Below are 72,089 nucleotides of genomic sequence, written 5' to 3'. Positions count from 1 at the left end.
TGCAACTAGCATACGCAACACTTATGAACTATGAATGGCATACTCAATGCACATGACGCTATATGGCATACACAACGCACATATGACGATGGACATACACAAAGACATAATCAAGGCATACACAATGCAACGATCAAGCATGCGACAATATGGACATGGCATACACAATGCAAGATAGACTTAAACTAAAATGAATGGGCCTCAGCCACACTCAAATCAGTGGCCAAACATGATGAAATTAAAGGCAGGAACACTCATGCAAAAATGCCCAATGGAAGGGACTGAACTTAAGGCATCAAATGCCACTCTACCAAAGCATGGAAAGGGATGAAATATGGCATACAACCATACATTTTTCAGCTCTGAAATGACATGCAAGATGGTCCCGAATCATGCAAACACCTCACACAATGCATGCTAGATGGCCCGAATACCGAAACTAGTAAAGCGCATTACACTAGAGGTACACAAAGCAATGCACAAATGGCCAAACCAGCCCAAACAGACCCTAGGCAAGTCCAAGACAGTAGGAAAATGGACTAAAATGGTGGCTCGAAAGGCATGGAAATGAAACTCATGCAATGGTCCAAAAACGAGGCATACAAGCACGACTCTCAAACGCATTTAAAGAGTGGAAAACATGGGAATATGGCATACATGTAAGCTCTGAAATATGATGCACAATGGTCCCAAAACATGGAAACACCTTAACATAAGCATGCAATAGTATCCAAAACTCAAAGCTAGGCAAGGGTGTTGACCTACAACCATGCATAGCAAGCATCATTCGACCATGAGGCATAAAAACAAAGCAAAGGCAGTCCAAAACATGCACAAAATTAGTTTAAAGCATAGCCAAAAAGTGCTAGAATCAAAGGCCAAAATAGCATGCAATATAAGCTAGTAAAGAGGATTTGCACTACAAGCATGTGAGGCAATCAAGAGGTCACCAAACCAGCAAAAGCCAGGGGTATGACATGCCAAATAAAGCCCAAAAAACCACTGAAACATGGTCTATGCATGCAAGAATGATAGGCTCCTTTGATAGGCTATAAAGAGAGTTGTTCTACATATGCAAGATGGACACCCAAAATGGAAAAATGGGCTCTAGAAAGAGCCTATTCAGGTCCTAAAACCCACCAAAAATGGCCTGAAACATGGCTTGGAAGCATGAAAATAAGGGCTTCTTTGTTAGGCCAAATATGCTAATAAACAAGACAAGGGGTAAGAGGGTCACCCCTCTCTAATTTTGGTGCTCAAAACAGCATGCTAGCCATTGAAAATCAACTAGATTTCAATGGCTAAGAGACCAAACAAAGGTTAATGCAAAGGCCCTAAGGCATGGCTCAAAATAGGATGAAATGAAGCATGCAAAGGGGGTAGACGACCCCTAACAGAAAAATGGTCTTAAACAAACATGTTAAGGACCTCAAAATAAGATTTTTTTCAGTTTATGACAAAGCCCAAATATGCTTGCAAGTATAGCTAAAACAAGGATCAAAACAATGCTAAAAAGAGGGAACTAGTGTGTTACCCTTGTAGCTTAGCAAGGCCACAACCTCTGGACCAAAAACTTAGCCTTTAACCTCTGCAAATGACCTCCAAGAAGCTTAGGTTGGTGTTGGAGGTGTTAGGCTAAGGGTTGATATGCAATGGTGCAAGAACAAGGCCCTTTTTGATCTTGAATGTAGAGAGATATAGAGAGAGAGGTATTTATGCCTTAGACCAAAAATTCTAAACCTTTGCTAATGAGGGAGAGGGTCTCTCTTATAGTCAAAGAGGTCCAAAGCTTCTTCAAGAATCCAAAAACCAACTTTGAAGATCCTCCATACACGTGTATGGAGGATCAATTCTGTGCCTTCCAGCTGGCACAGCTGGCAACAACTCACAGGGACAAGACAGGAGGAGGCAGGCCGACCAGTTCAGGGGGTCGGCCGACCACTTCCCTAGTCGGCCGACCAGTTCAAAAGGTTCAAGTGAGTGAATAGTAGTCGGCCATCTCCTAGGGTGGTCTCCTCACTCAATGCAAGCTAGTGGTGTGGTGGGAGACCAACAATTGTGGCTCAAAAGTCAGGGAGACCAACTACTTGACAAGAAAAATCGGCCAGCGGGGAAAAGTGGTCTCCAAGAAGAAAAGGTGGGCTCCCACCCTTGTACCACTTTCCAAATAATGAAAATAGGGTCCATGCCAAAAATGAACCAAGACGGATGCATAACGAGGGTTCGGGGGCCAAAACGCGCAGCCGGGTGCCCCGAAAATTGACTGTTAAGCATCGAAAGTGGTGTGCGACCACGAAGGTGGTCTCTCGGGCCACAGTGTCCCTCTAGAGAGAGGAAACAAGGCGTGGGCCAAAAATCGGAGCAAACAGAGAAAGTTAAGCGGTCCCGAACCGAGGCGCACGGCCGACGGCTCCAAAAATCAGAAACTGGTCTCCAAATGGGAACAGTGGTCTACGACCACGAAAAGTAGCCTACTGCCACTGAGAGATGGTCTACGAGACCTCTCTCTCCCTTCGGGAAGAGAAAACAGAACCTGGTTCGCAAGCCGAGGCAAAGCACAAAAAGGGTCTCGAGGTCTAGGGGCAAGGCTCTCAGCCGAGACTCTGTAACCTCAGAACGAGCACAACATGCGCAATCACCGAGCACTCAATCGATGATGTCTGAGTCTTAAAGTCGGTCAAAAATAGGGTGTCTACAGGTTGCAGATTGATTTTTTTCCAATCCGTCTAGTTTTGAACAAATAGTGGATTTGAGATTCTTTTGGTCACAACCGAACTTCCAAACCACGAGCACCTCTAGTAATTTGTAAAATTTTGTATTTTTAATTTGTTTAGATATTCTGTTTGTGTTTTCAATTAAAAAAGAGTTAAATATTCTGTTGAATATATTCTATTGAAAAAGAGTTTTCAACTTGAATATATTTTCTAAATTGAAAAAAAATAAATGTGTTATTTATCTATATTTTTTAGTTTTTAAATCTAACTCTAAAAATAATAAATAAAAAAAAGACAATATATGTTGGTTGGTTTTTATTTTCAAAAATAGATATAGATGTAACAATATACAATCTCTACTACTACTTTATTCATGGTTTTGGTGGTTTGAATTATTTTTATATTTTAAGAACCACAGATTGTAATACTTCAAGTAATACTTTATGTAGATAAGGTATGTTGTGATTGTAATATGTGGATGAGGCATGCAGTGATTGTAAAATTATAAAGTTTCAAACATTCTTTCTTGAGATGAGGCATGCAGTAATTGTAATACTTTTTTTAAGTCATTGATTGTAATACCTTTTTTTTTTTTAGGATGTGCACAAGTTGAATTATGTTGAAAATTTATAAAATTTTAAACCGCCAAACCGATTCGCATCCATCCGTTAATTCGCTCAATCCACATCCGCCAGATTGGCGGACGGATGCAGATTGATTTTCTCCAATCCGTCAATCTAACGGACGGATGGCAGATTAGAGGTTCCGTGGCCACAACTGATCCGCGCCCACCCCCTATTTGCATTTGCTTAAAAACATAGACGCGTGATATCTTAAACCAATTAATAATTTTTCTTCACCATCGAATGATTGTTTGGTGGTTACATCATCTATTACTTGACATTTATCAAGGGATAATATTAGGAATATCAAATTTTCTACTAAACAAATGATCAAATGTCTCAGATAAATGTAAGGTCCATAATTTTGTAAACTCCCCACATATATGAGATATTTAATCATTTATTTAGTTAAAAATCTAGTACTCTTAACATTTTCCTTTATCAAGTTTATTTGGTGCTCATTAGTCCACATTAGCCATTATTTGGTGGTAATATATCAAGTTAGTTTTGTTTGTGGTATTAACATTTATCAAGTTTTTCCTTAACAGCTTAGCACTCATTTGACATATCAAAATTTGGGGTTAAAAAGTTATTTTAGTTATAAAAAGATAAGATAGTTTAAAAAATTAATAAGATAAAATATTATATTTAAATTATTATTGTCACGCTCTCAAAATAATACATAAAACCCATCATTTTAGACATGCCATGATGTACGAGAAATAAATATTTTTCTATTAATCAGAGTAGCTCTTACAGGAATATTACAAGTTACTAACAAACAAATGCCCTATGGGCTTACAGCTTTCCAAGTTAACACTTGGTTACAAAAAGAGAAGAGTACTAACCCAGTATATTTTTAAGCCCTTGGCTTGAAATTTACATATAATACATCAAAGAAAGCAAAACAACAAAGCAGTTTGTCTGCCTCTAGCCTCCCAAAACTACGCCCTTGGAAGTGGCATGCTTCCTGTACCTGAAAATGGTGTCCCATATAGGGTGAGCCACAGCCCAGTAGAAATACACTAAACCAACTATAAACAATGACTAAGATAATAGCGTTCAATGGATGGTCCGCACTTATATTCCAATTTATACTGTGTTACAGTTTAACGACAATCATGTCCATGTTACATTCACTTTCCGTTTCTTAACCAATTCTCAATTCATAACTATGACTCAGAGCCTGGTCAAACAACCTATATGAGACAAACACTCATATTAAGCATTTACATTTCGCAATAGATAAGCATACTAGCTATATCAATACATCAACAGATAACCATACAAGTTGTATCAATACATCAACAAATAAGCATATTAGCTGTATCTGCACTTCAATAGATAAGCATATGAGCTGTATCTGCACTTCAATAGATAAGCATATGAGCTGTATCTGCACTTCAATTTCCGGTTTAGAGGTCCAGCCCCTTTCTTCCAATAAACCTTCCGGTTTAGAGGTCCAGCCCCTTTCTTCCAATAAACCGTGGAGTACAGCCCCTTTCTCCTCCCACACAAACAATGTATATAAACAGTTATCATATACAACCAATCAATACATAAAGTTAATGTATTATTCCAATCGCTATATTCAATAGTACACTTAATCGATTAGTTGTAGTTTGCCTAATCATCATGCATTGTCTACAACAATCAAAACTATCCTCCACCAATAGCCCCAAGCAGTTATTTCTAAACAGAGAATAAATGCGCCAAATGGGTAAAATATTGACATTTCAATTTGGTGAGTGATGAGTAACCCAACTGTACCCTTTAATCCCATACATTTCCAATTCCAACATTTTCAATTCCATTTCTTATTTCTCACATTTATTTCACAAATTGATTTAACAATGCAATTAGGGCATTTCCCATAATTAACAAACAACCCTAAGGTTTCATTTCTATCAACAATCCAACATTCATCTCATTTCTCTATGCCCAACATGCATATAGGTAATAATAAATAAAACCCCAACTTTGCAAAATTACACAAAGACCCAAACTTCCTCAAAATTACCCAATGACTCCAAACATATCAAAATGTCAAAATTCAAAGACAAAGCTCATAAGATGGAGTAGGATATCCCTACCTCGAAGTTAGAGCTCAAGCGGAGGAGAGGACCAAACTCAAAGTGCTCCAAACTCCAAACTTTTCAGAACAAAACGTTGTGAGAACCCAAATATAAAAATTAAGTAAATAATTAAATAATAACAATAATAATATTACAATCTCAAATATTTTGATGGTGAATCTTAAAGTGCAAATTAAATTTTTGGAGGGTCTTTTAATTAATTTTAAAACCTAAAATAAATTTATGGTGGAAGTCTTCAATTTAAAGACAAGATTTATTATTTTAAAAAATAAATAAATAAATTTAAGTGCCAAATTAGTAAGTATATTTTGATCTAGTAATAGTTATATTTTATTTAAATTAATGGGTTAGAAAATAAAATAATATTAAGAGATAATAATTTAGGGCCTTTTGTTTAGATATATAAAGTAACCCTAGGTTGCCTAATACAATATATAACAACACTAGGGTTCCTAATCAACACTATAACAGCAGCCACAGTAGCCATGGGGAGAGAGAGAGTTTGAGAGAAAAGAAGAAGAAAAGAAAAAGAAAAGAAAAGGGGATTGCAAACAAGGAGCAATTTTTGGGTATGTGGTAGGTCTTTATCTTTCTTCTTCCTTTTGGTTTTGTTTTTATCCTTATTCCATTATTATTTTATTCATTCATGGAGGTTGTAGGTTTATATATTTTGTATATATATACTGTTAAGAAATTTGAGGAGTTAAATTCATGTATAAAGAATGTGTATTAATCTTAGTCCAAAAATTCTGAACATAATCGCAAACTTTAAAAATTAAGAAACCATATCAAACGGATGAATTTTAATCTGAAATTTTTACAGTAGATCAATTACATATTGAATTGCATATCTGATTTTTTTTCATAATTTTTGGGAGTCGAAATCCATATAAATTGAGGTATTCAAATCTGTCAAGGAAACCAGTCCGAAACAGTAAATTCGGGAGTGTTGTTCTCTTTGGGTGTAAATCCGAAAATTATCAAATTAGTGTCATTAGAACTGGTTATGAGTCTAGTTTCGTACGTTTTTGGCCTTACATTGATTGCTCGTGTATATTAAGAGAACCGTTAATTTCTTTAAAGTGCTGCAGAAAACAACCTATTTGGATATAATAAATTGTAGAAAATTATTTTGATAAGAAAATCAAGTGAAACCAATTGGGTTTGAAACTTAGGATATATTAGATCATATCTGGAGGTTATTGGAATTTTTTGAATAGCGTGGAGTGGGTTTTGTAATTTTCAAAGTTAGCAAATAGGTTGGGAAGGCTTGTTTGAAATTTTGTTTTATCTTAAAGTCACAATTAATTAAGTTTCAATCAGAACCTATGTCTTGGGTGATTTTAGACCTTGAAGAACATGAACTTAGGTAATATTTAAGAGTAACGGTGAGTTGGGTTGAGCCGTGTTAGTGCGTTTTAGTTGAGGTTACTTAGTGCCTATTTTTTTGTATTTTGAAATTAGTTGTGACGCATAGTTTTTATACTTGGTTCAGGGCACTAGTTGGATTTTCATACTCTATTCGAGGATTATATTATTTTGTTTCCAGGTGAGTAGTTTCATGCTATGTATTTTTATAAATGTTCCCCTACCCTGAACTGTTTTTGGTCTCATGTTTATAATGATGAACCACCATGTTTTGCGAAAACTGATGTGTATTGATTATTGGGACCATGTGTGTATTTAGTCCAGGGAAATTATTCCACTGAGTGTGGTGACTCTGGCCACTAGGGAACAGATCCAGGTAGGGCCGTGATGACTCTAGTGCTCAACAATTGTAAGGAAAAGACCTTTAAAACAACTAGGTGACCTTCAATCGGATCGTCTTTGAGAAAAGGCCCAGGTGCCACCCTGAGGATGACTCTTAGTTCGGTATTGGATCCAACGGGGCTTATAGCTTTGAGAACTGTGTGGCAGATTATTTGTTTTTCTTGGTACCCAGAAAATTATTGGTATTCATGTTATAATCTATTTTAAGTGGAAAATGTTGTTTATCATGTTCTTGCGAGACATGAGTATTTTAAGTGTTGAATTGTGGAACCTTCTTTTTGAAACAGATTGTATTTACCAAACTGTATGCCAATCTAGTTTCTGTGATATATATCTTATTTTGGAATTGAACCCTGTTTTCAAAACTATATTTACTATCCATGTTGCTACTCACTGAGCTATCAGCTGACTTAGTTGTTTACCATTTCCAGGTGTTAGAAGGACTTAGAGTCGACTCATGGCATAGCGGGGACTCAATTGCATGGACCTCTAGGGCATTCCTTTAGTTTAGAGTGTTATGTCAAGTTTGTGCATATTTATATTTATTTTTATCGAAGTTCATTTAGGATTATTTTTGATATGTGGGTTGTTTATATCCCATAAGTTTGGATGGTTTTTGATTACGGTTGATTTTGCCGTTTATAATTGTGACATGTCTGGATTGAGTTTTGGTTATTTATTATTGGACTATTGTTCAGTTGTTCAATGTGATTGAATTCGTGTTTAGGCTTACGTGTGCCTTGGGCTAAGTCCTTGTGGGCCACGGCCGGTCGTGCCCGGATTTGGGGTGTGACAATTGTGGTATCAGAGCAATAGGTTTATTGAGTTACATACCTTGCATTTCATCATTTAGACGAGGTCCGAGTCCTTATAGTACTTAGTAGTGTTTGGTTAAGCTAGTTTTGTTTAAGCATGTGTTGAATCGTTCTTGATTTCATTTTGAAGGTTAGGAGTTGGCACCTAGATATCTACACTGATTGTCTATTCCTGGTGAGCCTTGGATGTTTGTATTACCTTGTCTACTCCATTAGGTGGAACAGTAGTATTGGGAGAAACAGTGGTGTTAGGGGATGATTGTAGATCTTGTGAGATAGAGATGGATGGTAAAAATTTTCTAGTAGATTTGATTTCTTTAGAGATGAAGGTTTTTTATGTGATTTCGAGGATGCATTGGTTGACCAAGCATCATACCTCTGCTGATTGTTTTAGAAAGATGGTAGTTTTTGCTATGTTGGGACAACTTGAGTTTTTCTTTTAGGGAAATAGGAAAGGGTCTTCTATCTGTTTTACTTCTTCCTTTTAGGCTAATCGAATGTTAAGTAAAGGGTGTCATGATTATTTAGCTTGTGTGGTGAGTATTGAACTGCCAGAATAGAAGTTAGAGGAGTTGCCTGTTGTGAGTGTTTGTGTTGATGTTTTTCCAAAGGATCTACCTGGACTTCCTCTAGATCGCGAGGTAGAATTTTCCATTAACTTGGTCCCCAACACAACACTTATTTCTAAAGTGCCCTATATAATGGCACCATTGGAGTTGAGGGAGTTTCAAACTTAGTTATAGAAGTTGTTAGAGAAATATTTTATTAAGCCTAGTGTTTCACCTTGGGGAGCACCTGTGTTGTTTGTGAAGAAGAATGATGTGTCTATGAGGTTGTGTATTGATTGTTGAGAACCGAACAAAGTCATAGTGAAGAATATGTATCCTTTGCCACGTATTGTTGACCTATTTGACCAATTGCAGGGAGCTTAGATATTCTCTAAGATGGACTTGAGGTCAAGCTATCACCAGTTGAAAGTAAGGGATGAGGATGTTCCTAAGACCGCTTTTAGAACCCGTTATAAGCATTATGAGTTCTTGGTGATACCTTTTGGTCTCACAAATGCACCAGCCACATTCATGGATTTAATGAACAGAGTATTTAAACCCCAACTGGATAAAATTTGTGGTAGTGTTTATTGATGATATCCTAATTTATTCGAGGAGTAAAGAGGAGCATGAGCAGTATTTGAGGGTAGTATTTTAGATCCTTAGGGAGAAGAGACTGTATGCAAAATTTAAGAAGTGTGAATTCTGGTTGAGCAGTGTATCCTTTTTGGGTCATGTAGTGAGTAAAGATGGGGTATCTGTGGATAGCACGAAGGTGACAACAATTGTTGATTGGCCACGACCTACTTCTGTGACGGAGGTACGTAGCTTTCTAGGGCTTGCTGGGTACTACAAACGGTTTGTGGAAGGATTCTCCCGTATTGCTTTGCCACTTACCAATCTCACCAAGAAAGGGGTAAAGTTTGAGTGGAATGATGATTGTGAGTGTAGTTTCCAAGAGTTTAAACAGAGATTGACATCAGCTCCAATCCTTGCCTTACCTACAGATGGAGGTGGTTTTGTGATTTATAGTGATGTTTCACGACAGGGTTTAGGATGCATGCTCATGCAGCATGGGAAGGTGATTGCTTATGCGTCACGACAGTTGAAAGTACATGAGAGAAACTATCCTACGCACGACTTAGAGTTAACAGCAGTGATTTTTGCTCTTAAGATCTGGCGACATTATTTGTATGGAGAGTCATGTGAGATTTACACTGATCATAAGAGTTTGAAGTATATTTTCACACAGAAGGAACTAAATTTGAGGCAAAGAAGATGGCTTGAGTTACTAAAAGATTATGATGTGAATATTTTATATCATCCGGGGAAGGCAAATGTGGTTGCAGATGCCTTGAGTAGGAAGGTCGCAGTTGGAGATATAGCTGCTTTGTCTATTGAGAGTTGTTTGGTTGAAGACATGCGACGTTTGAGGCTTGAGGTTGTTACACCTGGTAATAGGGCTTATTGTAATCAATTGACAGTTCAGCCGACCTTGAGAGAACGGATTCGTTTAGCACAGGAGATTGACCCCCAGTGTGAGCGTATTAAAGGAGAGATGGCAGAGGGTAAACACGTAGAATTTGTGGTTAGTGATGATGGGTTGCTTAGATTCCGTAGCCGAATTTGTGTTCCTACTTGTGGTGATTTGAGGAAGGAGATTATGACGGAGGCACATAGTTCTAGTTACAGCATTCATCCTGGAAGCACTAAGATGTATCGAGATCTTCATGAACATTTTTGGTGGAATGGCATGAAGGGAGATATTGTAGAATTTGTGGCTCAGTGTTTGGTGTGTCAACAGGTTAAAGTAGAACATCAGAAACCTGAGGGGAAGCTACAACCCTTGCCTATACCGGAGTGGAAGTGGGATCATGTTACCATGGACTTCGTGTGCAGATTACCTCGTACTAGTAGTAATCACGATGCAGTTTGGGTAGTTGTTGATAGATTAACCAAGTCAGCACATTTTATTGCAGTACGGATGACCTATTCTCTAGCTCAATTTGCACAGTTGTATGTGAAGGAGATTGTTAGATTGCATGGGGCACCAGTGTCAATAGTGTCAGATCGGGACCCTCGATTTGTGTCTAAGTTTTGGGGTGCGTTACAATCAACTATGGGTACTCGGTTAAATTTTAGTTCAGCTTATCACCCTCAGATAGATGGGCAATCGGAGAGGACTATTCAAACCCTTGAGGATATGTTGAGGGCTTGTGCTTTGGAGTGGAGAGGTAATTGGGATGATTATTTGCCGCTTATGGAGTTTGCCTATAATAATAGTTATCATTCTAGTTTGGGAGTAGCTCCTTATGAGGCTTTGTATGGAAGGAAGTGTAGGTCTCCTTTGTGTTGGTATTAAGTTGGTGAAAGACAAATGTTGGGACCTGATTTGGTGGAGGATGCTACACGGAAAATTATCACCATCAGAGAGAGATTATTGACTGCTCAGAGTAGACAAAAAAGTTATGCTGATCATCGTAGGAGAGACTTAGAGTTTCATGTGGGGGATATGGTATTCTTGAAAGTATCACCATGGAAAGGAGTGATCAGGTTTGGAAAGGAAGGAAAGTTGAGTCCTAGATACATTGGTCCATTTGAGGTATTGGAGAAGGTTGGTGAGGTTGCGTACCGTATTGCTCTACCCCCTAGGTTGGCAGGAGTGCATAATGTGTTTCACGTGTCTATGCTGAGGAAATATGTGCACAGTCCGTCGCATGTGATAGATTATGAGCCACTTCAGATTAGAGAGGATTTTTCGTACGAGGAGATGCCTGTTCAGATTTTGGATTCAAAAGAGAAAAGGTTGCGTACAAAGGTCATTAAATTGGTTAAGGTACTCTGGCGTAATCATCTAGTTGAAGAGGCGACTTGGGAATGCGAGGACAAGATGCGCGAGAAGTACCCACATCTATTCTCATGATTTATTCAGGTTAGTTTCGAGGACGAAACGTTTTTTTAGTGGGGGAGAATGTGAGAACCCAAATATAAAAATTAAGTAAATAATTAAATAATAACAATAATAATATTACAATCTCAAATATTTTGATGGTGAATCTTAAAGTGCAAATTAAATTTTTGGAGGGTCTTTTAATTAATTTTAAAACCTAAAATAAATTTATGGTGAAAGTCTTCAATTTAAAGGCAAGATTTATTATTTTAAAAAATAAATAAATAAATTTAAGTGCCAAATTAGTAAGTATATTTTGATCTAGTAATAGTTATATTTTATTTAAATTAATGGGTTAGAAAATAAAATAATATTAAGAGATAATAATTTAGGGCCTTTTGTTTAGATATATAAAGTAACCCTAGGTTGCCTAATACAATATATAACAACACTAGGGTTCCTAATCAACACTATAACAGCAGCCACAGTAGCCACGGGGAGAGAGAGAGTTTGAGAGAAAAGAAGAAGAAAAGAAAAAGAAAAGAAAAGGGGATTGCAAACAAGGAGTAATTTTTGGGTATGTGGTAGGTCTCTATCTTTCTTCTTCCTTTTGGTTTTGTTTTTATCCTTATTCCATTATTATTTTATTCATTCATGGAGGTTATAGGTTTATATATTTTGTATATATATATATACGGTTAAGAAATTTGAGGAGTTAAATTCATGTATAAAGAATGTGTATTAATCTTAGTCCAAAAATTCTGAACATAATCGCAAACTTTAAAAATTAAGAAACCATATCAAACGGATGAATTTTAATCTGAAATTTTTACAGTAGATCAATTACATATTGAATTGCATATCTGATTTTTTTTCATAATTTTTGGGAGTCGAAATCCATATAAATTGAGGTATTCAAATCTGTCCAGGAAACCAGTCCGAAACAGTAAATTCGGGAGTGTTGTTCTCTTTGGGTGTAAATCCGAAAATTATCAAATTAGTGTCATTAGAACTGGTTATGAGTCTAGTTTCGTACGTTTTTGGCCTTGCATTGATTGCTCGTGTATATTAAGAGAACCGTTAATTTCTTTAAAGTGCTGCAGAAAACAACCTATTTGGATATAATAAATTGTAGAAAATTATTTTGATAAGAAAATCAAGTGAAACCAATTGGGTTTGAAACTTAGGATATATTAGATCATATCTGGAGGTTATTGGAATTTTTTGAATAGCGTGGAGTGGGTTTTGTAATTTTCAAAGTTAGCAAATAGGTTGGGAAGGCTTGTTTGAAATTTTGTTTTATCTTAAAGTCACAATTAATTAAGTTTCAATCAGAACCTATGTCTTGGGTGATTTTAGACCTTGAAGAACATGAACTTAGGTAATATTTAAGAGTAACGGTGAGTTGGGTTGAGCCGTGTTAGTGCGTTTTAGTTGAGGTTACTTAGTGCCTATTTTTTTGTATTTTGAAATTAGTTGTGACGTATAGTTTTTATACTTGGTTCAGGGCACTAGTTGGACTTTCATACTCTATTCGAGGATTATATTATTTTGTTTCCAGGTGAGTAGTTTCATGCTACGTATTTTTATAAATGTTTCCCTACCCTGAACTGTTGGAAAATTAAATTGTTGTTTCAAGACTAAACTGTTTTGATAAATTATTATATTATCAATTGAATCAAATTATTTTTGAAACATGTGTGAACTTGGCATACTGTAAACTATTTGTTTTGGTCTCATGTTTATAATGATGAACCACCATGTTTTGCGAAAATTGATGTGTATTGATTATTGGGACCATGTGTGTATTTAGTCTAGGGAAATTATTCCACTGTGTGTGGTGACTCTGGCCACTAGGGAACAGATCCAGGTTGGGCCGTGATGACTCTAGTGCTCAACGATTGTAAGGAAATTTTTTTTAAAAACAACTAGGTGACCTTCAATCGGATCGTCTTTGAGAAAAGGCCCAGGTGGAGGATGACTCTTAGTTCGGTATTGGATCCAACGAGGCTTATAGCCTTGAGAACTGTGTGGTAGATTATTTGTTTTTCTTGGTACCCAGAAAATTATTGGTGTTCATGTTATAATCAGTTTTAAGTGGAAAATGTTGTTTATCATGTTCTTGCGAGACATGAGTATTTTAAGTGTTAAACTGTGGAACCTTCTTTTTGAAACAGATTGTATTTACCAAACTGTATGCCAATCTAGTTTCTGTAATATATATCTTATTTTGGAATTGAACCCTGTTTTCAAAACTGTATTTACTATCCATGTTGCTACTCACTGAGCTATCAGCTGACTTAGTTGTTTACCATTTCCAGGTGTTAGAAGGACTTAGAGTCGACTCATGGCGTAGCGGGGACTCAATGGCATGGACCTCTAGGGCATTCCTTTAGTTTAGAGTGTTATGTCAAGTTTGTGCATATTTATATTTATTCTTATCGAAGTTCATTTAGGATTATTTTTGATATGTGGGTTGTTTATATCCCATAAGTTTGGATGGTTTTTGATTACGGTTGATTTTGCCGTTTATAATTGTGACATGTCTGGATTGAGTTTTGGTTATTTATTATTGGACTATTGTTCAGTTGTTCAATGTGATTGGATTCGTGTTTAGGCTTACGTGTGCCTTAGACTAAGTCCCTGTGGGCCACGGCCGGTCACGCCCGCATTTGGGGTGTGACAAACGTAGCCCTCGACGATCAACACACTTTTTGTAAAGGCCAAAGGGTAGAAGAACACTCTAACTAGATCAATACTTAGAGAGAAGTTGAGTTTTAGTGAGAGAAGCTCTCAAATGGCTTTTTCAAAAAAGTAAGAGAGAGAAAGGATGTTGAAATGTGATTAAAAAATGCACAGCTGCCAACTGATATACGCATGATTCGCTCGAGCGGAGAATAGAACGCTCGAGCATCAAGCACAAAACTGGACCCGCTCAAGCGCAAGAAGGCCCGCTCGAGCTCCAGGAAACAAGAACAAAATACATCCGCTCGAGCGCGAAAACCAGTTCGCTCGAGCGTAGATTACCCCCTCTCAGAACCTTCACAAACAATGAACACCCCGCTCGAGCGCCAACAGACCCGCTCGAGCGTGACCCGCTCGAGCGTGAAAAACACATCTGCAGAAGTTTTGCAGAGGCACAGATATTGGAAGTGTGAAAACTCTGCTCGAGCGTGATATGGTCCGCTCGAGCGTACAACTAAAAATAAAACTCCGCTCGAGCGCAAGGGTACCCGCTCGAGCGTACCACCAGAACTCTGGGCAACAAGGAAAGGGACTAAGGCTCAACCAGCCTGTTCGAAACACGCCCAACACATCCTAAAACTCAGACATACGGAACCTAAGGGATGGCAACAAGACATACAACCACCAATTCCATGGAAACCTATGACCGGAGCACTGTTCATATAGAGGACAAACCCGGGATCGCTATAATTATTATTTATTTTTTCTCTCATAAAAGTAAAAAAAAGAAGCTAAAAAGTATATCTCAAACGAGATTTTTTAGTCCTAAATTAAAATAGCCAAAAAATTAAAAAACTAAAAAGCCAACCCACATCCTAGATGAACCTTTAACCAAAAAAAATAAATTTTTTGGGTCTCAATATTTTAATTAATAAATATTAAATATAAATTTATTCCGAGAACAAAAAATAATTTTTACACTGCTTGACAGGTGAAATTTTTTTCCATGCAATGGTGATACCATATCGTTGATATCACCATCTAATTATTTCTTGTCTTTTATCTTTTGTGGTCTCGTTTGGGAACTTCGCTATTTTTGGTTTCTCTTGACAACATCTAGAAGAAACCAAGTTATTAATTTATTTGAGTAACATTCATGTTTGTTTTCAATTTTTTGAAAACACTTTTCTGACAATTTTACTTTCTTATTTTTTGTATTTTTTTTTTGTTTTTACTAAATTTTTTAAATATTTTAAGTAATTGTTTTAATTTTTGGATACACCTAACATAAATACACTTAAAAGTATAATTTTCATGAAAAAATCTTTAAAAAATTCACTAAATACCAAAAATGCAAAAAAATATAAAAATTCAGTATATTTTTTGTATTTTTGTGTATTTATTAATTTTTAAAAATATTTTTTAACAAATATTTTACTTTTTAGATACATCTAAGTCATGTGTATCTAAAAAAGAACAAAATACTTAAAATTTTAAAAATATTCACTAAAAAAAAAACATGAAAAACAAAAACTCAGTTTTCTGAAGAAAACTAAAATCAAACACACTGATTACTTCTTTATTTTTTTTCATATTTTTTTTTTTGTAATAAGTAAAAAAAATCAACTTATAAGTCGTATCCAAAATAACTCTTAGTTGAGATGATTTGTGATTTTTTTATTTTTTATTTTTTATAGTTGAATAGATGGTTGTCAGAAAAAAAAAGTGATTGCTTGATGAGTAGAATGTGACATTTTGTCTTATTAACTATTATAATTTTTTATTTTTATTGATTATTTTAGCCAAAAAAAACTCTTATCAAACACCCCCATGTATATATGGAGAAGGTATTTAGTGGTGTTTTGGGAAGTTGGTAAAAAATTGACTTTTTGATTTTTTTTTTTTTTTGTAACTTTTTGCCTTTTTTGTGTAAAAAAGTTAAAAAGCCAAAAAGCCAAAAAGCTAACTTTTTTGGAAGTTCCCAAAACACTCCTTAGTGATCCAGGAACATTGCTCCATACCACACAAATCATGACACTTGTTATGTTGTCTCTTTATAAGAGACAAAAAGTGATGGAACCTATTACTTTAACCAATCAAATGCATATTAGAGCACCATTTGAATTTACCCCTAGGGCAAACTATAATTTCTCGTATTTATGATAATGCAATTGTACTTGAAAAATAGAATTAATTACATAATTTTATGGGTAAATTACAAACACATTTCTTGAGATTTATTTAAATTACAAATTACCCTATATGGTTCTAGATATTAAATTATGCCCATAAGGTTTTTAATTTCATAACAAATATGTCATTTTATTAATAAATCATTAAGTTAATTTACAATTTTTAATTATGTTAAAATTATATTTCAATTAATAATTTAGATAATTTTATTATTGTATAGGTGAACAGTTAGAAATTTTATTTTTTCAATTAATTCTTTTAAATAAAAAATTCTATTAGGGAGGTATTTGTAATTTTCCAAACCACAAGGGACAATTCGTATTTTAAGCAAATCTCAAAAAATGTATTTGTAAGTTACCCTAATTTTATTATGTATTAGTGATGTATCCCCATTATACTAAATTTTTACTCCATCCAACTGAGGCAATAATGTCAGTCCCACATCCAATTGAAAAAACCTTTTTTTTTTTTATTCAAATGAAAGGATAACAAAGTTAAGAGTTTAGTACAAGCAAATAAACAAAAGGGTACTTAGACTCTCCTAGAACTAGCAGCTACCATGTCTGTAACTAGGACAGATATGATAGAATTGGATGGTTTATCTAAGAAGACAATATGCTCAATTTGGTTAACTCCAATGTTGGCGAGCGCATCGGCACATTGGTTAGCTTCTCTTGGAATATATGAAATACTGCAGTTGCATCTTCTCAGGATGAAGTTTGCATCTTCAATCAATGCTCTATATAGGCAAGAGTTGTCAGCTCCATCTTTGATAAGTTGCATTGCTAGCTGGGACTCTGTCTCAAGTTCAATGTTTGCCATTCCTTTCTGCATGATGATGGTGAGACCTCGGTAGAGTCCTCAAAGTTCAGCCTCTAAGCTCGTGTAGTTCCCTAGATAGCCATGGTAACTCCACAGCCAAGTGCCTACTTCATCTCTCAATAGACCACCATGCCCAGATTGGACTGGATCTCTTTTAGGGCTTCCATCAGTATTCAATTTCAATTTCTCTGCGAGAGGAGCAAACTAGTTAGTTAGATGTGGTGCTGAATAATTTAGGCGAAGTGGATTTAGAAAAGCTTCTTAAATTGCTTGGGCTTGCTGAAGTATTTTGGCTGTGCTGATGGAGACAAGTTGAGTTTGGTTTTCAAACACTTCTCTGTTCCTATCTTTCCATATATTCCAAATAATAGATAGGAAAATAGTTGCCCATTAGAATTCAGCCATCTTGCTCTTACTTTTCATGTTGGAGCTTAATCATTCAGTTAGAGGTAACCTGTCTCCTTCTTGCCACCATTTGAGATTTGTCAAATTAACCCAGATGATTTTAGATTTGGGACAACCTCTTAGTAAATGACTCATGTTCTCTCTAGCAGTTTGACATCTGGGGCAAGTGTCTGAATCTGTAAGGTTCCTTGTGAGTCTCATATGGTTGGATTTTCTAGACCCATTGCCAATCTAAACCATTCTTATCCTGTTTGGTAATGGAATTGTAAGCAGCTGAGGTAGTAAAGTTTCCATTGTTGGTGCCTTGCCGGGTAGGAGTATCCATGAAAGTCACAAACCGAGGTCTATAGATGTGTAGAATGTTATCTTTGTCTTGTTGGGAGATTAGGTGTTAAATTGCGATCAAGTCCCATTAGCCTTCATCATCTAGAATGGAGCTAACAGTTGTTATGCAATCAATGTGAGAGCCCTAATTATTACTGCGCAGTGGTGTTGTGACAACCCTCCACTCTGATTAGCGTTAATTTGTGTTTAAGCATGATAAGTAATTGATTAAGATGAAATTCCAATTTGATTACATGAGTGTATTGTCTTAATTGTATTTCTATCTGTTTGTTACCGAATGATCTGTTCATATTTTAATTTCGAACTGCGAATTGAAAGCCTTATCGGCGACCGGTTCAGAAATTGATTGGTGTTACATGCTAATTAGGATTTATAGAATTTTATGGTAGGTTTAATAAAAATTCAATTTGGAATGATTAAATTAGAATGATTAATGTTATATTAATTGAATATAGGTTATTTACAGAATTGCCACTAAGTGGGTTGATTCATGACCAATTCTTTTCACATATTTGAATACATCATCTTTTCCATCCTCAAGACCAAAACGTGAGAGAGAGAGGGAGTTGGAAGAAAAATTGATTCAACAAGAGATTGGCTTGAAACTTAGAGGAAATTGAAGAAGATTTGAGAGATTAGGCTTCTACACTTGGAATTCAAGACTTAAGGTAGGAAATTCATTCTCTTAATTGTGAATTTAAGTTGTTACATGCATGGTTCATGGAAAAATTGGTGATTAGAGTCAAGAAATAGTCTAAAGAGTTAAATTGAGAAATAATGTTTGCATGCATGTCCATGTCATTGAATCTTGAGATCATTTTCATATGATTTCCACATGCATGTCCATATTATGGTTATACTCTAGAAATTCACCATGTTTTTTAGTTCAATCTTGCATTTGATCATGCTTTGGAGCATTAGAGTTCTTAAGAACTCATGCATGTTATGTTCTTGCATTGTTCTTCAAGTTTACATTGAAATTTGTGTTCAATTGTCACACCTTTGGGCTTGATTTTATGAAATGATCTTTAAAACATGTTGTATTATGATTTTCTAAGTATTTTCTAGAAAATTGGCCCAGAAAAATCAAGTTTGAAGCTTTAAGGGTTGAGTTTTGTGCTTGAGGATCAATATGAAAATTCCAGATTTTTGATCCACGCTCGAGCGGAGGACTTCACGCTCGAGCGTTGTAGACACCCCATTTTTGACCGTCCTCAAGACTTGGGCGTCATCGTTTGAACACTTGATGATCATCCATGCTCGTATTCGTTTTGAGTTCCCGAAGGTCTCGGCTGCGCACCTTGCCTTAGGATCTCTCAACTTGTTTGTTTTGTGCTTGGTTGTGGACCAAGGACTTGTGGTTTTTGCTTCTGATGGAAGAGGGTGGCTTGTTGGCCATCCCTACAACCCATTGACTAAGGCCTTGTGCCATCGGCCTTGTTTTCTTGCCATCGGCCATAAGTGGTGGCCGATCGGCACTCTTTTTGGTCGATCGGCCATATTTCTTGGCTGAGACCTTTCCACCTACTTTTGCAGATATTTTTGTGCTAACTGTGACAGCTGATAAGCATAGATCTCATCCTTTATACATGTGCATGGAGGGATTGAATCAAGACTCAAGCTTGTTCAACAAGCTTGAGAATTGGATTTCTATAAGAAGGGAGACCCCTCTCCCTTTCCAGAGGTTCTGAAAAGTTGATATACAAAACATATATCACTCCCTCTATATTTTACCTCTTTCTCCATATTTTCCCTAGTTTGTGCTCAAAAGTGTATTTTCTTCATACTTTTGCACTAAGCACATACTAGAACACCATCCTTTTGTTGCTGAGGTGCTTATGAGCTGGTGTTAGTATTTTTGGACTGGTTTTGGTCAGAAAAGAGTGCTGGAGTTGTGTTCTTGAAGGTGTTCTTCAAGGGTGAGTCAACTAGCCTTTAAACCCTTGTTTTGGTTTAAGCTTTTGAACCTATTTGTATGTTGATTTAAGCTTAACTTTTTACTGTAAAAAGTTCTAATTTTTCATGCTTGTAATGTTTGTTTAAGGTCACTTTTGTGTTGGGGGTTGTCTACCTCCTCTTAGGCCTTGTTTGGTCTTGTTCTTGTGCCTTCCTTTTAAGCTATTGGGACCACCTTGTTTTGTCCTTCTCACCATTGAAATCTAGAGGATTTTTAGTGGTGGAAATGATGTTTTGATGTCCCAAATAGGAGAGGGTCATCCCCTCTCATTATGTCTCATATGCTTGTATTGATGGCTCATAAAAGTAACATGTTTGCTAAGCTTCTTTTAGCTCCATCTTAACATGTATTAGACCTTATTTCAGCATGATATACCTCTGTCTAAGGTTGGTTTGATAGTCTTTTCCATGCACCATGCACTTGTAGTGCAATCCTCTCTATTGCCTTAACATGCATCTTGTGTTTGGATCATCATTCTTGCATGTTTTGGCTCAACTCAAAGAAGTTTTCCCTCATGTTTTACCATGCTTGAGCTCTATTTGATGCTATTTTAGTCATGCATGCATTGCTTTGTATAGACATAGTGCATTCTAGCTTGTTAGCTTTGAGTGTCCAAGTCACTCGCATGCATTGCTTAGACCATTTTCATGATTCGGCATCATTTCATATGAGATTTTAGTCCATATAGTGCGGTCATGCACTCACATTTGTCACATTTTCCATGCATTGGGAGGTTTGTGTTTTAAGCCTTGAACATGAGCCATTATGCATGTCTTATTGCTTAAGCTTTTGGGATGCCATCTCAGTAGGTTTTTGGGCTTATTTTGACATGCCATAACTCTATTTTTTATTGGTTAAGCCATGCCATGCTTGGTCTTGGTAGGTGTAGTGTAACCCTCTTTATTGGCCTTGCATGCATCATGCCTTATGCCCTTCATGTTGGCTTGTTTTAGCTTTGGCCCATGCATGTTTTAGACTCATTTTGGCATGATTTAGGACTATTTTGGTTGTCCTTGGCCCTTTGGGGTTTGATTCATGTGGCTTTGGTACAAGTTTCTATGCTAGTTTCGAGCTTTGAGCTTTCTCGCATGCCATACTTGTCTTGCTTGGTTGATTTGGCATCATTCCATACTTAATTTCAGAGCTTATAGTGTTGTTACACTTCCACTTTTGTCACCCTTTGAGTGCCTCTAAGGGTTGTGTTCTTGTTGCCTAGCTTGTGGACCAATATGTGTGCATGCATGTTTTGCCTTTTGGTGCCTTAGTTTTGTTGTTTTGGCCACTGATTTGGGCATGATTGAGATCTGTCCATTTTAGTTTAAGTCCATTTTGCATGTTGTTGCATGCTTGTCGCATTGCATGTTGTTGCATGCTTGGTACATTGCATGTTGTTGCATGCTAGTTACATTACATAACATTGTTGCATACTTGTTGCATGCCATGTTGTTCACATGTTTAGGTTACGTTGCATTGTTTGCATGCCATTAGCTTTGTTAAGTTGTGCATGCATTGCATTGTGTTTGGTTTGGGTGTTAAGCCAAGCACAAGGAACGAGGGACGTTTCATACTTGAAGTGATGAAACGTGCCTCAATTCTCGGTCGCCGACACTCTTGATCAAACATGATAGAGTTTAAGGCATTTATGTGTTTTTGTGCATTTCATCCATATTGATTTGTGCAACTCGGCCTCTTTGGCCATCATGCATCGAAATACGTGATTGATGGCTCGAGCGTCGAGCACTACACTCCTTTGAGCTAAGGAGTGTGGTTGTACAAACATTTTCTTGCAAATGTATTTCCATGCCTCTGTTTGTACTCTGCTCCAGCAAAAGGAGCAGTCTGGAGGAAGAGATAGTCAATCGGCTATCTAGTGTGCTGATCGGCTAACAATATTTGGCCGATAATCTCAAAATTGGTCGATGACCATTATTTACTGGCCGATGGCCACCCCTCTTGGCTGATGACCTCTCAGAATGTCCATGAGGTAGGTCAGAAGCATCATAGAAGTTGGCATAATTTTCAGAGGTGCAGAACAGTGCACACAGAGGCAACATGAGGCATGGCAATGGATTTCCGAGCAAAGTCGATCAAGCATGCATATGCCCCTCTTCTCGAGGCCGTTTTAACTGCTTTGTCACTACAAGAAATCTAGGCTATTGTGACAAAATTTGGTGACGAAATTTTTTTTTGTCTTAAAATTTAACCCAAAGATGACGAAATATTAATTTTGTCGTTTGTTTTAATTTTTCTCAAAAGTATAGGAGACGAAAACAAAATTTCATCTGCAAAAATGAGGCGCCAATTTCAGTTGCATTGATGCGAATTATTTTAGCTCATTGGAGATGAACATTTTTGTCACAAAATATAATTTTTTTTGTGACGAACGTAATTCGTCGCCAATAAATTCCATACCTATTAAACGATGTCGTTGCATATTTCCATTTATTAGGCGACAAATATATTTTTTTTTGGGAAGGATAAGTTATGGAAGACGAAAATATTTTGTCACCAATAAATACTCCAACAAGCAGACAATGTCATTTCATCTTTCTATTAAATAGGCGACAAATATATTTTTGTCTCGGAAGAATAAGTTGTGGGAGACGAAAATATTTCGTCACTAATAAATTCTAATTGATTGCGTGACGAATATATTTTTCGTCTCATAAGGTTAAGTTGTGGAAGACAAAAATATTTCATCACCAATAATAAATTCTTTGTTCTGGTATTTAAGGATACAAAAATATTTTATCACTAATTATTTCTCTTTATTAAAATGTCGTGGTTTTGTGTTTCGAAGCATTGAAACTGTGACCCCAAGGGATACACTCTGACCCTTATCACTGATTTTCATGTACACGGATCTTGAAGTCGTGACCCAAGAAGGCACTTTCTACAAACCCTCATTTCTCTCTCGCACTTCAGTCTACTTCTCTCTTACAAGTATTGAAGTCGTGACTCAAGAAAATAATCTGTAAACCATTTCTTCTATTTCACACTAAAGCCTCTCTCTTCTGTCTCACACTTAAGCCCTTCGTGCATGCCAACATTGAAGCTATTATCCAAGAAGGCACCCTATGCAAACCCACTATTCTTTCTCACAGTGAAGGCCCCTCTTGCACGCAAGCAGTTTTTTTCATTGTTTTGAACCAACTCTACCCTTTCCATCTAGAACACCCATTTCAGAAAAATCGAAGGTCAAAACCTCTCTCCACAAAATAATAATAATAATAATAATAATAATAATAATAAATTAATTAATTAATAATTAATGTAGCTATTTTTTTTTTTGTGAGAAAAAATACAAAGAAACAAATAATAAAAAATTTGTAATTTTCAAAATTAATAGAAAACATTACCTTGTTTAGTATGGATTTTTCAATAATTAATTTTTAAAATTTGGTGATAAAATTTATTTTCATTTTAGAACGTAACCCAAACATGACCAAATATTACTTTTGTAGTTTCTTTTAATTCTTCTCAAAACTATAGAAGACAAAAAAATAAATTCGTCAGAAAAAAAAGGCGCCAATTATTTTTCTTGTTGGCGCCAATTATTTTAGCTCATTAGAGACGAACATTTTTGTCACAAAATTTAAAGTTTTTTGCGACAAAAGGAATTCGTCACCAATAAATTCTAAACTTATTAGACGATATCGTTTCATTTTCTTATTTATTTGGTGACAAATATATTTTTTATCTAGGAAGGATAAGTTATGGAAGACGAAAATATTTCTTTACCAATAAACTCTTCATGCTCATTTTATCTTTCTGTTAATTAGGTGACAAATATATTTTTGTCTCGGAATGATATGTTTTGGGAGACGAAAATATTTCGTCACTAATAAATTCTCCATGTGTCATATTACATTTTGATTGATTGCGCGACAAACATATTTTCGTCTCGTAAGGTTAAGTTAAAGGAGACGAAAATATTTCATCACCAATAAATTCTCCATACCCACACAACGTTGTTTTTTTATTTTTATTGATTAGGCAACGAACATATGAGTTTGAGATAAAAATATTTTATCACTAATTATTTCTCTTTATTAAAATATCGTCAGAAGCTAAGAGACACTCTCACCTTAATCACTTACTTTTGCACACACACAAATACTAAAGTCGTGACCTGAAAAGACACCCTCTACAAACCCTCATTTCTCTCTCGCACTTGAGTTTCCTCTCTCACAAGTGTTGAAGCTGTGACTCGAGAAAACAATCTCTATAAACCATCTCTTCCATTTCACACTAAAGCTCCTCTATTCTCTCTCACATTTAAGCCGTTTGTGCATGCAAACATTATTATTCAAGAAGAAATTTTGTGCAAAGCTATTATTCTTTCTCACATTAAACCCCTCTCCACAAAAAGAAAAATAATAATAATAATAATAATTAAACAAGGAAACAAAATACAAGAAATTTAGATTATTGTGACAAAATTTGGTGACAATTTTTTTTTTTTTTTTTGGTCTTAAAATTTAACCCAAAGATGACAAAATATTAATTTTGTCGTTTTTAATTTTTCTCAAGTGTATATGAGACAGAAAAAAAATTCGTCTACAAAATTCAGGAGCCAATTTCATTTGCATTGGCGCGAATTATTTTAGCTCATTGGAGACGGACATTTTCGTCACCAATAAACACTCCATCATGTAAATGATGCCATTTCATCTTTCTATTAAATGGGGGACGAATATATTTTTGTCTTGGAAGAATAAGTTGTGGGAGATGAAAATATTTCGTCACTAATAAATTCTGATTGATTGCGCGACGAATATATTTTTCGTCTCATAACATTATGTAGTGGAAGACAAAAATATTTCGTCACCAATAATAAATTCTCTGTTCTTGTATTTAAGGAGACAAAAATATTTTATCACTAATTATTTCTGTTAATTAATATGCTATGGTTTTGTGTTTCGGAGCACTGAAACCGTGACCCCAAGAGACACACTCAGACCCTTATCACTCATTTTCATGTGCACAGACACTCAAGTCGTGACCCAAGAAGACACTTCCTACAAACCCTCATTTCTCTCTCGCACTTGAGCCTACTCCTCTCTCACAAGTATTGAAGTTGTGAAGTAAGAAGGCACTTTGTAAACCATTTCTTCTATTTTCGCACTAAAGCCCCTCTTATATGTCTCACACTTAAGCCCTTCATGCATGCCAGTATTGATGCTATTATCCAAGAAGGCACCCTATGTAAAACCGACTATTCTTTCTCATAGCAAAAGTGCCACTTGCATAAGCACTTTTTCTTATTGTTTGAACCAACTCTACCATTTTCGTCTAGAACACCCATTTTAGAAAATCGCATGTCAAAACCCCTCTCCACAAAAAAAAAAAAAAAATAAATTAATGTAGCTATTTTTTTGTGAGAAAAAAAAAACAAAGGAAAAATTAATAATAATTTTTTAATTTTCAAAATTAATAATAATTTTTTAATTTTCAAAATTAATAGAAAATATTACCTTGTTTAGTATGGAGTTTTCAATAATTAATTTGTAATTTTTAATCAATATTTTTTTAGTGAACATTTTTTAATATTATAATTTTTTTCTTTGTTTTTTTACTTTTTAAATCCCTTTAATTTAAATGAGGGAAAATTGCAACAATTGTCCCGGTACTTTGGTCCTTGTGTCTTATAAATAGTATGTGCCATATCTATATCTATCTATCTATATCTATAGTTATCTATCTATCTATATCTATCTATACTATCTATATACTATATATTAAGCAAAAGCGGTTTTTAACCCCAAGCCTTGTGGGAGCTCTAATCTCCCAATCTAAATTTCTTGATTTTTTGATTTAAAAAAAAAAAACCTTAGCATTTATTAACTTCTCCCAATCCCCAAGTCTTACTCTTATAATAACACTTTAATGCATTAAGAACAAGCATAAAAAAAATTCTTTGAAATCCAACACATGAATTCCTTGAAAAGTCCCAACACATGATTATTATCCCTCATAATAACATTTTAATGCATTAAGAACAAGCATAAAAAAATTTTCTTGAAAAGTCCAACACATATGATTATTATCAAAATATTAAACTTTAATATAATATAATAAAAAAAAGACATTTAATTCCTTGAAAAGTCTAACACATATTATTATTATCAAAATATTAAACTTTAATATAGGGCAAATTACATATACCTCCCTCGAGGTTTAGCTAAATTACAGATACCCCTGAGGTTTCGAAAATTACAGATACCCCCATGAGGTTTATATTTTCATAACAAATTGCCCCATGAGGTTTATATTTTCATAACAATTTGCCCCCTAATTTGTTATGCAAATAGTACCTTCAGGGAGGTATCTGTAATTTCTCAAACCTCAGGAGGGTATCTATAATTTTGCTAAACCTTGAGGGGGTATATGTAATTTGCCCAATCTTTTATATAAAAAAGGAAAAAAAGAAGACATTTTAAAAAAAAGGAAGATATTTGATTTTAAAAAAAAAAAACCTTAGCATTTATTAACTTCTTCCAATCCCCAAGTCTTACCCTCATAATAACACTTTAATGCATTAAGAATAAGAATAAAAAAAATTCTTTGAAATCCAACACATAAATTCCTTTAAAAGTCCCAACACATATGATTATTATCCCTCATAATAACATTTTAATACTTTAAGAACAAGTATAAAAAAAATTTCTTGAAAAGTCCAACACATATGATTATTATCAAAATATTAAACTTTAATATAATATAATAAAAAAAAAGACATTTAATTCCTTGAAAAGTCTAATACATATGATTATTATCAAAATATTAAACTTTAATATAATATAAAAAATGAAAAAAAGAAGACATTTAAAAAAAAAAGGAAGATATTTAAAAATCGCAATTCACATATGTAGATAACTGTAAACACAATCCGTGCATAGCACGGGTGATATGCTAGTATATTATATAAGGAAAATGGGAATTTTTAACTTACAAGCCTTGTAGGAGCTCCAATGTCCCAATCTTAATATCTCAAACTAAAATTTCTAATTTTTTTTTAATTTTAAATAATTAAATTTCAATTTATCGATCTACTACAAGAAAATGCACTTTTAACAACCACTTTGTCTCTCTCTCTCTCTCTCTGTCTCTCTCTTACACACACACACACACCCATCACTCTGTCTCTATCTCTCTCTCTATTTCTTTTCTCTATTTGTCTCACACTTACCCCTCTCTCTCACCACTCATCTCCTCTACCACATTCACTACTACTGCAAATGCCATTCCATTACCACCACTACTACCACTGTTGCCACTTCACCTCTACAACTAACATTATTACCACCATCGCCACCACTCCACTACCACCACCATTATTACTGCCACTACTACTACCATTACCTCTCCTCCACCACCGCCACTCCATCTCCTCTACCACTACCACAATTTCACCACTAATCTCCTTTGTCATCGCTGCCGCCACCACCACCACCACCACCTTTACTCACTACTGCCGTTTCCTCTCCTTTACCACAAAAAATTAGTTCCTGATTTTTAGTAACCAAAAAAAATGAGCTGCAGAAAAATATTTTTCATTGACCACAAAAAATTAAGTTTATTTTAACAGAAAATATTTTTCATTAAAATATTACCCCTACTTCTACCAATCTACCAAATAAAAAAAAAATTTTTTTTTTCATTAAAATAAAAATAAAACAAATAAATTTTCAACCTTCGTAACTAAAAAAATGAAAAATCAAAAGAAAAAAATTGCATTAACTACAAAAAAATAAAATAAAATTATTTTAACAAATAAATAAATAAAATCCCATAGTGTGATCAATATACATTCTCAGGAATAGGCAAAATCCCCAATTTTTTCAAATTTTCTCAAACCCTTTGGTGCCTATGATTTCTTTTCCTCTCTTCTCTCATTTTCACGTTCAAATCCCTCCCCCCTCTCTCTCTCTCTCTCTCTCTCTCTCTCTCTCTCCCCATCCACATCCATATCCACATCCACATCTCCATCTCCATCTCCATCTCCTTAAAACTATCTCCATCTCCTTAAAACTACATAGTTTTATTTATAAACCCTCTCTGGCAACAAACCATTTGGTTGCCAAAATGTGATATTTTCCTTGGTTTCCTCTCTACTCAACACACGACTGATTATCTCTCTCCCTCTCTCCCATATTGAGTCGCTCACTCTCTCACATCGCACACGATGCTCTTACTTCTTCACTGTTTGCCTTCATCTATGCCATTTCCATTGTTTTGCTCCGTCCATCTGCAACAACAAACCCAGGTTAGTTTCTCTCTCTCTCTCTCAATTGTTGAGCCCTAAGTTGTTGGGGGTGATCAATTACCCGCACAAAAATCACCCATAATAGCCACAAATGGTGCAAGTTTGAACACCTGTAGACACCCCATTTTTGACCGTCCTCAAGACTTGGACGTCACCTTTTGAACACTCGGTGATCATCCATGATTTGTGTTCGTTTGGAGTTCTCGGAGGTCTCGGCTCGCGCGCCTTGCCTCAGGATCCCCGAACTCGACTGTTTAGTGTCTGGTTTTGCACCGAACACTTTTGTTTTGCCTTAGAGGGGCAGGGAATGCCTTGTGAGACATCCCCATACACCACCGGCAGTGGCTGGAGGCCACCGGGTGGTCTTTTTCTTCCATCGGAAATTTTGTTTGCCGGTCGGCACACTTTATTGCCGGTCGGCACTGTTTTTTGCCGGAATAGCTTTTTTGGGCAGCCGACCACTGTTCCTCCACTTTATGGAGATATTTTGTGCCAACTGTGATAGCTGGCACCAACTCCTTTCCCCTCCATACACGTGTATGGAGGGATTTCCCTCTAGCCAAGCTTGTTGAATAAGCTTTGCAAGAGGGATCCTTATAAGAGAGAGGCTTTCCTCTTGGTTCTAGGTTAGAAAAACAGAAGCAAAATCAGTCTTGAGAGATATAGATACATATTATCTCTATACCTCTCTCCCTCTCCCTTCTTGTGTGTGTTTCTTGGCCCAAAAGGTGTGTTTTACCTTACTTTTGCACCATTACACACACCATTACACCTTAGTCCGAGATTGAGGGACTTGGGGGAGTTGTTTCTTGAGTTTTGGACTGGTTTTGATCCAAAGAAGGAGGTTAGGCCATTTGTTCTTCAAGGGTTCTTCAAGGGTGAGCATCTTCCCTTTTATTCCCCAAACTTGCATTGGTTTTCTACCTATTTTGTTTATTGTTTTGGCTCTTGTGTATAACATAAAAAAGGCTCATATTTTCCTGCTCTAACACTTTCATTAAGGTCACTTTGTGGTTAGATTGAAAACTCACCCTCTTAGGCCTTGTTTAGCCTATTTTGGTGCCATTTTGATAAGGTTTTGTTCACTTCAGCATTTTGATCTTTTGATCACCAAAAATCAGTGTATTTTAGTGTCAAAAAAGTTGGTTTGAAGTCTTGCATAGGGGAGGGACACCCCTCTCCCTTTATGGTTTTGTTTCCTTGCTTTTTGGGCTCAAAAGGATAGCATGTGTGCTTGTTGTTTCTTGGCTTCATTTCAGTACTTTTTTAGGCATCTTAGGTCTTACATAACCTCTGTTTTTGGTCGGATTTGGGCCCTCTTGTATGCTTGTGATACTTGCTTTGTATTGCTCCATCTTGCTTAGAAATACATCCCATGATTAGGCCATGATTTTTGTGTGTGTTGGCTTGGTTCCATGAAGCATTTAGCATTGTTTTTCCATGCTTAAAATCTGTTGGTTATCAACTTGGTCATGTTTGGCATATTTGTTATGGTTGCTATGTATTTTGGCTTGTGAGCCCTCAAGTATATGAGTCATAAGTGCTTTGGTTGGTCTACTTTGATGAGTGGAGGTTGTTTGCCATGCCATTTTAGTCCAAAAATCATGTTTGTACGTGTGCATGCATGGCCCCTTTCATACCTTGAGGGTGTGTCCTCTTATGCCTAGGAATGAGCCTTAGTGCACATGCTTCATGGGAGATATTTTAGCTGCCATATTAGGAGTTTTTGGGGTCCTATGTTGCATGCCAAAACTCTGTTTTTACTTGTTTTGATCATGCCATGAATGGCCATGTTGGTGGGGGTAAGTTGTCTCCTTTAGTGCCTTAGCTTTGGGACCATAAGTTTGCTTGTTAACATGAGTTGATTGTCTATCATTTTAAGCGCTTTTGGCCACTGTTTTGAGAAGGGTGAGGGCCTGCCCCTTTGCCACTTCAAGCCCTCTTGCATGCTTGCTCCATGTTTGCCGCATATTTGTTCCATTAAGCTTCGTAGCATATCAATTCCATGGTCAATTTGCTCCATGTTTGCATCATGTTTGTATCTTGTGTGCTTGGTATCATACATTTTTGTCATGATAGTTGCATATTGCTTGTTGTGTTTTCCATCTTGGTGGCATGACACATTTGAGGCTTGTGAGCATTACATGCATTGCATTTACTTGGTTTGGGGTGTCAAACCAAGTGCGGGAGTCAAGGACCATTCATACTTCAAGTGATGTAATGTGCCTTGATCCCCGGTCATCGGGACCTTCGACTCCTACTTGATAAGGCCCCGGTTTTCATGTTGTTTGTTGCATGCATTTTCATATCAAATGGCAAATTCGATCCTTTGACCCACCATGTACCATTGATGGTTCAAGGATCGAAAGTCATGCTTCTTTGAGTTCAAAATATGATAAGAAGTAGGACCATGCTTACATGTGTCCAAAAACTTCATACTATGCACCGCCTGTCCTCTGTTTGCTGTCAAATTGTCTATTGCAGGAAGTTTCTGCCGACCGGCAGAATTTAGTGCCGACCGGCACTATCTGGAGTGCCGATGAATCTGATAAAGTGCCGACGGGAATTTTGGAGTGCCGGTGGCAATTCTGTCTGGCCGGTGGTGCTCTGCAGGATGCAGAGAGCTTGTTCCAGCACTTTGGAAATTTTCAGAAAGACAAGGCAGTACAAACAGAGGCGACAAGAGTATAGTACGGGTTTTCCGGGCAGGACGGATTCGAGCATGCATCATCTGCGCGCCCCGAGGCAGAGGCTGTGGCCACCCTCTTCATTCTTTTGCTTCCTTTTTTTTATTAATTAGGAAATTTTGTAATAATTTTATTTGTTCATTATTTTAATTCGAACCCTCTGAGTGAGGGTAAACATGTAATAAGTGTGGGTGAGTGTGTGTATGTCTTCCAATCCCCATTTCTTTCTTCCCTTTTATTTACCAGCTTATGATGGTAGATTAGGGCATTTTTTAAATTAGCATACCTTATGATATGCATGCGTGCATTCATGCATCTGTTAACATGTACCGGGCTCGGTACATCATGCTAACCGCATTCGTATTTTCAAATTCCAAAATTGAATACATGAATTAGTTGGTTGCATATCGTATGCCATATCTAGGTTAACCGAGCCTAACTAGAATTGCACCTTGTATGTGTTGCATTAGGCAAAATAACATGAACTAGGACACGCACATTTGCTAACTAAGTTTATTGTTTTGGCACGGAGTACAATGTAAGTGGTTATGCTTTAGCATCCAACATGCGTGTGAATGTTGCCATAAGAGTATGCTTGCCATGCGGCTAAGTGTTTACATGAGATAAATTGCTTGAATGCCTGTGGGTGGAGGTCAAACTGCTTAAATTGGGATAATGCGTTAAAACTATATTTGTTTTAAGCCCACTAGATAGTGGCAAAACCGTCTTTTCTAAAAAGCCCACTTGAGGGTGGCAAAATCTGTATTTTAGCCTACTTACGAGTAGCAAACCATTTTCAAAACAAACATGAAATGTTTTGTTCCAATTTGGGCGATTTGGTCTATACTTGTTTGCTGCGCGCACAACATAGTAATTCTAGGCTAATAACCGGTTTAAGAACACGTAACGTTTTCAAAATTGGATATCACGGTTAGTAGAGGCCGGTCTTCGGACCGGGCGAAAGGGGGTGCTCATAGCTGACCTTCCCCGATCGTACCCAAGCTCCCGAGCCGAGACAACTCCGGTGATGACGGACATGTGGCCTTCGGCACCGAGTCAGGGTTTCCTAAATTCTCCCATAAAAAAAATATTTAGGTGGCGACTCTGTATCTGGCAAAGCAGTCCATGTTTGGCACTACTTTTTCAAAAATCTGTTTCTCAAAACGATTTGCCAGATTTGGACTCTTTGGTTCAGATTAAGAACCGTGACACAAATCGAGTCCGAACTGTAGCATGAGCCCCGCGGGCGCTGTTACAGTTTCTGGCGACTCTGCTGGGGATTTTAGAGAGCTTGACTTGAACTCGTGATATCCTGTTTTGATCTCATTTATATGTTTCTTTGCATTGCATGTGCATCGGTGCGCCTAGGAACACAGTGTTTGCCATCTGCCATTCCTGAACGGTTTGCCGGAGGCTTGTCTTGTCAAGACATGTCCATAAGGCTGACCGGCTATGGGCTCTGACAGCATGGGAACACAAACCCCGGTTTTACCGAGGCACCCTTTTTGACCATTCGACCTAGTGCATATTCGGAATCCATAGTGACCATTCCAAGCTAGGACAGGTTGCTTACCCGATTATAGGTTGTTTGAAACCACTGCGTGCGTAGTGAAACCCTAGCTCCTGACAAAATAGGACAGGGAAACCCTACCCCAACATAGGGGTGTTTTGGCTCTTTTTACTTGCTATGTGCTTTTAGAGTGTATCTCTATAGGAATGCATATTTCAGTTTGCAAGTTTGGGCATCAGGCCTGTGGGCATCAGTATTTGGGGAATCAGTTTTACCTGAGGGTATCAATTTTGGGACAGATATTTGGGGAGCAGTGATCAGTGTTGAGCACAGTCATTCCACTATGATCATATCCGAGCTGAAATGCTGTCTGTTTTCTCTTTTGCAAGGTAGTCCTGGAACCATAGCTTCAGAAGGCTCCGATATCCCCCGGGTACATTGGACTAGTGCTGATAGACTTTGTTAGGTCAGAAATTCAATTCAAGGGCAACCAGTGTTCTTTTGCCGAGGCAAGGTAAAGAAGGGCCAAACAGGGCTCATTGGTTCATCTGATCCGATAGTCACCAGCCACATCACCTTTGTTCGGACTCAGCAGACCATGATGGCACAGGGTTCAGAAGAATTTGTGGCCGTGGTAGCAGCGTTAAATCAGGGAACTGCCATGCAAGCTGAGACCAGTATTGAAATGCAACGTCTATCTGGGGCATCTGCCTCACATCCAGCTTTGGGACCCCAGCCAAACTTTGACCCACTTCCGCCGGTTGAAGATTTGCAGTGTCTGAATTCTCGGGAAAGGTTGACTCAAGCTCAGGTGCTCAGACCCCTGGTGCAGCCTAATGAGAGGCTTTATTCCCTTGATGTTGATGAGTTCAAACCGACTGCAGTGAAAATTGCAAACCTTGAGAAGCAATTCAAAAAGGCACAGGGCCTTAACTCCATTCCTGGCATTGAGGATGGGCACACCGAGGCTTCCATCCGGCTCCCAGACAGATTCAAAATGCCATGTATTGACCGTTTCGACGGGTCTGGAGATCCAATGGTACATATCCGACTTTTCTTGGATGTCCTAAAGCCGATGGGACTGACTAAGCCACAGAAACTCTCTCTATATGGAAGAACCCTGTCGGGTGTAGCAGCCACTTGGTACACTAAGTTGGAGGACAAAGTGAAGCAAGACTGGGAAGAATTGGCTGAGGCCTTTGTTGATCAGTATTCTTACAATACCCAAGTTGAAATGACCATGCAAGAGCTTGAAACAACCCGCCAGAACCCAACAGAGCCTTTTGTGGAATTTGTAGCAAGGTGGAGGGCAAAGGCAGCACAGATGACAGATCGCCCTTCTGAGAGGGATCAAGTGCAGATGATGGTCCGAAACCTCGAGCATCATATGTTGCAAAAGTTGATAGTCGCTCCACTATTCACTTTCAAAAGTTTGCATGAACTGGGGGTTCAGGTCGAGAATGCGTTCAACAGTGGGATCATCCCCAGAGCAAGTGAACCGACAAGGAGGGTGATTTCAAGGAGTACCAATGCTGGTAGTAGCACTATTCCCAAACCCACCGAAATCAATGCAGTCGCCACAGCCAACCCTTTTGCCAAACCAAGCCTACAAACAGCCGGCCCAGCCCGAGCTCAGGGCAGAACTTTCACTCCCCTCTATATGAGCCTGACTAGCGCACTAAAAGCCTTGATGGAAAGAGGGCATCTCAAACCCCTCGATCCTCAACCTCTGCCCAACCCACTCCCAGCCAGACATAATCCCTCCAAGTACTGTATGTACCATCAGCAGCGCGGTCATGGCACCGACCGTTGCTACCGCCTTCGTCATGAGGTCCAAAATCTCATCGACAACCGGACGATAGCTCCACCTTCAGCCCCCGATGACCAAGTACCTCATCCACATCTCAATCTGATCCACACACTGGCCGTCCCTTACGACCCCAGCGTATACATCACCCCGGCCTATCTACCCAAGCCTGAGATGTTTATCCCGGAAAGCATGGACTTATGCATGATGGGTGCATCTAAACCCCAATTATCTCAAACCCATGAACCCACTACTTCTGAGTTGATGAAGATGATCGAAGATCTTCAGAGAACTGTGGCAGATCTGGCCTTTGGAGTTTTGGCCCCGTCATCAACCGCATCACATACCAGGGAGTTCATGTCAAAAGGCTCCTCAGGACGGGCTGCATTGGGAGAAGGCCAATCTTTTAGCAAAGTGGAGGCAAGTGGTAAGAACAAGGTAGGGGCAGGCATTGGTCCCCATGAACACCTTCGGTGGGATATTGAGGCTTTGAAAGCTGAGGGACTGAACAAAGAGCAAGTCCTCGCAATTGTTACAAAAACTGTGGATGACACTTTCGCCACTCAGAATGAGAGCAGTCTGAATCAAGGGGCAAGCCAGGAGAAGGGCCTTTGTGCGAGGAATGTTCCTTTCAGCCCTAATCTCGTGCTCAGAAATGATCAGCAAACCCAGTCAACGCCTGCCAATCCCTTTGCTGGTGCATCCAGCAAAACTCCACAAACCTCAAAATATCCACCTCGAGGCCAGAGGGTGTTCGCACCACTGTACATGTCTTTATCAGCGGCCTTTAGGATCTTGATTAGAGAGGGGAATTTGAAACCCTTGGAGCCGCGACCACTGCCAGATAGACTTCCTTCCTCCCATGATCCGACCAAGTACTGTGCCTTTCATCAGCAAGTCGGCCATGTCACTGATGGTTGTTTTCGTCTTCGCCACGAAATACAAGATCTGATTGACAATAAGGTCATCGCCGCACCAACTCAGCGAAGTCTATCGTCATTGGATCAGTGAACCTGGGGGATAATGTGATCTGATCAGAGGTTGAACCACCTGCGGGCGGCACCCAGTTAACTCCAGGCGTGGGAATGGCATGCACTGTTCTGAGCAATTTGCAAATACCAGTTTTTTTGTACATTCTGACTTAGGTATTGGGTCAGCCTTGTTGTTTTGTTTTGAGTCTGTCTCTTTGTTTTGAGTCGGTCTTTTTGATTAAGTGTCTGTCTTGTTGTATCGAGTCAGTCCTGTTTTGTTAGAGTCGGGTGATTCCGGGGGTGTTACTTCGGATATCACTATTTTGTTTTGTGTTTGTCCTTTTGTTTTCTTTTGAGTCTGTTTCTGCCGGGGAGCCAATGGTACCAAAAGATTTGAATGAAACAGCAGTGATTTTCACACTCTTGTGTTTGCTTCTGCCTTGCGCCAGTTGTGCCAGAAAGTTTGAATGAAATGGCAGTACTTTTCGCCTACTCTTCTGCACCCCAAAATCATTGTATCGACCTAAGTTTTTCAAAACTTTTTTTTTGAACACTGCGGTGAAAACGAAGAGGAAGGAATTCCTCGGGATTTGCAAAACTTTGATCATTTGAGAGAAAGAGAGGCGTGCTAAGCCCTTAATGAATGAAATCATGCTTGTTAGCGTGAGTACTGAGAAGGACCCTGGCTTGATCCAGACTGGTTTCACATTACTTTCAGCGCGAGCGATTTGTCGCTTCCTTAAAAAAACTTTCAAAAAACAAAAATGTTTTGAGCGGTCCTGCGAAAACCTGTGTGGAATCGCTCTTGAGATTGTGCAGCTTAGGATCGCTCTCAGCCTCGAGACTCAACCCCTCCGCTTCCAAACCTTGAACTTGAATTCAGAAGGTTCGACAGTCAACTACGATGTGAGGCCTGTGTGGCCGGATTTGAAACAGCCTTCGAACAAGAGGCACCAAAGTTAGATAAGGAAGATCAGACCTCATCAGAAGAAGCTTGCGAAGCTAGAACAGAAACACCCCTCGAACTAGGAGTGAAAATGTCCGATGTGCTTGAAGAGCCGAAGATGGATCCTTCTGCAAATCAATACAGCAGCCACTCTCTTGGATACGGATGGCTTCGAGATCCTAAAACCATTTGGCATGGACTTGTTACACTTTTACCCTTTGAGAGGCTCGCTGGGCCAAAAACCCGGAAGGGCAACCCAGGCAAAAGTTAGAGCAAGAGAAAAATACAAAAAAGAAGAAAAGAAGCAAAAAATGTAAAAGAAAAAAAAGAAAACAAAAAAAGAAAGAAAAGTGAAGAAAAATGCAAAAAGAAAATCAAAAAAAAGAAATGAAAAGAAAAGAAATGAAAAGAATTGAAAAGAAAAGAAAAACAAAGCTCGCAAGGTCGAAAACCCGCATCGGGCGCCTTGGCAAAAGTTAGAGCCTAAAAAGGAGAGGTTAAATACCCGAGTGTACCTTAACCCCGAACTACGTAAGGCTTGATTCCCATGTTTGGGATACGTAGGCAACTTCATTCTGAAGTCCAGCCCTAAAACACTTCAAATTCGATCATGTCCATGTAATGGTTCTGATAATCTTTGTCTTTTCTGTATCCGGGAGTTCGGTTGCAATCATCGCTTTGAGGACTGATTACAATACACTACGGGGCCATTCAGACAAGGGGCAACCTTCCGTTGCCATTCAATGCGCTGCGGTGCCGTTCAAACAAGGGGCAACTTTCCGTTGCCATGCAGCTCTCTTCGAGCAAAGGGGGCAATTTTCCTCCAAATCTGAGGTTGTGCGTCTCAAGAGTGGGTTCCGTGCTTGTTAAGCATTGGCCGTTTGTAAAAATAGTTTTTGAGAATTTTTACTGAAGTTGACTACTTTTCTCGAAAATTGTTCCATCTTTTCCAAAAACTGGACCATTTCTTGGACCCAAAAAAGGAAAATTTTCAGTGCTCATAGCCTGACTTGCATGATTTTCAAATCAAAAATCGAACAAGTGTGTTAATCTAACTCTCATATTGGTCAAAATTGTTTTCGTAGAAAACAAAATAAAAAATGGTCAAAATGATGAACTAGGGGCACAATTGAGTCAGGCTTCCTGTCTTTTCCCCATTTTCAACATACTTGCCAAAAAGGGCACCTGCCAGAAAAGGGCACCTCTGAAGCTGACCGCAAAAGGGCAGAAGGCTCTCACATCCTCCACGCAACAAGGTATCAAGCCAAGTGCAAAGCACGGACGGGAACGGATCAAGATATTCCACTCCTTTGTCTGGACAGATCTAACCACGTCCAAACTTCCCAGCAGGGCATCATCAATCGATGTTAGCTGCAGATTTACTACACACCCAGTTGTAGCACAACCCCTCTATGGGAGAAACTTACTGTTGTGAACAAGAGTCTAGCGAAATACCAGGGGCAAGAGCCCACAATTTCCAGCTTATCCATCAACCACCCAGGGGAGGGATGAAAAATGAGAGATTAAAGAATAGAGAGATGTGCGCTGAGAGAAAAAGCGAGAAAAGGGTTTTGAGAGAAAAACCGAACTTGAGAGCCGAGTGATGTGAGAATCACAAATAAGAAAGGGTGGGAATAATACCCGGTGAAACAGGCTCCCTGTGCACGTCTGTGTGTCGTGTCTTTTGTTTTGTTTGTCTCGATTCTTGCTTTGAGTCGTTCCGAGCGTGTCTCGACGTGTTTAGGTTGTTTACCTTTGTTTTTCCCTTGTCGAGTCGTTTTGGTTGTGGCCAGTCGTCGGCTCAATACCCGGTTAAGAACTCATTTCTCAATTTTCAAAAATCATCTTGTGCTCAGAGTGCTGTGCCATTCTCCACATTTGTGCAAAACAGTATTTGTTCTTTCATAAAACTGCAGGGTCCACCCCCGATAAGTGTGAACAGTAGAACAAGGACCTATCTGAAGCTATGTAGGTTCCAGACTGCAAAGCAAAAGAAAAAGGAAAATTCGGAGCATCTTAGGGTGTTCCAGCTTTGGCAAGATCCGAGACTGCATTCCAGGTGCACCTTCTCAGGCCTCACCATCTCTCTGGAGTATGAGTGTATCTCGACCCCAAGTGTAAGCCTGCTTCAAGTCAGAATGACAATTAAAGCAACAACAGATGTTATCTCTTGCCAACATAAACAGGGTGTCCCCTTTTGAGCTGAGCGTATTACAAAGTCCTCCGAAAGGTAAATCGGAGGCACCAGAGTACATGTTTGATGCCTTTCCATTGCATGGAGTGTGCACTTTCATATACACTTCTGTTACATGCGTGCCGCACATTGTTATGATTCATGCATAGAATATGCTTGATTTCGATTCTGCATAGAATTTGCTTTCAAATACTGCATAGAATATGCTCCCATTTCTTGCATAGAAAATGCTCGTATCTTTTGCATAGAAAATGCACTCTTCCGTACTTGCATAGAAAATGCACCTCATTTGCATAGAACATGCATTCACTCGCACTATCTTGTGCACTTACACTTTGTATCTCACTAGCACTGTCTTGTGCATCTTGTGGTTGTATCTCACTCGCACTATTTTGTGCATTTCAAAATCAATCGCGCTGTTTAGCGTATCGCACTATCTTGTGCATTTCAAAATCAATCGCGCTGTTTAGCATATCGCACTATCCTGTGCATTTCAAAATCAATCGCGCTGTTTAGCGTATCGCACTATCTTGTGCATTTCAAAATCGTTCGCGCTGTTTTGTGCATCGCACTGTTTTGTGCATTTCAATCCATCGCACTGTTTTGTGCATTTCAAAGTTGTTCGCGCTGTTCTGCGCATCGCACTGTTTTGTGCATTTCAAAGTTGTTCGCGCTGTTCTGCGCATCGCACTATTTTTTGTGCATTTCATTGTATTGTTCGCGCTGTTCTGCGCATCGCATTATTTTTGTGCATTTCATTGTATTGTTCGCGCTGTTCTGCGCATCGCACTGTTTTGTGCATTTCAAAGTTGTTCGCGCTGTTCTGCGCATCGCACTGTTTTGTGCATTTCAAAGTTGTTCGCGCTGTTCTGCGCATCGCACTGTTTTGTGCATTTCAAAGTTGTTCGCGCTGTTCTGCGCATCGCACTGTTTTGTGCATTTCAAAGTTGTTCGCGCTGTTCTGCGCATCGCACTGTTTTGTGCACCTCACTTGCATCTTGCATGCATCCTATCGCGCTATCTTGCGCACCTCACTTGTACTTGTTAGTACATTGCATTGTTTTGAGTACAAACTGGCTTCGCGTGGCGTATAAGTCCAATTATCAAATTCTTCCTGCATATCATTTGTATCCTGCCCCTGAACTACGCTGGTTTGATTCCTTGCAAAGGGATACGTAGGCAGCCTGTGGGCACAACCATTTATTTATCGGTATTTTGTTTGTTTGTCCAAGTCTTCGGCCTTGTCAAAAATGGGTCGTCTCTGGGCTTTGACATTCACTCCCGTCATCGTTATGACTTTCGAGTTCTGTCAAAGAGGGGCAACTGTAGACACCCCATTTTTGACCGTCCTCAAGACTTGGACGTCACCGTTTGAACACTCGGTGATCATCCATGATTTGTGTTCGTTTGGAGTTCCCGGAGGTCTCGGCTCGCGCGCCTTGCCTCAGGATCCCCGAACTCGACTGTTTAGTGTCTGGTTTTGCACCGAACACTTTTGTTTTGCCTTAGAGGGGCAGGGAATGCCTTGTGAGACATCCCCATACACCACCGGCAGTGGCTGGAGGCCACCGGGTGGTCTTTTTCTTCCATCGGCAATTTTGTTTGCCGGTCGGCACACTTTATTGCCGGTCGGCATAATATTTTGCCGGTCGGCACTGTTTTTTGCCGGAATAGCTTTTTTGGGCAGCCGACCACTGTTCCTCCACTTTATGGAGATATTTTGTGCCAGCTGTGATAGCTGGCACCAACTCCTTTCCCCTCCATACACGTGTATGGAGGGATTTCCCTCTAGCCAAGCTTGTTGAATAAGCTTTGCAAGAGGGATCCTTATAAGAGAGAGGCTTTCCTCTTGGTTCTAGGTTAGAAAAACAGAAGCAAAATCAGTCTTGAGAGATATAGATACATATTATCTCTATACCTCTCTCCCTCTCCCTTCTTGTGTGTGTTTCTTGGCCCAAAAGGTGTGTTTTACCTTACTTTTGCACCATTACACACACCATTACACCTTAGTCCGAGATTGAGGGACTTGGGGGAGTTGTTTCTTGAGTTTTGGACTGGTTTTGATCCAAAGAAGGAGGTTAGGCCATTTGTTCTTCAAGGGTTCTTCAAGGGTGAGCATCTTCCCTTTTATTCCCCAAACTTGCATTGGTTTTCTACCTATTTTGTTTATTGTTTTGGCTCTTGTGTATAACATAAAAAAGGCTCATATTTTCCTTCTCTAACACTTTCATTAAGGTCACTTTGTGGTTAGATTGCAAACTCACCCTCTTAGGCCTTGTTTAGCCTATTTTGGTGCCATTTTGATAAGGTTTTGTTCACTTCAGCATTTTGATCTTTTGATCACCAAAAATCAGTGTATTTTAGTGTCAAAAAAGTTGGTTTGAAGTCTTGCATAGGGGAGGGACACCCCTCTCCCTTTATGGTTTTGTTTCCTTGCTTTTTGGGCTCAAAAGGATAGCATGTGTGCTTGTTGTTTCTTGGCTTCATTTCAGTACTTTTTTAGGCATCTTAGGTCTTACATAACCTCTGTTTTTGGTCGGATTTGGGCCCTCTTGTATGCTTGTGATACTTGCTTTGTATTGCTCCATCTTGCTTAGAAATACATCCCATGATTAGGCCATGATTTTTGTGTGTGTTGGCTTGGTTCCATGAAGCATTTAGCATTGTTTTTCCATGCTTAAAATCTGTTGGTTATCAACTTGGTCATGTTTGGCATATTTGTTATGGTTGCTATGTATTTTGGCTTGTGAGCCCTCAAGTATATGAGTCATAAGTGCTTTGGTTGGTCTACTTTGATGAGTGGAGGTTGTTTGCCATGCCATTTTAGTCCAAAAATCATGTTTGTATGTGTGCATGCATGGCCCCTTTCATACCTTGAGGGTGTGTCCTCTTATGCCTAGGAATGAGCCTTAGTGCACATGCTTCATGGGAGATATTTTAGCTGCCATATTAGGAGTTTTTGGGGTCCTATGTTGCATGCCAAAACTCTGTTTTTACTTGTTTTGATCATGCCATGAATGGCCATGTTGGTGGGGGTAAGTTGTCTCCTTTAGTGCCTTAGCTTTGGGACCATAAGTTTGCTTGTTAACATGAGTTGATTGTCTATCATTTTAAGCGCTTTTGGCCACTGTTTTGAGAAGGGTGAGGGCCTGCCCCTTTGCCACTTCAAGCCCTCTTGCATGCTTGCTCCATGTTTGCCGCATATTTGTTCCATTAAGCTTCGTAGCATATCAATTCCATGGTCAATTTGCTCCATGTTTGCATCATGTTTGTATCTTGTGTGCTTGGTATCATACATTTTTGTCATGATAGTTGCATATTGCTTGTTGTGTTTTCCATCTTGGTGGCATGACACATTTGAGGCTTGTGAGCATTACATGCATTGCATTTACTTGGTTTGGGGTGTCAAACCAAGTGCGGGAGTCAAGGACCATTCATACTTCAAGTGATGTAATGTGCCTTGATCCCCGGTCATCGGGACCTTCGACTCCTACTTGATAAGGCCCCGGTTTTCATGTTGTTTGTTGCATGCATTTTCATATCAAATGGCAAATTCGATCCTTTGACCCACCATGTACCATTGATGGTTCAAGGATCGAAAGTCATGCTTCTTTGAGTTCAAAATATGATAAGAAGTAGGACCATGCTTACATGTGTCCAAAAACTTCATACTATGCACTGCCTGTCCTCTGTTTGCTGTCAAATTGTCTATTGCAGGAAGTTTCTGCCGACCGGCAGAATTTAGTGCCGACCGGCACTATCTGGAGTGCCGATGAATCTGATAAAGTGCCGACGGGAATTTTGGAGTGCCGGTGGCAATTCTGTCTGGCCGGTGGTGCTCTGCAGGATGCAGAGAGCTTGTTCCAGCACTTTGGAAATTTTCAGAAAGACAAGGCAGTACAAACAGAGGCGACAAGAGTATAGTACGGGTTTTCCGGGCAGGACGGATTCGAGCATGCATCATCTGCGCGCCCCGAGGCAGAGGCTGTGGCCACCCTCTTCATTCTTTTGCTTCCTTTTTTTTATTAATTAGGAAATTTTGTAATAATTTTATTTGTTCATTATTTTGGGACTGTAATATTAATTCGAACCCTCTGAGTGAGGGTAAACATGTAATAAGTGTGGGTGAGTGTGTGTATGTCTTCCAATCCCCATTTCTTTCTTCCCTTTTATTTACCAGCTTATGATGGTAGATTAGGGCATTTTTTAAATTAGCATACCTTATGATATGCATGCGTGCATTCATGCATCTGTTAACATGCACCGGGCTCGGTACATCATGCTAACCGCATTCGTATTTTCAAATTCCAAAATTGAATACATGAATTAGTTGGTTGCATATCGTATGCCATATCTAGGTTAACCGAGCCTAACTAGAATTGCACCTTGTATGTGTTGCATTAGGCAAAATAACATGAACTAGGACACGCACATTTGCTAACTAAGTTTATTGTTTTGGCACGGAGTACAATGTAAGTGGTTATGCTTTAGCATCCAACATGCGTGTGAATGTTGCCATAAGAGTATGCTTGCCATGCGGCTAAGTGTTTACATGAGATAAATTGCTTGAATGCCTGTGGGTGGAGGTCAAACTGCTTAAATTGGGATAATGCGTTAAAACTATATTTGTTTTAAGCCCACTAGATAGTGGCAAAACCGTCTTTTCTAAAAAGCCCACTTGAGGGTGGCAAAATCTGTATTTTAGCCTACTTACGAGTAGCAAACCATTTTCAAAACAAACATGAAATGTTTTGTTCCAATTTGGGCGATTTGGTCTATACTTGTTTGCTGCGCGCACAACATAGTAATTCTAGGCTAATAACCGGTTTAAGAACACGTAACGTTTTCAAAATTGGATATCACGGTTAGTAGAGGCCGGTCTTCGGACCGGGCGAAAGGGGGTGCTCATAGCTGACCTTCCCCGATCGTACCCAAGCTCCCGAGCCGAGACAACTCCGGTGATGACGGACATGTGGCCTTCGGCACCGAGTCAGGGTTTCCTAAATTCTCCCATAAAAAAAATATTTAGGTGGCGACTCTGTATCTGGCAAAGCAGTCCATGTTTGGCACTACTTTTTCAAAAATCTGTTTCTCAAAACGATTTGCCAGATTTGGACTCTTTGGTTCAGATTAAGAACCGTGACACAAATCGAGTCCGAACTGTAGCATGAGCCCCGCGGGCGCTGTTACAACACCGTAATCTGAATTTCTTATGATTTTAATTTCTACCCATTAATCTGCTCATAGTTTTATGAATTGGGTTGATCTTGCTTTTTTGTATTGTTCTGTACAAGTTTGATGCTTGGTTTGTAGTTTTACTGTAATATTTGATACCCTTGGACTAGAATTTATTTTAAGAGTTCTATTTTTTATTGTTTTATTTATTAATCTGACCCAGTTGTGATTTTTTCTTTTCTTCATTGTTATCATGATTTTTATTAGTCTGTTAAATGGTTTTTTAATGAACTCTAGTATGCCACCAAGATGTTTGTTGAAAGACCTCAAAGAAACTGAGTGGTAAAGATTTTTGAAATAAATTTGAGTATATTTTAAGAAAAAAAAAACTGTTAAAATTAGAGTTTATGGTTTAAGAATTGAAGATCAAATTTGTTAGCAATCGTCCTTCTATTTGGAACCAACCATGGCTGTTCCCAAAGCAGTTAACCAACACCAGAGTACTATACCCCTTTGTGGATTTTGTTGCTTCGAATTTGTTGAGAAAATTGTGGGATAGTACACTCATACCCACCATTGGAGCACAAATTGCTCCAGCACTCACTGCTCTCTCAAAATTGGGTTTGGTTCTCTCTCTCTGTCTTGTGGGTTGGGAGGGAGGATTGAGATTGGAAATACTGTTTCAAAAAATTGCACATCAACTGTTTGATCAAATTCCTATAAGGCCATTTGAATTTGGTGTTGTAGGTATTGGAGGTGGGTGATTGATGGTGGGTGGGAGTATGAATTTCAAAATTGTATCAATTTTTTTCCTGGGTTTTTGCGATTCATAGACACAAATGGCATTCTTAGAAAACATGTATTCCTCCATTCCAAAACCTTCCTTTTACAACATGAGCTCTGAAAAAACCATGGTTTACAATAACTAACATAAGCAATTTTTTGAATGTTCATATATATATATATATATATTTCATAATTTTTGTGATTCTCTATAAATTATTCAATTGGTTGTGGTTAGTAGTTAAAGTGCATATAGGAAATCATCTAGATTGTAGAAATTATTCAGCTTGTTTGGTTCTGGTTTTCATAAAACAGTTTTCAGAAAATTCTACCTTTTTATTTTCCGTATTTTAATGTTTTCAATGAATTTTGTTAACATTTTAAGCAATTTTTTTTTTTTAAAAAAAAAATTTAGACACACCTAATGTAAATACACTTAAATGGTATAATATTTGTAAAAAAAATATTTAGAAAATACACTAAATACCAAAAAAAATACAAACAAAAAAATAAATAAAAATTCAGTACATTTTTTGTATTTTTGTGTATTTGTTAAGGAAAATGCCCCAGACCCCCAGTGGGGGTGACCCCCACCACCCCCATTGTTTTTTGATTGGTCCATAATATATATATATATATATATATATATTTCTTTTCCACTTGCTTCTGATTGGTCCATAATATATATATATATATATATTTTTTTTTTCTTTTCCACTTGCTGCCCCCTACGTGGAGGTGGGGGTGCTGGGGGTCACCCCCCACTGGGGGTCCCCAGTACGGTTGATTTATTAATTTTTTAAAATATTTTTTCACAAATATTTTACTATTTAGATACATCTAAGTAAGGTGCATCTAAAAAAGTAAAAAAATTGCATAAAATTTAAAAAATATTCACTAAAAACAAGAAAATAAGAAAAATAAAAAATTGAATTCAAATAACTGAAACCAAACACACTGATTGGTAATCTGATGAGAATTTATAAATCTAATAGTTGAAAACCTTTCTACTTGCTCATTGGTTTATGAATTGGCACTGCTTAGATGGTGAGGCCATCTTTTTGTAATTCCATGTTCTAGTTATGGCGTCATAGTTATGTATTTATGAGTCAAATTGTATTTTACTTTGCAGATATGTAATATTTAATTATTTTTTCCTCTAACCTTGCAAAAAGTTGAAACATTTTATGGGTCTGTTTGTTTTGGGTTATAGGGGATAAGATTGGATTAAAATAGATGTGGAGTCCATTAATATTGTGTTTGTTTGCAAAATGGAGAAAGAGATTCACAATACCTTGGGAGTATGATAAGCCTCTATGGATGGGATTAGTAGTCTCCGTGAGAGATGGCATTAGAAAAACAATCCATTGGGATTAGAGGGGGATTTACTATTTTGCTCTCTATTATCCTACCTAATTGATTCACTCTACTTTATTAGTATAGTCTTTTCTCTATCATTTTTTTTTTTATAATTATTCCATCATTTTTTACTCCACCATTCTTTATATAAAATAATTTAATATAAAAATAATTTTTAATATAAAAATATAATAGTATAATAATATTTATACCAAAAAATATTATATTAAAAAAAATAGTACCAAAAAATATATATTTGTGAAATATAATTTTAATATTTATAAAATATTTTTTTAATATTAAAATATGTAATGCGTTTATTAGTCAGTATAAGCCCAAATTTGATAGTAATGCAACAAGGGTATTTATGAAATTTTATATGGTTAATTTCACTCCTATCTTTCAAAACAAATAGGAACTATTGCTAGTTCATTGGTTATCAAACAAGCACAATTTTTCTTAGTCCCCTCACTAACAATCTCCTCACTAGTAATCTTCCCACTAATAATCCCAACCAATTTATCTCTGAAAACAAGCAGGCCCTATATATACATATAAACTATGTGTTCTATATAATCTATAATAGTTGTCCTTTTCTATTTGTTTCCTTATAGTGGCTTTGACTTTTATATTTGTTTGTTTGGTTCTAATAAAATTTGTGGCTACTACCAAAATAGGAAGGAGTTTGGGGAGCAACGACTTGCAGGTGAGCAAAACGAGAAGATGGAAGAGCAGGGACAACATATTGCAAATATACAATCCATGATGTCATAGTACTTAAAGCACTGTCGTGGAGGACCGTCTATTTGGTACATATACATATATATATATATATATATATATATATATCTTAGAAAATTCAATTTATAAAAAAATAAATGTGAAAAAGTACCTGACAACGGATGATTTTTTTTTTTTTGGGGGGGGGGGGGGATTATAAAATAGCCATCAAGTAGTTGAAGGAACGGCATGGGAGAGCTAACGGTATGTTGATAAGACATATGCTTAGAGAATTAGAGCAGAAAATGTGAAAACTTAACTAAAAACGGGTTGTTCGAGGAAAAAATTATGAAACAGTCACCAAACAGCCGAATGAATGGCACAAGCACCTTGCCTAAGCCTTTGTAGACTTGGGAGAGCTAACGTATGTTGATAGGACGTATGATTACAGAGCTAGCACAAAAAAATGTGAAAATGTAACCGAAAATGAGCCATTTGGTAGCAAAATTATGAACCAGTCACCAAACAGCCCAAGAAACTACATCGACATCTCACCTAACTATAATCAAACTTTGGAGAGTTAATGACGTGTCTATAGGATGTACGGATAGAGAATTAGCGCAGAAAATATGAAAATATAGTTGAAAATGAGCCGTTTAGGGGCAAACTTTTTCAAGCAGCCACCAGACAACCCAAGAAACAACCTAGACACCTCACCTAACTATAATCAAACTTGTGAGAGCCGACACGTCTGTAGGATGTGTGGATAGAGAATTAGCATAGAAAATGTGAAAATGTAATAAAAAACGAGCCGTTTGGGGGAAAAATTGTAAAGCAACCACCAAACAGCACAAGAAATAGAATGAACACCTCACCTAACTATAATCAAACTTGCGAGAGTCGACGGCACGTCTATAGGACGTATGGATAGAGAATTAGCACAGAATATGTGAAAATGTAACTGAAAATGAGCCGTTTGGGGGCAAAATTTTAAACCAGCCACCAAATAGCCAAAGAAATAGCATAGGCACTTCATCTAACTATAATCAAACTTATGAGACCCGAAGGCGCGTCTATAGGATGTACCATTGGAGAATTAGAGAAAAAAATGTGAACAATTAACCGAAAATGGGTCGTTTAGGGGTGAAATTATAAAACAACCACCAGAGTTAGTGTCAGATTTGTTACTTTGGTGGTATGGTAGCAAGTTAAGCATTTGAGAAAACTAATCTGGGAAGCAATTCCACTTGCAGTCCTTTGGACTCTCTGGATTTCAAGAAATGGAAAATTTTCCAATAACAAAGAACCTGTTTTGGCTGAGCTTGTGCTTGTGGAAAGTATAAGGATCAAAGTGGCAACATGGGTGAAGTTCTCAATTAATGGTTTTTTGTTTTGTTTGGATGGACTCAAGAATATCAAGGTGAAAGGTTGCATTAAATGAAGCTGTCCAAACCCTCCTAATCACTCCATCACTGTTGTGCCCTGTTTCATTTAGCTACTAATACTTGCTGCCCTCTCTTCGTAGTGTCCTGCAGGTCTGTACATGTGGTTGGGTATGATTATTTTTGTGGTCTGTTTCAGAGCATCTGTTGTTTTTATTTTTATTTCTACTTAGTTGTACAGGTATGAGATGCTTTACTCTTTATGTTTTGTTGGCAGCCCACCGACCCCCGATGGTGTGTTTGCACATGATTGGGCATATATTTTGGTGCCAATCTATTTGGGATTGAATTGTGTTGCTATAATGCAAATTGTATCCATCACTTTGATGTATTATCAATATGTATTCTGGTTATCATCAATAAAATTATCTTCATTTTGCTGATCCAAAAAAAGAAAAAAGAAAAGCACGGTTGGTAAAGCTGATGGCTAGTCAATACAATGTCCGAATACATAATTAGTATTATACTTGTAAATTTGAAGAGTTATATAAGTGTATTCAATAAACACTAATTGTTATTTTATTTCTTTTTTTTACAGATGGATAGTGGAATCGCTTGCTGTTGGATTTATTAGTTGTTTTATTTGGATGTTATGAAGTTTGCGTTGACTACTTTGTCTTAATTTGGATGTTATGATGTAATTTGCTTGAATGTTCATTTTGTTTGATAAGGATATACATACTTTGTGGAGTTACACTAGTTATTGTTGGATGTTTGGTGGAATTGTACAAGTTATAACTTTTGGATATTTTGTGGATATTGCACTATTTTATTGTATTAGGATGAAATTATTTGTAATAATGAATGGATATTTTCATTTTGTTAATTCGTAAATGTGTTGATGACAGGTTAGGTTAAGTTGTGAATGGAATTGTTACATTCAACAGGTTTCAACATGAACCGGGTTATATTTGTTGAACTAAAATTCAGATTTTGATAAAATGAGTATATAATGTGGAAAAAAATATTATGAAATTAGTGACAAAATTTTCCATTCCTAAAGAAGGTTTTTTCGTCTCTTATTTGGCTTAGGTGGAAGATTAATTTTGTCATAAATTCTTTATTTTGTCACTAAATGAATTTGTCATAACGAAAAATAGTCATATTTTGTCACTATTACCTTTAATGTGTGACGATTTTTTTTTTGACATTATTTCATCATTTTTAATGATGAATTTGTTTTTGTCTCTATTGGTAGCTTCTTTGACAAAAATTTTTTTGTTTTTGTTTATATTAAACATGACAAAATTATTTTATCTCTATTTCTTATATTTATGACAAAATATTTTCATCTCTAATTTCTTTCTTTAATGACAAAATATTTTGTTGCTAATTACTTACAAGTATGTTTTCAACAGAGTGTATTGGAGATCAAAAAATTCGTCACAAGTTTATTATTTTTAATGATGAATTTGTTTGTCTCTATTAGCAACTTCTTTGACAAAAAAATTTCGTTTTTGTTTATGTTAAACGTGACAAAATTATTTTGTCTTTATTTCTTATATTTATGACAAAATATTTTTGTCTCTAATTTCTTCCGTTAATGACAAAATATTTTGTCACTAATTACTTACAAGTATGTTCCCAACAGAATGTATTGGAGATAAAAAAATTCGTCACAAATTTATAATTTTCAATGACGAATTTGTTTTTTCGTCTCTAAGACCCTTTAGCGACGACGCTTTGGCGACAAAATGGGTGACGAAAAATTTTCGTCGTAATTAGTTTGAGTGACAAAATATATACATTTTGGGACAAATTTTTTTCGTCTTTAAATCCCAAATTTGTTGTAGTGTGTATAGTTAGTTAATTTGTAATTAATTAGTTAATGTGTTAGCTAATTTAATTCATCGTTGTAAATTCTTAATTAGCTTAGCTTAGCTAATATTCAATTTGATTATGTAATAATTAGTCTAATTAGATTATTAGATTAGTTAGAATAGCTTAGCGTAGCTAGCTTGTATTATTCATTCGGACCCTCCGTCGAGAGGGCAAATTTTGTAATAAGTGTGCGTGAGTGTGTGAATGTCTTCCAACCCCACATCTTTCTCCCTTTTACATAACCGCTTACAATGGTTAGTTCTAGGTCATGTTTTGATTAGCATCCTTATACTGCATTGTATTTCAATACATTTACTTGAATACGTGTTCAACAGCATGTTATCAAGTTGCATTTCATATGCTATCTTAGAATAGCCGAGCCTATTTTAGTTGCATTTTTGCATGTGTTGCATTAGGCATTCTTGACATAGCTAGCATCATGCATGATTTCTAACTAGTTGTTGTTTTGGCTCGGAGTACACTGTAAGTGTTTATGCTTCAGCGTCTTGCATGTGTGTGAGTGTTAACATGATAGCATGCTTGCCATGAGGCTATCTGCTTAAATGATATAACTACCTGAATGCTTGTGGGTGAAGATTGGATTGCTTGAATTGGAATAATTCATTGAAATGTGAGTTTTAAGCCCACTTGAGAGTGGCAAAATCATGTTTTTTAAGCCCACTTGAGGGTGGTAAATCCACGTCTTATCCTACTTGCGAGTAGCACCTTCGAACCATTTTCAAACAAACATGAGATGTTTTGTTCCAACTTAGGCGATCTATTCTATACTTGTATGCTGTGCGCATCACGTAGTAAGCTAGCTAATAAACCGGAATAAGAACACGTGTTTTCAAAAACAAAATATCATGCTTAGTAAAGGCCGATCTTTTTGATCGGGCGAGCAGGGGTGCTCATTGCATGACCTTCCCCTCTCGTACCCAAGTGTAGACACCCCATTTTTGACCGTCCTCAAGACTTGGACGTCACCGTTTGAACACCCGGTGATCATCCATGTTTGTGTTCGTTTGGAGTTCCCGGAGGTCTTGGCTACGCGCCTTGCCTCAGGATCTCCGAACTCGACTGTTTAGTGTCTGTTTTTCCACCAAACACTTGTGTTTTGCCTTGGAGGGGCAGGGAATGCCTTGTGAGGCATTCCCACACATCACTGGCCATGGCTAGAGGCCACCGGCTTGTGTTTTGTTGCCATCAGCAATGTGTACTGCCGGTCAGCACTATTTGTTGCCGGTCGCCAGTCCATTTTGTCAAAATGGCAATTTTGAGCAGCCGACTACTGTTCATCTGCTTTTGCAGATATTTTAATACAGCTGTATGGCATTTTGTTCCCCTCTATACACGTGAATGGAGGGATGGCTTCCTTGTTAGCTTACCTTGTAAGCTTTACAAGATTGGCTCCTCTATAAGAGGAGCCCTCCCCTCTTGGCTTTAGGGTTAGACATTTTAGAGACAAAAAATACAGAGGAGAGCTCTGGTTCTAGGGTTAGTATAGTTGTAGTTATTCTATCTCTCTTTTCCTCTCTTTTGTGTTCTAGGTGTGTTTGTCCATACTATTGCACACAAACACATAGTGTTACACCTTCCCTTGGCTACTGAGGTTCTATGAGGTTGTTCTTGAGGTTCTTGGGTGGTTTTGAGCTTGGAGGAGCAGCTGGTCCACCATTGTTGAAGAGGTCTTCAATGGTAACAATCTTGCCCTTTTATTCCCCATTCTTGCATACTATTTTTGCCTATATTAGAACTGTTTTTGTGCTTAGTGTATAACATAAAAAAGTTCTGTTTTTGGGCCCTCTAAATAGTTTGTTTAGAGTGTTTTGTGGTTTGGAGGTGTTTGACCCCTCTTAGGCCTTGAGAGGCCCCATTTTGTGCTATTTTGAGTGAGCTCTGGGACCTTGGTGTTTGGGCCTCCTCACCACTGAAATCTTGAGGGATTTCAGAGGTGAGGATGGTGCCTTGAGGTCCTAGGGAGGAGAGGGCCACCCCCTCTCCTTGTTGTCCTTGAAAAGGACCATTTTTGGCCTCTTGAGGGAGCACCTAGCTAAGCTTCATGTTGACCATGCCTTGGCTGTTTTTTATGCTTATAATGTCATAATATGCCTGTGTTTTTAATTGGTTTTGGTACACCATGCATGCTTAGCATACCTACCTTGTAATGCCATGTTTAGGCCTTAACATGCCTTAGGTTGTAAACCATTGTCCTAGCATGTTTTAGGTCTAGCTTTGTGAAGCTTTTGTGCTTATTTTGCCATGCTTGAGGTCTGTCCATAGTGGTTTGGGTCGGCCATGGCATGCATTGTATAGCCCCTTTGCATTTTTGGTTTGTTGGCCTTAAGTGTGTGAGTGTGTAGCATGCATTACTTGCCTTATTTTGATGGTTTGGCACCATTTATGGCATCATTTCAGTCCCTTTGACATGCTTGTATGCTTGCCTTGGACACCTCTTTAATGCTTTGAAAGTTTGTGTAGCATGCTCCATGTTTTGGCATTTGTGCATGCCTTTGAATTTAGGTCATTTGGATGCCATCTAAGTGATCTTTAGGCCTTGTCTTAACATGCTGAAATTCTGTTTTTAGTCATTTAATTCATGCCATGTGTGGTTGCACTAAGTGTAGTTCAATGCTCCTTTGGTGGGCCTTAGGAATTGGACCATATTTGCATACATGTGTGCGTGTGTTTTGGGCCTCATTTCCTTAGCTTTGGCCACTGTTTTAGGCCTAGTTAGGACTGCCCAAATCATGTTTAAGTCCATCCCTTTGTTTGTTGCATGTACTCCTTGTATGTTGTAGCATATTGGTGAGTTGTTGCATAATGGAACTTGCATGATGGAATGAAGTCACATGTTTGTTTACATGCTTAAACACCCACATTGTGCCTTGCATACTTGTTGGTTGCATTACCTCATGCCTTGCACGTCTTGTATGCTTGTTTGCAGTACCATGTTGCATGCCTAGTCAACATGCTTAGGTTGTATTGCATGCATGCCTTGCCTCTTGATCATCCATGATTGAGGTTGAGTTCCTCATTTGTTTGTTGGTTTGCATTGCATTTTGACATCAACATGCATAAATTGGCCCCTTGGGCCATCACGCATGGAAATGTGCGATTGATGGTCCGAGAACCAAGGAGCATGTCCCTTTGAGTCACTAACGTGATAAGGGACATGATTGGTGCATACATTGCTTGAATTACATTGCCATGCTCTGCTTTGCCCTCTGTTGCTGTCAATTGCAAATTGTGCAGGAGCTTTCTGCCGACCGGCAGTGTCCAATGCCGACCGGCAATCCTTCCTAGGCCGATAGCTTCACCAACGGCCGGTGACCACATACCACTGCCGGTGGACATCTCCTCCAGCCGATGGTGTTCCACAGTGTTCAGGGGACCTGTCCCAGAACTTTGGAAATTTTAGAGAAGCAAAGCAGGGAAAACAGGGGCAGCCTAGGCATGGCAGTGCACTTCCGAGCACGACCGAGCACGGATTGCATCGAGCTCCCTTCCCGAGGCGGTTTACTATTTTTCCTAGCTTAGTTAGTTTGTTAACTAATTAGGTAATTTGTAATAATTAATTAGTTAGGATAGTTAATTCATTATTCAATTTGTATTATTCTTTTGGTCCTTCCGACCGAGGGAGAATCTGTAATAAGTGTGGGTGAGTGTGTGCATGTCTTCCAACCCCACGTCTTTCTTCCCTTTTACTTACCTGCTTTGATGGTTAGTAATAGGTCATGTTTAAATTAGCATACCTTATGCTATGCATGCGTGCATCCATACATTTGTCTTGCATGCACCGGGCTCGGTACATCATGCTAACTGCATTTGTACTTCAATTCCAAATTGAATACGTGCATCAATTGACTGCATTTCACATGCCATGCTTAGGTTAGCCGAGCCTATTCTAATTGCATCCTATATGTGTTACATTAGTCAAATTTGACATGAACTAGGACCATGCATGTTGGCTAACTAGTTTATTGTTTTGGCACGGAGTACGATGTAAGTATTTATGCTTTAGTATCCTCGCATGTGTGTGAATGCTATCATGACAACATGTTTACCATGTGGCTAGATGCTAATGTGATAAACTGTTTGGATGCCTGTGGGTGAAGGTTGGATTGTCTGAGTTGGAAAAACTCATTGAAATCCGTGTTTTAGCCTACTTGCGAGTAGCAAATTCCAAAATGTTTTTTTTCAAAGACAAACGGATATGCAATGCTTATTTCCAAATTAGGCAATCTAGTCTATACTTGTTTGCTGTGCGCATAACATAGTAATGCTAGGCTAATAAATGGAATAAGAACACATAACGTTTTCAAAAACAGATATCACGGTTAGTAGAGGCCAATCTTCGGATCGGGCGAGAGGGGGCGCTCATAGCTGACCTTCCCCAATCGTACCCAAGTTCCTGAGCCGAGGCAACTTTGGTGATGACGGACACGTGGCCTTTGGCACCGAGTCAGGGTTTTCTAAATTCCCCCATTTTAAAATATTTAGGTGGCGACTCTGCATCTGGCAAAGCAGTCCATGTTTGGCACTTCTTTTCAAAAATCTATTTCTCAAAACGATTTGCCGGATTTGGACTCTTTGGTTCAGATTAAAAACCGTGACACAAATCGAGTCCAAACTGTAGTGAGGGCCCCCCCCACGGGCGCGTCTACAGTTTCTGGCGACTCTGCTGGGGATGATTTAGAGAGCTTGACTCAAACTCATGATATCCTGTTTTGATCTCATTTATGTGTCTCTTTGCATTGCATATGCATTGGTGCGCCTAGGACACCGTGTTTGCCATCTGCCATTCTTGAACGGTTTGCCGGAGGCTTGTCTTGTCAAGGCATGACCATAAGGCTGACCGGTTATGGGCTCTGACAGCATGGGAACACAAACCCCGGTTTTACCGGGGCACCCTTTTTGACCATTCGACCTAGTGCATATTCGGATCCATAGTGGCCATTCCAAGCCAGGACAAGTTGCTTACCCGTTTATAGGTTGTTTGAAACCGCTGCGTGCATAGTGGAACCCTAGCTCCTGACAAAGTAGGACAGGGAAACCCTACCCCAACATAGGGGTGTTTTGGCTCTCTTTACTTGCTCTGTGCTTTTAGAGTGTATCTCTACAGGAACGTACATATCAGTTTGCAAGATTGAGTATTAGACCCAAGGGCACCAGTATTAGTGTTACTGAGAATCAGTTATCTGCGGGTATCAGGGTTCAGTTTCGGGGACAGTGATTTCTGGGGAACAGTGATCAGTAGTAGAGTACAGTTGTTCCGCTACACCCGTGTTTGATCCATTTGGGCTGAAATGCTGCTTATTATCTCTTTCAGTTCGGACAGCTGGTACAGAATAGCTAGTGCTCCCCCTTGCTGAGACAGGACTTATGACGACGCAGAATTTTGAAGAGATCGTGGTTATGACAGCTGCATTAGATCAAGGGATCGCTCTGCAAAGTGAGACCAACATTGACATGTCACATCCACCCAGGTCACCTGTTGCGCACCCGGTCTGGGCCCCCAGCTATATCAGGCTCGCGAGCCTACTACATTTGAACTAATGGGGATGATAGGTGATCTCCAGAGGTCTGTGGCGGATTTCGCCTACGGAATGTCAGCTTCACCTCCAGCCGCACCATATGCCGGGAGTTTTGTACCCCAGGAGCCCTCGTTGTTGGGGCGAATTGTGATTGAACTTAGCCAACCAGAGATGGCCTCCAGCTATAGTAATGACATACCAACATCAACCCAAACCCTCGATCAGGCTGAGGCCAGAGGAAAAGACAAAGTGAAGGCAGATGCCGATCCTATTGAACAACTGCTGCGGGCAGTCAAGGCTTTGAAAGCCAGGGGAATGAACAAGCAACAGATATCCGCAGTCGTGGCAAACACCGTGGAGGATGCTTTCCCCACTCCACCTGAGGATAGTTCAAGCCAGTCAGAAAATCAGGATAGGCCCCGTCATGCCAGAACAGTTCCTCCTATTCCCAACCATGCACCGGGAAAGGATCAGAAAGCCAAGGTGGCGCCTGCCGACCCTTTCGCCTGTGCGTCTAGTAAGAACGCTCAAACTTCAAAATACCTGCCCCGAGGGCGCAGGGTCTTTCACGCTCTCTACATGCCTCTGTCTAAGGCACTTTAGATCCTTGCCGAGAGGGGACACCTTAAACCCTTGGAGCCTCAGCCTCTCCCGAAGAATCTCCCTGCTATGCATGATGCTGCTCAGTACTGCGCGTACCACCAGCAGACAGGCCATGCAACCGACAATTGTTTCCGCCTCCGTCATGAGGTGCAAGATTTGATCGACAACGAGGTTATCCTCCCACCCACCTCAGCCAAGTCCGTTACCACCCAGTTATTGGATTTTGAGGACACAGATATTGCAAGTATGTAATCAGAAAGTGAACCACCTGCGGGCGACATTCGGTATATTTTGGATGTGGCATTTGGCACGCATTTTTGAGCATCGGTGAACGCTAGTTTTGTAAATTCTGGCTTAGGTATCGAGTCAGTCTTTTGTTTTGAGTCTGTCTCTTTGTCTTGAGTCAGTCTTTTTGCTTAAGGATCTGTCTTGTTGTATCGAGTCAGTCCCCTTTGTATAGAATACCAGGTGATTCCGGGGTTGTTGCCTCGAACATCGTTTTGTCTTGTAATTACCCGTTTTTGTTTTTGAGTCTGTTTCTGCCGTGGGCCAGTTATACCAACAAATCTGAATGAAACAGCTGTGGCTATCTCATTTTCATGCTTGCTTTCAGTATAAGTTAGTTGTGCCAGAGGACTTGAATGGGCTGACAGTACATCTCGCCTGCTCTCCTGCGCGCCAAACTCATTGCATTAGCCTAAGTTTTTCAAAAACCCCTTTTGAACACTGCGGTGATAAAAACAAAGAAGAAGGAATTCCTCGGGTTTTGTAAAATTTTGATCATTATGAGAGAAAGAGAAGCATGCTAAGCCCTTAATGAATGAAACCATGCTTGTCAGCGTGAGTACTGGGAAGGACCCTGGCTTGATCCAGATTGGTTCCACACTATCTTCGGCACGAGCGATTCGTCGCTTTCTTAAAAACTTTCAAAAACAAATGTTTTACATGGCCCTGTGAAGACCTGTGTGGAACCGCTCTTGAGATTGTGCAGCCTAGGATCGCTCTCAGCCTCAAGATTCGACCTGTTTGTTTTGAACCACGAACTCATCCGGAACATCCAACGGTCAACTATCGGAGGCGGCCCGCGTGGCCAGTTCTGAAGCAGCCCTCGAGCAAGAGGCACCAAAGCCGAATCAGAAGGATTAGATCTCGCCGGAAGAAGCTTGTGGAGCAACCGAGATGGATTCTTCTACAAATCATTGCAACAGCCGTTCTCCTAGATACAGAGAGGCTTCAACTTCAGAAACCATTTGACATGGACTTGTTACAATTTTACCCTTTGAAAGGCTCGCTGGGCCAAAAACCTGGAAGGGCGACCCAGGCAAAAGTTAGAGCAAGAGAAAAATACAAAAAAGCAAAAAGATACAAAAAAAGAAAAGAAAAAAATGCGAAAAAGAAAAGAAAAGAAATGAACAAAAGAAAATGAAAAGAAGCTCGCAAGGTCGAAAACCCGCATCGGGTACCTTGGCAAAAGTTAGAGCCTGAAAAGTGAAGGTTAAAATACCCGAGTGTACCTTAACCGGAACTACGTAAGGCTTGATTCCCATGTTTGGGATACGTAGGCAACTTCATTCTGAAGTCCAGCCCCTAACGCTTTCATAGCGTCTCGGTCCATGCAATGGTTTCGATTTCATCCCAAAGTCTAGTCGCCAACGCCTTCCAAGGTGATTGTGTCCATATATTTGTTATAACCGTCTCCGTCATCTCTGTGTCCAAGAGTTCGACCACCACCAATGAAAACTGTTTGCGGACTGCTGCGGCACCATCCAAACAAGGGGCAACTTTCCGTTGCCACGAGTCGTCGTGAGCCGCCATTCAAACCAGGGGCAACTTTCCGTTGCCGTGCGGCGTTCTTCAAGCCAGGGGCAATTTTCCATTGCCTCCGATCCGAGGTTGCGCATCTCAAAGAGTAAGTTCCATGCTCGTTGAGCATCAGCCGTTTGCAAAAATAGTTTTTGAAAATTTTTACAGAGGTTGACTATTTTCTCGAAAACTATTTCGTTTTCCAAAACTGGACCATTTTCTTGGACCCAAAAAGGAAAATTTTCAGTGCTTGCAGCCTGACTTGCATGGTTTTCAAATAAAAAATCGAACAAGTACGTTAATCCGACTCTCATCTTGATCAAAACTGTTTTAGTAGAAAACCAAAACGAAAAAATGGTCAAAATGATGAACTAGGGGCACAGTTGAGTCAGGTGTTCTGTCTTTCCCCTGTCGTCGACGTACTTGCCAGGAGGGCACTCTACCCACCAGAAGAAATAGCTGTGAGCTAACGGCATCGGGCATGAACCCGCAACTTCCTATTCATTCATTAATCACCTTGGGGAGGGACGAAAAATGAGAGAATAAAGAATAGAGAGATGTACGAGGAGAGAAAAGTGAGAATAGGGTTTTGAGAGAAAAACCGAGCTTGAGTGCCAGAGTGATGTGAGAATCACAAATGAGAAAAGGGTAGGAAACAATACCCAGAGAAATTGGCTCCTCGTGATCTGAGGTCCCCCGTCATCGTTAACGCGTCTGTATGTCATGTCTTTTGTTTTGTTTACCTCAACCTTTGTTTTAGGTCTCTTCCGAGCGTGTCTCGTTGTGTTTAGGTTGTGTACCCTTTTTGTTTGAGTCCTCCTCGCTGTGTTCAGTTGTAGGCTCGATACCCCGGTTGAAAACCCTTATTTAATTTCAAAAATCGTTTATGCTTAGAGTGCTGTGCCATTCTCTACATTTGGGCGAACCAAAAGAAGGAAGGGAAAATTTGGGGCATCGGAGCATGTTTCAACCCTAGCCGGTTTCACCTTTGAAGGCCGTCTTGTCAGATTGGGCTGTTTTGTGTAAAGTTTGCCGTGTGCAGAATAAACCAAGTGTTGGGTTATGGGCTGTATGCAGATTAATCCTCAGCAGAGTATGGGCCGTGTGTTCAGGTTAAGCAGTGGTTTGTGTGGGTTACTTTGCTGTTACTTGGTTTGGTTATCTTGTTATTACAATGCAAGTGTTCAACATTCAAACCACAGATCAATTCCATTTACATTGAGGTGTAACATGATGTGATGCGATGCAATACATGAGATATGTAAATGTAACACTTTTTAAACAACAAGTTTGTTCATTTCATAATCTTTTTTAAGTACAAAGTTTTGAGGAAAACAAAAATCTTCCTGCGGTAGTACAAGGTAATCTAACTACCAGCGAAGAGAAAAAAAAAGAAAGAGAAAACAAAAGAAAAAGCACAAAAAAGAAGAAGAAAAGCAGCAATCTGGGTCATCCTCAGTAGTCTCGGGCCTGGAGATCTGCCCTCGCCCTCTTCTTGGGCGAAGGTCCAGGGGCATCATCATCAGCGTCGCCATCTGAGCCTGAGTCTGAGTCGTCTCCAGCCTCCTCAGATGACCCGGCCTCTGCCTTTGCCTCGGACTCATCATCGTCATCGTCATCATCATCAGGGGTCGGCGCCCGAGAACTACTCCCGATATGAGTATGCCCTCCCCTGGTACGGGGATGTGTAGTGTCTCCATGCCCTCCTCGAGCAGGAATAGAAGGCCCAGCTGAAGCACCGCCCACCGGAGGGATCTGGAAGGGAGGCTGAAAAGCACAAAAGGCAAATACATCAGAATACTATGAGCAGTGTATCAGTGCAGAATGCGGTGTACAGTGTGTGAATACCGTGAGCAGTTTATCAGTGTAGAATGCAGTGTATGAGTACAATGTGTGAATGCCGGGAGCAGTGTATCAGAGCAGAGTACAGTGCAGAATGCAGTGTATGCAGTGTATCAGATGCTGTGAGATCAGCGTGTCAGGTGTTGTGTCGTGCATCAGATTATGTGAAGCAGTGTATGAATGGTTTGAGGCCATTGTCAGAAGAACATACCGGAATGCTATAGAGGGCCAGAAGGTCGAAGGTCCACTGCAGCATCCCCATCATGGAGGCATTCAACTCCACGGACTGTCGGGTGTACCCGGAGGACACCTGCAAGAGTATAAGATATATCAGTATTCCGCGGAATGTCAAATAAACTGAAATGAAATGCCAGATGCAAGATGCAAAATGAAGTAATACATAACGGAGGCAAGTCGGGGATGCCGGCTAACTCATGACCAGCCGGGGGAGGAGCAAAGAGGATTTGGTAGGTCGCCCTATCCTGCCCTCTATATGACAGTACAGTGGGCAGGGCGGGCCAGCCAGTCCCCTGTCCCCCCCGAGCTCCGCTCCTGCCATGCCCTCGAGCCCTCCTCGATGTGCCTGCTCCAGCCCTAGCCCCCGCTCCAGCTACTGGCGCCGCTGGACTCTCCCCCTCAGCTCGGTGACCACCGCTCAAGGGTCGCATAATATAGGTCCGGACGTACTCTGTGTAGTCGCCCTCGCCTCTGTGATGCTCCTCACCCCAGCCGGTGGTGTACTCCCTTATCTCCCTGGCGGTGAACCTCTCTGTATCTCTCATGTGGGCAGGAGGTGGACCCGACACTATCTGCTCCGATAAACCTAGGGTCTGACGCAAGAAACGCTCGCCCAGGTACCAAGCCCGACAGACCGGGCCCTCCAACAAGATCCGACAACGGGCAGTCTCCCCTGAGCCCTCATAGTGATCCCTCACCACGGCCGGCAACGGAGCCCAGGGCTGCCAGTTGATCTGAAAATGAAATGCAGTTTATTATCTATCTGTTATTGAAAACATACGATGCGAAGCAAAGCCAAAAAATAAACTCTAAAGTTGAACATACCTCCGCGGCGGTGATGGTGTCGAAGTATCGGCGGAAGAAAATAAGAGACTCCCGTGGCCTTCGCACGCATCGCACATCGAAGCGATGAGAGAAGGGGACACCGAATGGGATCTCCTCGTCGGGCACTGGGGCAAGCCTAGGGAAGTAGGCATACACCCACAACTGCAGAACAGATATCAGTACGACTATCAGATAAGGCAGAATACAGAATAAAGCAGAAATGGAAGAACCGTGTGTTGTGCAGTGTATTGTGCAGAGTGTACAGTGTGAGTAGTGTGCAATCAGTGTAAAGCAGAGTATATGTGTGCCGGGTGTACAGTGTACAGTCAGTGTGGGGCAGTGTACAGTATATGTGCAGTGTGCAGAATACAAAAAGCAGGAAGCAGAAATGTAAAAAGGGAAGAAGACGTACCTCCCAAGCTTGCCAGTAGCCACCAAGGAGCTGTCCGCTGAGGTGGGAAGAAGAGCTCAGATAACCGTACAACGTGGCCAGAGCGGCGCCACCCCAGTCATAATGACGGATCTGCCTGACGTCCACCAGCGCGCTCAACAGGCATAAGGGCACGGTGTTCGCCCGATCGGCGAAAAGAGTCGTCCCGAAGAGGAATATGATAAAGCCCTGTGCATACTGGTCCACCTCCTTTGGAGACATCTACGCCTCCTCTGCCAAGGCCGGCTGGACCCGAAAGTGGCTCTCAAACCACGAGTACCTAACGAACCCCGCTCGAGCGAGGGGAGGCTGAGTGCCAAGCAAGTACAGTTGGGCAGCGTCCCACTCGTCCATATCCGTGTCAAAGGGGATCGGATCACCCCCTACCCCAATGCCAGTAAGCATCGAGAAGTCGTAAGGGGTCATCGTTATGTCCCCTGCGACGGAGAAGTGGAAGGAGTCGGTGGTATCCCACCACCTCTCCGCCAGAGCAGCGAGCAAGGGCCTGCAAGTAGTCAGTCGAGAGAGCCCCCTGTAGAAGATGCCAAAGCCGGCCTCGTCGATGATGTCACGAACCGTATCTGGCAGCTCGAGGTACCAGTCCCGAGCGCCGGTGTTCCCATACCCGCGGATGGTATGGGAATCCCCCTGTAATCAAAAACAACAATTGCAAGGCAATATTCAAAATGCAGTTCTAAGAAGCATATAGGTATACAGCATGTGTGCATGTTTTCAGATTCAAACAAATACCGGGTGCCGGTGCACTCAGAGTGAACTACAACGTGTGATGTGTCAGCGTGTTTGGGTGGTTCAGGGAAGATGTAGCATGCGTGCAAGTTTTAACAGATTCAAACAAATACCGGGTGCCGGTGTGCTCGCCAGTGAACTACAGCGTGTGATGTGTCAGCGTGTTTGGGTGGTTTAGGGCAGATGTAGCATGCATGCAAGTTTTAACAGATTCAAACAAATACCGGGTGCCAATGCACTCAGAGTGAACTACAACGTGTGATGTGTCAGCGTGTTTGGGTGGTTCAGGGCAGATGTAGCATGCGTGCAAGTTTTAACAGATTCAAACAAATACCGGGTGCCGGTGTGCTTACAGTGAACTACGACGTGTGATGCGTCAGTGTATTCGAGTGGTCCAGGACAAATACGGCATGCGTGCATGTTTTCAGACTCAAGCCAATAACGGGTACCAGTGTGTATGCAGTGAAATACAGTGTGCGCCGTGTGTTCGGGTTATTCGGGGTCAGTGCAGTGTGTGTGCATGTGTTAGTCTCAAACAGATATCAGTTGCACGTATGTTTACGATCAACTACAGTATACAGTATATCAGAGTTAAGCAGTTAAAGAGCATAACCAGCTACGGCAGTTTTGCATCCTACATTGCAGAAAGTAAAACAGAGACAGAAAGTTACCTCAGAAGCGCCGAAGGACAGGTGGGAGGTAGGCTCACGCAGTAGTAGCTCGGGAGGCACGTGCCTATCAAAGCTCCTGAACTGGCGTAGTCCGTCAGGAAGCATCTCGTGAACCGCGGGCCTGTAGGTCTCCGGATCGAACGGCCAGACGCAGAGTGGCAAGGGCTAGGCCTCAGGGTCCATCTCGTGCTCGGGAGGGGTCCCGCCCTGTGGAAGGTCGTCCGCCATCTCGAAGTGGATGTGAAAATGGCCGGAAGACGAAAAACCGGGCAAGAAGGCGAAAAGTCAACAAAAAGTCAAACCCCGAGAGGGTCGGAAAAGGCCGAAAAAGCCGGAATATGGAAAAGGCACGGGTATCGAGAAAAACTCGAGGAAAACAAGCCCCGAGTGGCAAAAATCAAGAAAGAAACACCGAAACGAAGTTTCGTTCGGTTGAAATTGTCCGAAATGCGAAGGGGATCGCGAATCGAACAATGAAATGGGAGCTAGAACGCAAGAAAAGGAGAGAATCAAGGGAGGAAAACACTCTAGAGAGAGAGAGAGGCAATTTTCGACCAAGGAGAAGTAAGAAAATAGGGTTAGAAACCCTATTGTAAAAGACCCGTGGCCAATTGACAAAACTGCCCCGATACAGGGAGTTTTTGCCGGTCGGCCACTCTTTGTCGGTCGGCAAAATATTGTGCCGATGGAATTGTATGATGGCCGGTGGACAGCCGGTGACTCATTCTGATGGTCGGTGGACATCCGGTGGCCTCCGACAGTGATTTTGGAGCCTCCTACACCCTTGTTTGAGTTATGTGTGGGGTCCAGGGCCTTTAGTGCTCAAAACAGTGCAAAACAGTGCATTTTCGACGCTCAACCGGCCTCCGTTTTGATCTCGGGTTGTGTCTTCTGTGCGTGGCACTCGAATTCATGCAAGGTGTATCCTTTTCGTATCCTTTTGGCTTTGACAAAACTCAAAAGTTGCCCCCTGCGTATCGCATATCAATCACACTGTCTTGTGCGCTTGCGTTGTCTAAAACGCATCGCGCGGTTTTGCGCATCTCATTGCATTTTGCATGATTATTCAAATTTCATCCCCTGCGTAGACCGCATGTTTTGATTGCGTAGACCGCATGATTATTCAAATTTCATTACCTGCGTAGACCGCATGTTTTGCTTGCGTAGACCGCATGATTATTCAAATTTCATTACCTGCGTAGACCGCATGTTTTGCTTGCATGGACCGCATGTTTGTTCAATATCATTACCTGCGTAGACCGCATGTTATGCTTGCGTAGACCGCATGTTTGTTCAAATTTATTACTTGCGTAGACCGCATGTTTTGCTTGCGTAGACCGCATGTTTGTTTAATATCATTACCTGCGTAGACCGCATGTTTTGATTGCGTAGACCGCATGTTTGTTCAATTTCATTACTTGCGTAGACCGCATGGTTTGTTTGCGTAGACCGCATGATTGTTCAATTTCGTTACTTGCGTAGACCGCATGTTTTGATTGCGTAGACCGCATGTTTGTTCAAATTTCATTACCTGCGTAGACCGCATGTTTTGCTTGCGTAGACCGCATGTTTGTTCAATATCATTACCTGCGTAGACCGCATGTTTTGATTGCGTAGACCGCGTGTTGTCGCGCATTCCATGCAACATGCATTTTATACATCATTTGCATTTAAAAAACAAAAACAAAAACAAAAAAATATAATTGCGTTGTCATGCATCACCGTAAATAGTTGCATTGTCATGCATCATTAGAATATAGTGCATACTGCATTGTTATTTGCATACATTCATTGTATCACTTCCATCTATGGCTTGCGCCTTTCCATGTTGAGCTTGGTCTGGTATGTGCCCATACTTTTCATGTCGAAACATAGTTCAGTAGACCGTTCTATGTTAAACACGGCTTGTATGTGTACATGCCCCTCCTAGGCAAGATTTGGTTTGGCCCGCAGGCCATATCCATTATATCCATTTCCATTCCATTGCATATTTGTAGATATTGCATTGTAGTTTGCATGCATTCACTGCATCACTTCCATCCATGGCTCGCGCCTTTCCATGTTGAGCTTGGTCTGGTATGTGCCCATACTTCTCGTGTCGAAGCATAGTTCAGTGGACCGTTCTATGTTAAACATAGCTTGTATGCGTACATGCCTTGCCTAGGCAAGATTTGGTTTGGCCCGCGTGCCATATCCATTGCCATTTCCCCAGCATTTTCATTACATTGTAATGTAGTTGTCGCATCAAGCATTAGGATCGTAGTCCTTTCTCCAGCGGGTCATTTCCCCACTTGTGTCAACCCCTCCAATACTTGTTCTTGTGTCTGTCTACATTACTCATAGTTCAGTTGACCGTTCTATGGTAGACAGACTTGTTACCTCCATCAATCTACTTGACATAGGTGTGGTTTCGAACCGCTCATGATTGGATCATGATTCAATTACTTTGCATATAGTTTGCATTGTTTCAATTGCATTGCATCTTCATTTGCATTGTTTATACATTGTTTTGTATACATTGCATATCATTTTGCATCCACTTTTTCATTGTCATGCATGTTGCTAATAACATCGTACCTGTTGAGTTGTTTTCTTTGCAGGCACGATATTATATGTACGGTTCATTTGAGGCTGGTGCAACCAGACGAGCCGCACAGGTATTGTATCCTCCGAGTGAGACATATCGAGAATTACATAATTCTCTTACATCCTTTCCGCATTGTAGTGTAGTTTGGTGTATGCTAGCTTAAAATTGTCGCATGTATGCTTCATTACAGCTTTCTTTGCATGATCATAAGTTATGTCCGGCTCTGTGCATTGTCTTGCACTTTGCCCCTGCCTTCGGGCGCATACCTTGTTTGTCTTACATGTTTGTCTAAGTCTTCGGCCTTGTCAAAAATGGATCGTCTCTGGGCTTTGACATTCACTCCCGTCATTGTTATGACTTTCGAGTTCTGTCAAAGAGGGGCAATTGTAGACACCCCATTTTTGACCGTCCTCAAGACTTGGACGTCACCGTTTGAACACCCGGTGATCATCCATGTTTGTGTTTGTTTGGAGTTCCCAGAGGTCTCGGCTACGCGCCTTGCCTCAGGATCTCTGAACTCGACTGTTTAGTGTCTGGTTTTGCACCAAACACTTGTGTTTTGCCTTAGAGGGGCAGGGAATGCCTTGTGAGGCATCCCAAACATCACCGGCCATGGCTAGAGGCCACCGGCTGGTGTTTTGTTGCCATCGGCAATGTGTACTGCCGGTCAGCACTATTTGTTGCCAGTCGGCAGTCCATTTTGTCAAAATGGCAATTTTGAGCAGCCGACTACTGTTCATCTGCTTTTGCAGATATTTTAATACAGCTGTATGACATTTTGTTCCCCTCCATACACGTGTATGGAAGGATGGCTTCCTTGTTAGCTTACCTTGTAAGCTTTACAAGATTGGCTCCTCTATAAGAGGAGCCCTCCCCTCTTGGCTTTAGGGTTAGACATTTTAGAGACAAAAAATACAGAGGAGAGCTCTGGTTCTAGGGTTAGTATAGTTGTAGTTATTCTATCTCTCTTTTCCTCTCTTTTGTGTTCTAGGTGTGTTTGTCCATACTATTGCACACAAACACATAGTGTTACACCTTCCCTTGGCTACTGAGGTTCTATGAGGTTGTTCTTGAGGTTCTTGGGTGGTTTTGAGCTTGGAGGAGCAGCTGGTCCACCATTGTTGAAGAGGTCTTCAATGGTAACAATCTTGCCCTTTTATTCCCCATTCTTGCATACTATTTTTGCCTATATTAGAACTGTTTTTGTGCTTAGTGTATAACATAAAAAAGTTCTGTTTTTGGGCCCTCTAAATAGTTTGTTTAGAGTGTTTTGTGGTTTGGAGGTGTTTGACCCCTCTTAGGCCTTGAGAGGCCCCATTTTGTGCTATTTTGAGTGAGCTCTGGGACCTTGGTGTTTGGGCCTCCTCACCACTGAAATCTTGAGGGATTTCAGAGGTGAGGATGGTGCCTTGAGGTCCTAGGGAGGAGAGGGCCACCCCCTCTCCTTGTTGTCCTTGAAAAGGACCATTTTTGGCCTCTTGAGGGAGCACCTAGCTAAGCTTCATGTTGACCATGCCTTGGCTGTTTTTTATGCTTATAATGTCATAATATGCCTCTGTTTTTAATTGGTTTTGGTACACCATGCATGCTTAGCATACCTACCTTGTAATGCCATGTTTAGGCCTTAACATGCCTTAGGTTGTAAACCATTGTCCTAGCATGTTTTAGGTCTAGCTTTGTGAAGCTTTTGTGCTTATTTTGCCATGCTTGAGGTCTGTCCATAGTGGTTTGGGTCGGCCATGGCATGCATTGTATAGCCCCTTTGCATTTTTGGTTTGTTGGCCTTAAGTGTGTGAGTGTGTAGCATGCATTACTTGCCTTATTTTGATGGTTTGGCACCATTTATGGCATCATTTCAGTCCCTTTGACATGCTTGTATGCTTGCCTCGAACACCTCTTTAATGCTTTGAAAGCTTGTGTAGCATGCTCCATGTTTTGGCATTTGTGCATGCCTTTGAATTTAGGTCATTTGGATGCCATCTAAGTGATCTTTAGGCCTTGTCTTAACATGCTAAAATTCTGTTTTTAGTCATTTAATTCATGCCATGTGTGGTTGCACTAAGTGTAGTTCAATGCTCCTTTGGTGGGCCTTAGGAATTGGACCATATTTGCATACATGTGTGCGTGTGTTTTGGGCCTCATTTCCTTGGCTTTGGCCACTGTTTTAGGCCTAGTTAGGACTGCCCAAATCATGTTTAAGTCCATCCCTTTGTTTGTTGCATGTACTCCTTGTATGTTGTAGCATATTGGTGAGTTGTTGCATAATGGAGCTTGCATGATGGAATGAAGTCACATGTTTGTTTACATGCTTAAACACCTACATTGTGCCTTGCATACTTGTTGGTTGCATTACCTCATGCCTTGCACGTCTTGTATGCTTGTTTGCATTACCATGTTGCATGCCTAGTCAACATGCTTAGGTTGTATTGCATGCATGCTTTGCCTCTTGATCATCCATGATTGAGGTTGAGTTCCTCATTTGTTTGTTGGTTTGCATTGCATTTTGACATCAACATGCATAAGTTGGTCCCTTGGGCCATCACGCATGGAAATGCGCAATTGATGGTCCGAGAACCAAGGAGCATGTCCCTTTGAGTCACTAACATGATAAGGGACATGATTGGTGCATACATTGCTTGAATTGCATTGCCATGCTGTGCCTTGCCCTCTGTTGCTGTCAATTGCAGATTGTGCAGGAGCTTTCTGCCGACCGGCAGTGTCCAATGCCGACCAGCAATCCTTCCTAGGCCGATAGCTTCACCAACGGCCGGTGACCACATACCACTGCTGGTGGACATCTCCTCCAGCCGATGGTGTTCCACAGTGTTCAGGGGACCTGTCCCAGAACTTTGGAAATTTTCAGAGAAGCAAAGCAGGGAAAACAGGGGCAGCCTAGGCATGGCAGTGCACTTCCGAGCACGACCGAGCACGCATTGCATCGAGCTCTCTTCCCAAGGCAGTTTACTGTTTTTCCTAGCTTAGTTAGTTTGTTAACTAATTAGGTAATTTGTAATAATTAATTAGCTAGGATAGTTAATTCATTATTCAATTTGTATTATTCTTTTGGTCCCTCCGAGCGAGGGTGAATCTGTAATAAGTGTGGGTGAGTGTGTGCATGTCTTCCAACCCCACGTCTTTCTTCCCTTTTACTTACCTGCTTTGATGGTTAGTAATAGGTCATGTTTAAATTAGCATACCTTATGCTATGCATGCGTGCATCCATACATTTGTCTTGCATGCACCGGGCTCGGTACATCATGCTAACTGTATTTGTACTTCAATTCCAAATTGAATACGTGCATCAATTGACTGCATTTCACATGCCATGCTTAGGTTAGCCGAGCCTATTCTAATTGCATCCTGTATGTGTTACATTAGTCAAATTTGACATGAACTAGGACCATGCATGTTGGCTAACTAGTTTATTGTTTTGGCACGGAGTACGATGTAAGTATTTATGCTTTAGCATCCTCGCATGTGTGTGAATGCTATCATGACAACATGTTTACCATGTGGCTAGATGCTTATGTGATAAACTGTTTGGATGCCTGTGGGTGAAGGTTGGATTGTCTGAGTTGGAAAAACTCATTGAAATCCGTGTTTTAGCCTACTTGCAAGTAGCAAATTCCAAAATGTTTTTTTTCAAAGACAAACGGATTTGCAATGCTTATTTCCAAATTAGGCAATCTAGTCTATACTTGTTTGCTGTGCGCATAACATAGTAATGCTAGGCTAATAAATGGAATAAGAACACATAACGTTTTCAAAAACAGATATCACGATTAGTAGAGGCCGATTTTCGGATTGGGCGAGAGGGGGCGCTCATAGCTGACCTTCCCAATCGTACCCAAGTTCCCGAGCCGAGGCAACTTTGGTGATGACGGACACATGGCCTTTGGCACCGAGTCAGGGTTTTCTAAATTCCCCCATTTTAAAATATTTAGGTGGCGACTCTGCATCTGGCAAAGCAGTCCATGTTTGGCACTTCTTTTCAAAAATCTGTTTCTCAAAACGATTTGCCGGATTTGGACTCTTTGGTTCAGATTAAGAACCGTGACACAAATCGAGTCCGAGCTGTAGCGAGGGAACCCCCCCACGGGCACGTCTACACCAAGTTTCCGAGCCGAGGCAACTTTGGTGATGACAGACACGTGGCCTTAGGCACGAGTCAGGGTTTCCTAAATTTCCCAAAACAAAAATATTTAGGTGGCGACTCTGTATCTGGCAAAACAGTCCATGTTTGACACTTCTTTATTAAAATCAGTTTTCCAAAACGATTTGCCGGATTTGGACTCTTTGGTGATTTATCAGTCTTGCATTGCACTTTGCAAGATTAGATTCAGAACCGTGACATTGAGTCCGAACTGTAGTAGCTAATGAACAAAACGGATTTCGCGCCATTCGTGCGCGGAGTCGGGACGTTCGGGCACGTCTACAGTTTCTAGCGACTCCACTGGGGATTTAGAGAACTTGAGGGGATTTAGAGAACTTGACTCGAACTCCTGACATCTTGTTTTGATTACACTTATGTGTCTCTTTGCATTGCATTTGCATTGGTGCGCCTAGGACACCGTGTTTGCCGTATGCTATTCCTGAACGGTTTGCCGGAGGCTCACTTTGAGAAGCGTGCCATAAGGCTGACCGGTTACCGGCTCTGCCATGACGGGAACACAAATCTCGGTTTTTACCGGCACACCCTTTTTGACCATTCGACCTAGTGCATATCGGAAACTGTAGTGACCATTCCAAGCTAGGACAGGTTGCTTACCCGATTATAGGTTGTTTGAAACCGTTGTGTGCGTAGCGAAACCCTAGCTCCTGACAAAATAGGACAGGGAAACCCTACCCCTTCATAGGGGTGTTTTGGCTCTCACTTGCTTGCTATGTGTTTTTAGAGTGCGCCTCTACAGGAATGCATGTATCAGTTTGCAAGTCTGGGTATCAGGCCTGCGGGCATCAGTATTTGGGAATCAGTTTTACCTGCGGGTATCAGATTCAGATTTGGGGCAGCAATTTGGGAACAATGATCAGTGGTTGAGAACAGTTCTTTCAGCTTGAGTTTGTCAACTGTGTGTTGTCTTTATTTAAGCTGTTATGCTGTTTGTTTTTCTGTTCATTGTTTCCTTATTATGCTTTATTTATCTTTTTGCAAGGTAGTTTAGCGCCATTGCATCTAACTAGGCAGATATTCCCTGAGCACTCTGGGTTAGAGGTCGAAGACTTAATCGATCCGCAGATCTGATAGACGGACAAGTAGTGTTCCTTTCTTTACCCCCGGTTACCAGACGGAGGTCAGTAAGATGCAGTGTATCGGTACAGCGGTCGCCAGATCAATGGTCTACCCCACCAGTGAACAGTCAGGCTGAGGTCTTAGTTTCCACTGCAGGGACAGATATACCGGTTGTTCAGATAGACCAACACCTTATGGCATCCATGGAAGAGATGATACGTCAGCTCTAGGAAAGTATGCAAGCCATGCAGCAGGACGCTGCCCATCAAGCAGAGTTTGCCACCCACCAGGTCTAGGTCGTGGCCCAACAGGTAGAGCTGATTGCTAGACTTCAGCAACAGCAACCACCACAGCAAGCCGGAGTATCTGCTTCGCAACCAGCTCCTCCTCCACCAAGAGTTCCAATGCTTGGGGAGACCGCACACGTCCAGCACAATACGAACGTTCCAACAGGGCCAGCTCTGCCCCGATCCTACCCCAGTTATCCAAAGCACAGACCAACCTGGGGGATACGCCATTTGCGTTCGAGGTGGATCCGACAGTGCTAAAAGTGAGCAAGCTAGAAATGCTGTTCAAGAAGTATTAGGGCGTGAAATCCATCCTGGATATAGAGGACGGGTATACCGACTCGGCCGTGACTCTGCCAGACCGGTTTAAAATGCCGCACAAAGACCGTTTCGACGGATCTGGGGATCCTATGGTGCATTTATGACTGTTCTTGGATATACTAAGGCCGATGGGCCTCTCCAGATTGCAGAAGCTTTTCCCTATTTGGCCGGACCCTGTCAGGTGTAGTGGCAATTTGGTATGCAAAGCTGGAGGGCTCTCTTAAGAGAAACTGGGAAGAGATGGCTGAGGCCTTTATAGCTCAATACTCCTACAATACACAGATCGAGGTCACAACTTGTGATCTCGAGACAACTAGGCAAGAGCCGAAGGAGAGCTTCTCCGATTTTGTGACCCGCTGGAGGGCCAAAGCCTCGATGATGACCATCAGGCCGGTTGACAAAGACCAAATACAGATGGTTGTGCGCAACCTCCAGCCCAAGCTCATGCAGAAGATGATCATCCTCCCCCTCCCCACCGTTGCAGATCTACATGAGATAGGGGTGCAGATCGAGGACACCATGAAACAGGACCTCATTGATCATGAGAGAGAGCAGCCCAAGAGGGCATTCAACTGCAGTACGAATGCAGGCACAAGCAGTGCTGCAGTTGCTAGATCTTCAGATGTGGGAATGGTTACCACCACCACCCCAACGACTCTTACAGCTACACCATTCACCGGTGCGTCCGGAAGTAGCTCACAAACAACCAAGTTTCCACCCCGAGGCCAGAGAACCTTTACCCTGCTGTATATGTCTCTGTCCAAAGCTTTGGGGGTTTTGATCAGGAAAGGGCACTTGAAGCCCCTAGAGCCACGGCCATTGCAAGAAAAACTTCCCCCTCCCATAACCCGGCGAAGTACTGCGCCTTTCACCAACAGCATGGTCATGAAATCGACCATTGCTTTCTATTGCGTCACGAGATTCAGGATCTTGTCGACAGCAGGGTGATCATGCCTCCGGAGAAACCGAATGTCACAACCAACCCTCTTTTACCACATAACCAAGCTCCACCTCCCAAACCCATCAATCTGATCTAAACTGGGGTTGTGTCATATGACCCTAGCATATATATCACCCCTTCCCACCTACCCAAGCCGGAGGTGTTCATTCTTGATAGCACTGACTTATGCATGTTGGACATCTCCCAAACCCAACTTGAAACGGTAGTGGTGACTATCGAAGATAGAATTGGGTCGACTGAGGAGGCAGATGAGAATGATTATACAGAGCCTGAGGGGTCTGCGAGCTTCATGTATAACCCGAGTGGTTACATTACATCAGCAGGCCAGGTTAGGCCGAATGTGGAATTGCCAGTGGGGGCAGAGATTTGTGTAGTACAGGAGGATAGACCTAATCAGGGGCTAGATGACCTAGCGGATCTGGAAGAAGACATTACAAATCTGCAGTTCTTTGAAGAGCAGG

General features: G+C 40.3%; 1 long non-coding RNA gene across 1 annotated transcript; it reads left to right on the top strand.

The window, feature by feature from the left end:
- Positions 1-27,700: 27,700 nt before the first annotated feature.
- Positions 27,701-48,552, top strand: LOC114307260 (uncharacterized). Its single transcript, XR_014339255.1, has 3 exons — positions 27,701-28,132; positions 46,242-46,373; positions 48,265-48,552. It is a non-coding gene; the product is annotated as an uncharacterized LOC114307260 (long non-coding RNA).
- The last annotated feature ends 23,537 nt before the right edge of the window (positions 48,553-72,089 follow it).

Source organism: Camellia sinensis, chromosome 8, assembly GCF_055761805.1.
Source record: "Camellia sinensis isolate YWXY chromosome 8, ASM5576180v1, whole genome shotgun sequence".
Taxonomy (NCBI): Eukaryota; Viridiplantae; Streptophyta; class Magnoliopsida; order Ericales; family Theaceae; genus Camellia; species Camellia sinensis.
This window is presented reverse-complemented; position numbering and strand designations above follow the sequence as displayed.